Source organism: Lemur catta, chromosome 4 (assembly GCF_020740605.2).
Source record: "Lemur catta isolate mLemCat1 chromosome 4, mLemCat1.pri, whole genome shotgun sequence".
Taxonomy (NCBI): domain Eukaryota; kingdom Metazoa; phylum Chordata; class Mammalia; order Primates; family Lemuridae; genus Lemur; species Lemur catta.
The window spans coordinates 81,532,186-81,603,340 of NC_059131.1; the positions used below are offsets into that span (position 1 = coordinate 81,532,186).

The 71,155-nt window shown below is 51.5% G+C and overlaps 1 protein-coding gene across 1 annotated transcript; it reads right to left on the reverse strand.

Moving 5' to 3' along the window:
• Positions 1-11,263: 11,263 nt before the first annotated feature.
• Positions 11,264-52,014, reverse strand: WDR1 (WD repeat domain 1). Its single transcript, XM_045550379.1, has 15 exons — positions 51,676-52,014; positions 51,116-51,237; positions 40,170-40,260; positions 35,003-35,150; positions 33,694-33,874; positions 24,702-24,779; positions 24,355-24,435; positions 23,797-24,030; positions 21,925-22,012; positions 20,370-20,526; positions 18,813-18,900; positions 16,612-16,722; positions 14,768-14,941; positions 14,381-14,525; positions 11,264-12,409 (listed from the first exon to the last, which is right to left on the reverse strand). Exons 1-15 carry the CDS (start codon positions 51,689-51,691, stop codon positions 12,303-12,305), a joined length of 1,821 nt encoding a protein of 606 aa, XP_045406335.1. The 5' UTR covers positions 51,692-52,014; the 3' UTR covers positions 11,264-12,302.
• Between the last annotated feature and the right edge of the window lie 19,141 nt (positions 52,015-71,155).

The following is a 71,155-nucleotide window of genomic DNA, read 5'->3' on the forward strand; positions in this document are numbered from 1 at the left end:
TGGCCCAGGGCCTCAGCCTACCCTCCCCTTTTGCTTTCCTCGTAAAGTGCAGTCATCCCACGCCCCAGCCCCCACCTCATGCAGCAGAGCTGGAAGTGTGGACAGGAGTCAACATACCTGTTAGCCAGGTAGGTGGATTCCCTTGAGATGCAGAATTTGTAGATTCAACATCCCAACTTGGCCATTGCATTTGCAATATGAAGTGCCAATAATTCCAATGCAAATTCTTGGTGATTCCTCAGCAGCCTCCTCCCTGGTCTTGATGGTCTTGCTGGGGCCTCCAAATTCCAGCTGCAAAGAACTTTGAAGACAATTTGTCTTCTTGGCTTAACACCTTCTGTGTAAAGTGTAGCAGCAACAGCACCAGAGCTTCCGGGCAACAGTATCTTAGCAGCTTCTGACTGTTTTCAGGTAGAAAAAGACAGCTTCTTGGAATTCCTTTTGGCATGTGGCACTGACTTTATTTCTGATTCATTCCTGCTGCTCCTCCCATGCCCACCCCAGGCTCTGCCCCCTGAGAAGGCGGATGGGCATGGCCTAGCTTGGGCTGTGATGTCCTGGGCTCTCAGCAGAGAAGCTGCTGCCCTTGGTCACTGGAATAGAAAATCCCCCTCATTGCAGCTCATCCTGGTAATTAGTATTCTTGCCTTTTTCAATGGGATGGATGATCTTTGTGGTTCTTATTTCTCATTTATTATTACATCAGTCCTGTTTTTATCTGTTTATTTTAGTGTCAGTTCTCTCCAATCTTTCTGGAATTAGTTAGGCCATAACTATTACATATGTAGTTGGAGGCAGCTGCAGGGGAATGGACATGACTTTGGATGGTGTCGTGGGTTGAACACTGTCCCCCGAAAGGTTTATTGAAGTCCTGACCTCCAGCACCTCAAAATGGGACCTTATTTGGAAATAGGATCTTTACAGATGTAATTAGTTAAGGATCTCAAGAACAAGTCATCCTGGATTTAGGATGGCCCTATACTTCCATAAGAGCGTGGCTTCTGTCTTGGGTAGAGATTGTGATGGTCTTGTTCACAGGCTCCTAGTGACTTAACAGGTTGGGAAGTGTGTGTGTGTGTGTGTGTGTGTGTGTGTGTGTGTGTGTGTGTGAGTCATACATATTATACACTTTATAGATCTTGAATATAGGGCTCAATGCATTTTTACGTATGTATATGCCTGTGTAACCACCATTCAGATCAAGATATGGAACATTTCCAATACTCAAGCAGCTCCCCGATGCCCTTTCCCAATCAATAACTCCCACCCCCATTCTAGGTAACCCTTCTAACTTCGATTATCACAGATTCATGTAGGCTGCTGTTGAGCTTCATGTAAATGGAATCATGCAGGAGTCTCTCTGTGTCTGGATTCTGCTCAGCATCATGTTGATGAGATGAATTCCACGTAGTTGTCCATATCAGTAGTTCATTCACTTTTATTGCTGAATATAGATAAACCACAATTTGTTCGTCTCTTCTGTTGATGGACGTCTGGGTTGATTCCAGTTTGGCTCTCTTTTGAACAGTGCTGTTCAAATGTTCTTAACTGTATCTCTTGCTGAACACAAACACTGTTGTCTTGTAACTACTTAGGAGTGGAAGTGATGGGTGCAGGAGGGGCATACGTCTAAGTCTACTAGACACTGCCAAGCAGTGGAAATCCGTATTTTAAAAATTATTTTCAATTGACACATAATAATCATACACACTGATGGGGTACAGTGTGATAATTCGATACATGTACGCAGTGTGTAATGAATGAGCAAATCATGGTAATTAGCATATTCATCACCTCAAACATTTATTATTTCTTTTTGTTGGGAACATTCAAAATACTCTCTTCTAGCTATTTGAAAATATACGATAAATTGTTATTAACCATTGTCACTGTGCAGTGCTATAGAACACTAGAACTTATTCCTCCTATCTGGCTGTAATTTTGTATCACTTAAGCAACCTCTCCCTCTCCCTCCCCTCCCTCCCCCCCTCCCCTTCCTAGATTCCAGTACCACATTGGTTCCTATTCTCTACTTCTATGAGCTCTACTTTTTTAACTTCCACATACGCATGAAAACATGTGGTATTTATCTTCCTGTGCCTGCCTTATTTCTCTTACCATATGGTCCAGCAAATCTACTACAGGGTACACATCTAAAGGAAAGGAGATCAGTTTGTCGAAGAGATATCTGCACTCCCATGTTTATTGCAGTGCTATTCACAATAACCAAGAGATGGAATCAACCCAAGTGTCCATTAACAGATGAATGGATAAAGAAAATGTGGTATATATACACGATGGAATACAATTCGGCCATAAAAAAAAAAAGAGAGAATGAAATCCTGCTATTTGTGGCAACATGGGTGGGTGGGAGGCCCATATTTTTATAAGGAGTTTCTGATGCACATGGTCTTGGACCACACATTGAGAAAGGACACTTGGCTAAAAGCATTGGTTCACCCTTGTTGGGGTAGAAGTGAAGAAGAGCTTAAGATACTAGTAGGGTGATTTGGGGAAGAGGAGAGAAGGAGAAATTAACTTAGTACCATCCCTTAGCACCTCTTTGGAACAAATTATTGCAATTTACCTCTTTTGCCCAAGAGTAAGAAGCTGAGAACAGGGAAGCTGTGGTTGGGTTGGGAAGGGGGAAGCCAGGCCACTGTGCCCAGCCAAGCAAGCCTCCTCCCACTCCAACCATGGCCTAGAATAATGCTCATTTATTTGCTGGTAGAAAGGGATCTGCTTGGAAACTTGGGTTATCCCTTCAGGGAGCAACTATCTCCTCTGCTCATCTTCAACAAGATAATTGCAAAGCTGTTTCCTGCCAGCCCATCCTCTTAACAAAGGAGGTGAGAAAAAAGAGATGGCATTCTTCCTGCTGGGCCCAGCAGGTTTGACAACCAATGCCAGCTTTGGGGAAACTTTCTCTTTCTGCCAACTCTGGATGTTTTAAAACAGCTATAGCCAGTGTCTGTGAGTGCAAAAGGCCAGGAAATAGGACTTCCTGTTGGCCAAGGCACTGTAGCAGGGCCTGCGTGGTCTGTTGGCCCAAGCTAGGCTCCCTCAGCCCCTCTGCCAGGAGCCATTAGCCAGCAGCCTGGTTCAGCTTCTGCCCAGCCATGATCTAAAGCTGCTCTCTGCTGTTTTTAGCTGAGCACTGCAGCCAGGAGCCTCAGGAACCAGGAACAATGCAGGCCTCCAGAAAGGGGAGAAGGACTCCTACATAGAGGCAGGCAGAGGAGTGGGAGATGGGTATTAAAGGAGTTGGCTATATGCCAGGCTCTGTACATCAGGGTCTCATTGATACATCAGGTCACACCAGAAAGGTGAGTTGATAATTCCTGCCCATCCCTACCCATGCCAGGGTGGGCCCCATGTCCCTGACTCGGGCTCCCCCAGCTCCCTGAGCATCCTCTGCCACGGCACGCGTGCACGGCACTACTGTCCTGGCATACCCTGTCCAAACTCTTCCCTGCTGCTCCATAAATGCAGTGAAACAGGAAAGCCCATGTCTGTCTTACTCTCCAAGCTGAGTGTGTCCCCAAAGCCAAGTGAGGTGCCTGGTACCGAATGGATGTCCAATGAATATTAGTTGTGAAGGCGTTACAAATATGCCACTCTAGCAAATTGACTGTTTAAGTTAAAGGCACTTGAAAAACAGCAGGTGCAAGAAGATTGCATGCTGTTTCTTAAAAGCAAAAGATGAAATTCCCACATGAAGGACGTAACATCCTTATCCTCAAGGATGAGAAGTTGAGACCCAGAGAATTCTGTACCGACTTTGTTAAAATGACTCTTACCTTTTAAGCCTCTCCACATGATTTAGTTGCTTCTTCACAACTTACTAGATACCTTTGTCCAATTCTGTATAGAATTAACTAACTCTAACTGATCCTTGGGGTCTTCATTTCCTTACAAGGGCTCCTGTGCCATGTAAAACTTGTATTAAATAAATTTGCATGTTTTTCTCCTGTTAATCTATCTTACACCAATTTAATTCTTGGGCCTAGCCAGGACTTGAAGAGGATGGAAGTGGAGTTTTGCTGCCCTAAAATATTAGTGAATAAATGATTAAATGAACTTTGAATGAATAAACTGAAGAAGCCTACTATCTAATCATGTTTTTTTAAAGAAAATTAATCTATTAGGATCACAGAATTGTAAAGCTCTTCTGCCTAACAACAACAACAACAAAAACCTAGCTCTTTAAAAATAAAAAGGGACCCTTTGAATTAGCCATGTCTGGAGATACTTTTGGTTGTCATAACTGGGCCATGGGGGCTACTGACATCTAGTAGAGGTGAGGGATGCTGCCACCTCCTGCAATGTACAGGACAGCCTCCCACAAGGACCTGTCCTGCCTAAAGTGTTAGTAGATAGCAGTGCTGAGGTTGAGAGCTGGCTTATGGAAGCTGTCTGCCAGAGGGCAGTTGTCCACATTGCTTGCTACAAGCTGGTCGCCACGCAGACATTTGTTCCAGTTAAAAGTGAAGATTGAAAAACTGAAATGAACAAGACTTAGTGTTTTCACTTAGAGAAGGTTTTGCAAGTTATATCAGCAAAAGCCAAAGAGTTGGTACATCCATGTGTTAGAAAGTGAAGAAATGGGTGGGGTCTCTATAGCACATGTCAACTGAACCCAAAAATGTATTTGCATCTTACGGCTAAGACAGTGCTAAAGGCAGCTTTCCTCCCAGGCCGAAGATTGTGGTTTGTCTGTGTCCATTTAATTTGTCCAAACCTGAGTATTGACTTCATTTTGATGAATAGTACTTTGCAACCTTCAAATATTATCAATGTTGTTTCTAAATCCAATGAACTAGACACTGTAATGGAATGAAAAGAATGAGTGAAGGAAGGGAGGAGGGAAGGAATGAAGGAAGGAAGACATATAATTGTCAAAGTTCCAAGTTATCTGAAGCAGATTGACCTGACTTTATGTGCCACAAACGAAATCAGGGTAAGCTAGAATTCAAAAGACAAGAGTACCACGGTGTTTCTCTCTGGAGCACTGCTTGAAGTGTGACCTTTTCCAATCCCAAACTACTCAAAATATAATGTGCCCTTGGGGTGGCATTTAGACTAATTTGTGATGGGACCAGAAGTAAGCGGGCTGGTGATCATGACTAGATTGCCAGTGAGATGGTGTCTGTCTCCATGTGTAACGTGCCCGTCTTGGTCTCCGTGCGAACACGTTGATGGCTCCAGCCAGCATTATTCCTTACAGACTTTCAATTTTTTTATCTTTGGATACATGACATGCTCTTCTGTGAAGTTTGTACTATTTCAAACCAATTTATTTCTTATACAAGAGCACAAGCCCTTGATTATGTTTCTAAGGAGTAATTCCTTGCATGTGTGCTTCAGTCACCTGATGTAATAAAAGTCCCCCCAGATCTCACCACGCCCTGTGGAGTACCTTGGAGAGGGGCTATGCCATGTTACACAGGGAGGCTCGGAGTCTACGATCAGCTTGTCCAACACCAGTCTGTAGGTGAGGAGCAGATGTGGGCTCAGAGCTATCCTTCTGGTCCTAAGAGTGGTGCTTTTTTCCTTAGCTAGCACACACCTCTAGGGCAGTGTGTTCAAGTCCAGTGTCTAACGTGGAAGGTGGGCCCTGGAAATACAATTTATAGGCAACACTGGAGGGCCAGCTGCTGAGATGGAATGCAGGGGCAACTGCACGAGGATGGAAGATGCAATTTCAAGATGGTGGAGCCAAAAGTCTGGGGCTGGCATGGTGATGACTTCATGGAAGCCGTGCACAGGACTGCCCCGTCAGTGAGGCACTGAGGTTGCTCTGTCCTGCTGAGCTCCTGAGAGCAGTTGCCAAATGGGGCAGCCACAGGGCTGGATAGGGGCTCTGTGATCCAGGCCTTCCTTGGGGCTCCTGTTGGCTTTGGTCAGTGGGAGGCTCACTCTTGGCTGCCGCTCTTGTTGGGTATGGGTATGGGTTGCCTCCCCTCACCCCTGCAGGCCCAGCACTGGTAACAGTTTCCCTCTGATTATCAGTGCCCTGCAATGGTTACTGATGTCCTGCACTGATTGCTGATGCCCTACACTGGTTACTGATACTCTGCAATGGTTACCGATGCACTTGTAATGCCCAGTGTTGGTAACGGTTTTCCCCTTCATCCTACCCACACTTCTCCAAATGGTCCCTTCATTCAATTATCTTCAGTCTAACCCTTCGAGCTGCCGTCCATTTGCTGCACACAAACAGGGACAGGCTGCTCACTACTTCACGAGGCAGCCCGTCCCACTGTACAAGCACAATTTGTCTCCCTATGCCTTCCACCCTTTGGTCTTGATTCTCCACTGTGAAATAACAAGAAAATTCCATCGAGTGTCATCATTTGCCCCAAATTACCCAGCTGATAATTCTCAGTTCCAGCATGTGCTACGTGGAAACAACACCCACGCCCCATAGGACTGTTGTGAGAATTAAATGAAATGACAATATCTGTGGGGTTGACAGATTGAGTAAAAAAACAAAAAAGAAAAGTATAGGATGCCCAGTTAAATCTGAATGTCAGATCAACAATGAATAATTTTAGTATATGTCTGTGCAGTATTTGGGATACACTTGTACTAGAAGTTATTTGTTATTTACCTGGTATTCCAGTGTAACTGGGTATCCTATATTTTATCAGGTGAACCTAATTGTCTGTGAAGGGTGCAGCACGTTGCCTGCACTTTGGCCTGAATAACAGTAGCTAACATTATTATTATTTTTCATCCCTGTCTTCCTAGCCCCTAACACAGTACCTGCCATAATGCTCAAAAAATGTAGACTAAAGAAATGAATGAACGAATGGAGAAACTGAGAACTAGAGAAGCGACTTGTCTGAAGTGGAAGATGCCAGCGGCGGAGAAAAGCCTGGACGTCCCGTGAGGACCCTGCCCGAGGAGGAAGGTGAGTCAGGCATGGCACGGGGTGGACTCCCAAAGTCGCTGGAAACAGCTTTGATTATTTACACAGCACAATAATTATGTTCTTATTAAACAAAGGAATAATTAATACTAGTCGATAAAGTGCCTCCTCAGTGCTATGGGTTAGATAGAGCTAAAACGGCACTGCTTTGCTTCTTGGGATTTTCTTCCCCTCTTGAATAAAAAAAAAAATCATTAAAGTTTAAAAACTAGAAATTTTTTTTCTGGACCTAAATAATCATGCACAAATTAGAAGTTTGTTTTTATTCTATAATAAAATAAGAAATTATTGCTTTTTAAAGATTGTCTAACCCGGTGGTTGTCAAACCTTTTTTCAGTAAAATTTTTTATAAATAAGATCTTACATAGACTCTCAATTTATAAAAGCGTTAAGCATGATATTTCTTAGTTAAAAATTGTATGCTCCAAGCTCAAATATATAATCCATATAAATTATGTTACTGTTTGAGAAAACCAAAACTTAAATTATAGATCAGGACTGAAGCTTTATATCATGTTTATATTATAGGTATTTGCAGATTTATATCAGTCTCAGCAATTTCATGGCAATCTCAGTAACCAAACATTTCTCCATTTTGTTTTAGTTGCAGAGTACTATATTGACAAAATCTAGGTTCATGCAGATGAATATTCATAATGGATAAAATATTTTTTAAAAATTCACTTTGCAATCCAAGAATACTGCTCATAGAGATGTCAGGAAAAATTATATTCCCAGATCTGCCCCAAAGCAACTGAAGCTTAGCAAGGTGAGTACGTGTGGCAGGGTCAGCTAGCTGTCCCTCTCTCCCTCCCCCAGAGTAATGGGGTCATGGCTGGGCCTGGGGCCGCCTAACCAGACTCTGTCATCTTCAGCCCTACTCCAGCTCCCTGCCCCTAAAGGTGAGTGTGCTTACATGGCTGGGTTCCTCATAAGATGGGAGTGGATGCGGCAGGTGTGTGGGCCCTAAAGACTGCATGTGTGTCTGCTCCATGCTTTCTGCCACCTTCGGGACACAAAATGTAGAGGCCGGTTGGCCTCACCCTGGCAGACAAGACAGAAGGTTCTGGGAAGGCCCCAAGGAACAGATACACCCAAGGGCCTGGAATGTTCATTTGGAATTGTAAGTTCTGTGAGCCTGGTATCTTCCTAACAATTAATGACATTTGGCAGTAACCTGGAGAAATGACTCTTTAATACTTTTATGAAATGTGTCCACATTTGAAAGACATGCATAACTCAATGAACTACTATTTTTCAAATAATAGAAAAATGTTACAAAATCGTGCATGGATAAAATGTGCCTTCAGAGTGGATTTTAACATAACAGAGGGCAAAAAGTTCATTGATATGGTTTCAGATTTCACATTGCGATGAATCTTTAAGAAATTTTCACTTGTCAAGTTGTGGTATAGTGCCAAAGATGAAAATCCAATTCTCTGAAAATGCTATTCAAATACATGTTCCTTTTCCATCTGCTTATCTGTGTGAGACCAGATTTTCTTCATATATTTCAACTAAAACAATATATTGCAGATTGAAGGGAGAAGCCAGACATTATAGTGATTTTCCAAAATGTAAAGCAATGTCACTCTATTTTTCTTTGAGACAGAGTTTCCCTGTCAGCCCAGCTAGAGTGCAGTAGCATCATCATAGCTTGCTGCAACCTCAAACTCCTGGGCTCAAGTGACCCTCCTGCCTCAGCAGCTCTAGTAGCTGGGACTGCAGGCACCAGCCACCACGCCCTGATAATTTTTATATTTTTTGTAGAGACAGGGTCTTGATATGTTGCCCGGGCTGTTCTCCAACTCTTGGCCTCAAATTATCACCTTGCCTTGGCCTCCCAAGTGTTGAGATTATAGGTGTGAGGCACTGCATGGGCTGGAAAATATTTTTCTTAAAAGTGTGCAGTGATAACATGTAATGGGTTTATAATTGTTATTTTTAGATACACGAATCAATGTTTTTTTCCTTGGTTTTCAACTTTTGGTACTTCTCCATATAATCAAAAGCTCCTTGGTATCTTCAATAATTCCCAGGTGTCAAGGTGCCACATTGCACTGGTTCCTATCACAAAGGTGTTCCCAGTTCTCTGAGGCCCACGTAGGATGCCTGAAGCTCTAACAGGCCCTGGGGCACACTCTAACAAATCCATATAAGGCTAAACACAAGAGATCTTTTTTCCAATATAGCAATCACTTGGAGAAATATTTTTATGCCCAACAATTGGTCAGCTTGGTGATCAATACATTTATGGGAATGCAGTGGTCAGCAGTGAACACGAAAACTTCTTTTGCAGCAGGCATTCAATTCCAGCATGTCCTTATATTCAGTTTGCACATGGTGCACTCACTCACATACGCACATTTTAAAAACCAAATTGTCCAAATGCATGTTATCTACATGATCATTTAAAAAAGGTGATGCTCTAATGGAAATAGCCTTTGCCACATATCCCAAAAGAAGCCCTTAGGAGCTAACAGTCTTCTAGTCGAGCTGGAACTTGCCAAGCACATGGTGTCCAGAGCTGGAAACAGAACCCAAGACCCCTGACTTGGTGTGGCTTTCCTCCCACTACACTGCTTCCTCTAAGGCGAGTACAGGTCTGTCTGGTCCTAAGTGGGCAGATGACCCAATAGGAGACGGAGCCTGCTCCCCCAACTCCCCCCTCCGGAAGTAGTGATCCTTGCCAGACAGCGCTAATTCATCTCAAACCAACGCATGGTTCCAGTGTAGCCTAGCAAGGTATTAGAATCCTTGAACTGTCCAGATAGCTGAAGCTGGTCTGAAAATGAAACTGGTGTGCACAGAGCTATCACCCCCTCCTTGAATGGAGCTGTGAGGGTAGGCCCCATCTGGTCTCTCCTGTAAAGGCCGCTTCTCCCCTCCCAAAACAATGACTGCGACTTGGTGCTTAGGCTTGTCACCACAGGCTGCCAGCAAGCTGTCAGCTTGAACATGCCGCTTGTATCCTTCTTTCCTTGCAAAAGATAAAGTGGCGTTCTGATTTTTAGTTTTCTTTTAAAGTTCACTGGTTAGTACAAAGATCTTCCTGGAGTGGGTGGAGATCCCCGGGTATAGATCTTTCTTTAAAAGCCTCTAATTTTGTCAAGGAAGGAAAGAGGTACCTCCCTTTATTGTCAGTCTTCTAAACCTCAAAGCCTCGCTTGTAATTCTGAGACTGTGACCTTTTTTCATAAATGGGGCCACTCTAGATGCATTATTCTGTTGGTTTTAAGTCATTATTTTGAAAACTTTCCCATGTAGGAGCATATAATTTCCATGAAAAAAATTTAACATGTGTTAAAGAAAAATGATGCCAAGTGTCAAACATACTTACATAACCTTTGATCTGTTCAGAACATGGTGAAAGTTTTGGTGTCATTTGTCATGTTTTTGATTTTGTGACTGGTGGCTTTTACCCCCCCTTCAACGCAGATTACTTTCATCTTTCATTCTTAACAGTTTTTGTCATTCTTAGAAACACTCATGTTTGTGTGACTAAATTCTTCTGTATTTTCTTGTACTCTTTTGGTTCCTTTTTTTTAAAACTCAAAACTTTGTCTCCTTTTAATTTCATCTACTGTTAAGGACAAGGTAAGCAATAATATTTATGCTTCAACTGTTACTCAGTTTTATCACTAGCATTGATTGAATGATTCACTGTTTCCCCATTAATGAGAAAAGTACCTGTCCCAAACCCAAAAACATGTAGGACAAGGTACATACACTTCTGGACTTTGTTTTGCGGCAGCCCCAGCTTTAGCTATTATAGACTAACATTTAATTTCATTTGCCTAACTTTTGTAGCTCCTCTATAGGCATGAACTATAGAAGCGATATAGTATGCTCAGAAGGGGAAAGTTTTTTAAGTTGGGATTGCAAATTTATAGACAACTTTATGATGTTGTCTTTCTAGCCAAGAACAGTCCCTTTCACTTTGCAATTAACTTGGATGCTTGGGAATTTCGTTTTCAGCACCTATACTCGGGTTATTCCTTACCTGAAGGCACTATTAGAAAGGTCACAGACTACCAGCAGTTTGAGAATTAGATGGGATCTCCACATCATCTGGCTCAACGTTTTCAGTTTACAAATGAAGAAATTTAGGTGCAGAGAAGGCAGGGATGTGGCCCAGCTCACACAGTGATGCTGTGGTAGGGGTGGAGTCTGGGGCTTTCCTTCCAACACGTGGCCGACCAAGGGCTTCCAGGTTCCTGAACATCTCCCTTCGAGGCTGCGGGCTGGTGAGACACCTGAAGCCACGAGGGTCCCACAGAGGACCCCCCCACCCCCATGCCCCCATCACACAAAGTCAGTGATCCACAATGAAGAGAAAAGATATTTAATTGTTTCTCAGTCTAATCTCTTTAAAGCGCTCAAAGTGTTTTCACAAGTGCAAGGGGGAGGGATTGTTCTCAGCCAACATTTACCAGTGATTCCGACACACGCAAAAAAACTCCAAATCACGGTGCTTTATACTTACTTTTAATTTCTGCACTGAAAAAAAAAAAAAGAAGGTAAAAACAATGACAGATTAGTTTACAGTGACTTCATCTTTGCCCTTAAATTAATCTTTTGCTCTTAGGAGCAGAAGGGGGAGAGAAAGACAGGAAAACATCCAAGCCTGATGGTGAAACGGTGACCAGGACACCTGGGTCTGGCTAACAAGGGCTCTAGAAACCTGGACATGGTGCCGTCGATGTGCTAGCTTGTAAACTGACAGGCAACAGTTAAAATACATTAAAAAAAAATCCCACAATTCCACTCTTAAAATCAAGCACAAAATCTGACAATGAAACACATCCAGGGTTACGTGTGTGTCTCCACCTGACCTAAGGCGGCTTTCTGGAGGCTGCCACGTGGCGATTCACACACACTACAGGAGAGACAGACACCTGCTCTACACAGAATTCCGGCTTTGCTGAACTGCAGCGAACATTCCCTCTTCTCGCTGGTACAGACATGTTCTGCAGGTAGGAAAGAGGGAGCCATGGGCCGCTCACCTGTACAACCGCCCCTGACAGACAGCAAGAGCTGTGGGGGGACCGGGGGCTCTGTGCTTTTGAGGCTGCTGCCTCTGGAATGTTCTGCATTCTCAAGGTCTGGCTGGGCTGTGGGTTTTAGTTACGCTCCACACGATGTTGAAGTGCTCGCTTTATTTTTCATGTGCAAACTGTTACTGTCTAAAGCTTTCAGAAGGACACAGACAGACGCGGACACCCTGTAGAGAGGCGGGGGTCATCGTTAAGGCCCTCCTCCCTCCTGCGGCGGGGCGGGGGCGGGGGCGCGTTACAGAAATAGAGAAATGATGTGTTCCGCTGCAGTTAAACTCTAGTCCCTGATTCGGTCTGTCTGGGTGGGCTCCTCAGTAGGTGACTGTCCACTCCTTGACAGAGGCGTCGTGGGAGGTCGTGACCAGCGTGTGCTCGTCCAGCCACGCCAGGCTGCTGACGTGGTGTAGGCGGTGTGCATCTGGAAAGAGAGGACTCGACGTAAGGAAAACCCAAATTTTTCTGCTTCTACATACATCTCGGACTAAGAAGATGAACAAGCTGCACCCAAACCATCAACAGGGCCCTGAGAAACTGAGAGTCAATTTTTTTTTTTTTCAAGACAGAGTCTCACTCTGTTGCCCAGGCTAGAGTGCCATGGAATCAGCCTAGCTCACAGCAACCTTAAACTTCTGGGCTCAAGCAATACTCCTGCTTTAGCGTCCCGAGTAGCTGGGACTACAGGCATGCGCCACCATGACCAGCTAATTATTTTTTCCTATATATATTTTTAGTTGTCCATATAATTTCTTTCTATTTTTTTAGCAGAGACAGGGCCTTGCTCTTGCTCAGGCTGGTCTCGAACTCCTGAGCTCAAACAATCCACCCGCCTCGGCCTCCCAGAGAGCTAGGATTACAGGCGTGAGCCATTGCACCCGGCCGAGGGTCACTGTTAATCAGATCTTCTTCCCCTTATCAGGAGGAGCCTGGGACGACAACAGCGTGGGGACAGGTGGCTGGGTAACTGCTGTGCCATGCAGGAGAATGAGCAACCTCCTGGCCTCAACCTACCAGACGCCAGCCACTCCCTCTCTCTCCAAGTCCTGACAACCAAAAACATCCCCTCTCCCTAAGGGGGTGAAAAAAATCTATTTCCTTTTATGTACAAAAGCAATAATACACAGAAAAAAAACATAAACAGGAACAGGGGGCGTGACAATGAAAGGCTGAGCAGCATGGGGTTGGGGGACTCATCTGACTCCTCCCAGAAAGAGTAGCATTTGATCAGGTTCCAGACCCCAGCACGGAGGGACCACTCCGTGGTTCCCTCTGCGGCCAGCCCTCCCCACAAAGCCCAGGGAGGCTCCCCGCTCCAGGAAGGGGGATGTCCACCAGCTCTCCGCTCCCCTAGCCCGGTAGCCCCCACCCCTGCCATGGCCACACTGTGATGCTGGAGCCTCAGCTCCGTCCACATCACCACTGACTCTTTTCAGGCGTAGAACTTAACAATGTGCACGAAAGCCCGATGCTGGGTCAGCTTGTGTTTGGTAACCTGTGACCACACAGCAGACCCAGACCCCGATCCCTGGCTCTCTGCCCAACTGGCTCTTGCTGTAATATTTTCTAAATCCACCTCATTCATGAATCTGTTTGATTCTCCCTAAACAATGTCTATTTCCTTACAGACCATAACAGCCAGTGAAATCTGATTTATGTCTCCTCCAAACCAGACTGGGCTGCCTTCCCTCTGCCCGCCTGCGAGGGACACTGAAGACGTAGCTCAACGGCGCCCCTCTCGGCCTACAGCTGGGAACAAGCTCTGGGGGTGGGCTCGGACTTGCTGTATGTTTCAAACAAAAGGCTGCCTTGTGTAGAAAAGGGACCAGGAGAGGAGACCATGCACGAGCTGCCTGGCAGTGCTGGGAACAGGAGTGTGTGGGAGATCAGGGAGGTGCTACCCACGTGGGGCCCCAAAAAGAGATGAGCGGTCGCCACAGGGAGAAATGATGATATGTCAGGTTAAATAAAACATACGGCTAAAAATAACTTCACCTGTTTCCTTTTTAAATGTGGCCACTAGAAAAATGTAACATTCATATGTGGCTCACACTGTTCCTCCACTGGACACGGCTGCCCCAGGGAGGGAGGGAGCCTGGTCCAGGGTGGGGAGGGGGTGAGCTCCAGAGTGAGGCCTTCACTTGGCTCAGCACATGTCCTGGGTATGGCCCCGTCTGCTCCCACTGGGACAGAGCGCCCCGAGGCGCTGGGGCATGGCTAGCCCAGGCCAGCAGAGCAGCTGGTGTCTGCTGGAGGGAAGAACATGACCCCTACCCCCACCGAGTCACCCCCCTAGAGGCACAAAAGTGACAGCCCTGGGGACAGCAGGCAGAGGATGGGCGGCAGAGTCCGGGCCCATGGGCATTCCCTGCCAAGGCCTGGGGGCAGGAGTCACCTTGGATCTTGACTCTGGTCTCTGGGTCGCTCAGGGTCCAGACGTACACCATCATGTCCATGCCACCGGAGGCAAAGTGTTCATTGTCTGGTGACCAGGCCAGGCAGACGATTTTTGCATGGTGTCCATAAAAAACATTGTTCTCCTAGTTGCAGGTTGAAAACAGAGAGGCAGCAGGTCAGGGTTTGGGCCAGAGTCCTGCATCAGGTGCTAATGCTGTGCCAGGTGACCCTTACGGACTCACTGACTTCTTGATCCCATGAGGCACCTGCTACTCAGAGATGAGAAAACTAAGCCTAAGAAACATGCAGCCCAAGGCCACCGGGCACAGAGCACATCCCACCTGCGCCGCCTCCCATGGGCAGAGGCGGCCGGCTGCCTGCTCACCGAGTAGCCGTCGGCAACGCTGAACACCGTGACCACCTTGCTGGCGTCACACACGGCGAGGAAGGCGCCATCGTGGGAGTAGGCCACGTCTGTCACGGGGCCCTTGGCTTCCAGAAGCTTGTTCTCGTCCTTCAGCGTGGTGCCCAGGATGGAGTACAGGCGGACGTTGCCATCCTGCAAGTGGGGACAGGGGGAAGTAAGGCTCCCCCACCCCCGACACACACGAGTGCACACACACCCCATGCCCCCCTCCCCACCCATTTCTGAAGGGGCAGTCAGGGTCCTAGTAAGAGAAGGTCCCTTTGCTCTGACTGCTGCTCTGCTACGGCCCTGCCCGGCTCCCAGAGGCCAGGGGGGTAGCTCCTTCTGCCACACGTACTGGAGGGCACTTCCTAAAGCCTTCAGCAGATCCCCTAACTTATCACAGCGGGCAGGATCACCTGGGGAGGCTGTTAAAATCCTACCCTAGGCCTCCCCCCATTCTGATTCTGCATGTTTGGGTGCTTGAGCCTGCACTTTTCATAAATGCCCCCAGAGGTTCCAGCACAGATGTTCACGGGCCAGACTTTGAGAAAACGCCTGCATGTGCGTAGCTCTCCGGTGAGGGCCCTGTCTGTCCACCCTCCTCAGGCTGTCCCTGCCTGCCCGGCACCTGGCCAGGCTCCCTGTGGCCCCAGCTGTCGGCGAGCACCCCGTCCGCCTGCCCATCACCCCGTCGTGCTCAGGCACTGCTTCCCCGGGGAGGGCACACCTGCTCCTTCTAAGGGTGGCAGTCCACTTCCCCACAGCTGTCTCCACCAACCCTGGGGGTCTTCGTTCCCACAATAATAGCACGGCCCTCCCTGTGGACGGATCCCTGAAATTCTCCCAGCAGCTCTGTGAGAAAGGTCATTGGCACCTCGGGGCACAGCTGGCCACCTGAGGTCCCCAAGCTGGTGGAGGAAGCTGACTCTGCCTGGACGGGCCAGCTCTAGAGCCTGGCTCTGGGTCACAACCACCTTGAGACAGTGTGTGGACACAGGCAGACTGGTCTCTAGGACAGGTGGGCACTGCCACGTCTGCGGCAGAGCTGGATTACCAGTGGGCTGCCCTCCTGGGGCCAAGGAAGAAGACATTTTGTAAAGCACTTAGGACTCAGCCCGGCAGATGGTGACCGCTCTGCACGCACAAGCCTTAGTTACTAAAGGGCGTGAGAATTATTAATTCTACTGTGGATGATGATAAGGCAGAAATCAAGGAAAACTGTACAGTGCTCAGGTTTGCACTGCACCTTGAAGGCGTTAAGAAAATTCATCTCTCTCCTTGTACAACCGAGTGCTGTTGCTTCCTTTCCTGACCTGTCACCCTCTGGCTCCCCAGGCACTTACAGGGCTGACGTGGGGCCAAGATGGCCCTTCTTTGGTGCCCCCCCACCTCACCGCCCAGGGCCCTTGGACTCCCTAAGACTGCACACTTCGGCCACCACACCTGGCCTGGCCAGCGGTCGGCGTGTGGAAGACGCTCCCTGAGGGTCTGGTGACAAGGGCTGTAGTACGAACACCCCTGGGGCTCACTCCCACCGCCTGGCCTGACCCAGGTGCTCCAGTAGGACAGCACGGCTGGCACACCTCACTGCTCGGACACTGAGCACCTGCTGCAGGGGACTCATGGCAGGGCAGGGAGCCTGAGGCTGGCTGGCCGGGAGAAGGGCCTTGCTCTGGCGGCAGGAGGGCAGCTGGGCTGCAGAGTGGGATCCTCAAACCCCAGTCCCGCTACGTTCCCCAGGACTCACACAGCCCAGGCTGTCCCCAAGCCACACCCAGATACCAAAGTCAGAGGGTGTGGGGGAAAGGAAAGGGCCTTACCGCGCCCCCCACAGCCGCCGTGTCTCCACTGGGATGCACCGCCACAACTTCGGGCTCGTAGCCGGGGTTATCGATGCTGAAGCACTTCTTCTGGTCCTTCAGCAGGACAATCTGTGGGCACATGGGCAGCCAGTCAGAGCAGGGCAGCCCCTCGTGGGCTCTGTCCCCAACCTCGCCACACTCCTGGGGCTCAGCCCCAGCCCGTGAACCTCACAGCTTGGCGGGTCAGTGACAGGTAGGTCCTCGTCAGCCAGAATCTCAGTAAACGCTGCTGTCACCATCATTGTCGCTACCTCATTACTGCGGTTACTACTATAGCACCGACTTCTCAGTCACTGCACTTGGGTCCTCCCATCATGCAATGTGCGTAATAAACAGACTCAGCTGAACAGAGTCCTCCTAAAGCTGGAGAGGACAAGAGCAGTAGGAAGTGGCTCTAAGGCAACAGTGGACAAGATGATGACACGTCTGCATTCTAGGCTCTGGCTACTCAGGCAAAAAGAAAGAGCCCGTGGTCATCAGTGTGTGTGTGACAGCATGGGGACAGTGCAGGCACCCAGGTGAAAGTGAGAACACTGGCACCAAGGTGCTGGGCACGAGCCCCGACTCCAGCACGTCAGCTGTGGAGCTGGGGCTGCCCAGTCTGGGGGCACCTTGCTCAACCACCCAAGCTGACAGCCCCGGGGATTGGGGGGAGTGGGGACAGACGGCCACACAGCACAGTGCCCAGGAACCCGTGCCTGCTGCCCAGGGCTGAGGTTGCTTTTCCTCTGCAGCCCCGAGCCCACGGGGGAATTTCCTGATCTAAAATCCCGAGCCCCTTTCAGCACTCCCTGACCCCTGGGTAACAGGGAACTCTGCAGAAGACCCTCGCCTGGAGCGTGGGTCACAGATACCCCTAGAGGATCAGGCGAGTAACAGCAGATCACAGAAAACACGCGCACACATGCTTATTCTGAGAGTTCCAGGGACTCCCCAGAGCCTGTCCCTTGGCACACTACAACCATACGGGGCACTCACTATGAGGCTCAGGGCACGGACAGCTTTTCATGACAACTTTACAGATAAAGAACTGAGGCCTGAGACACAGAGCTCTGCCTGAGGCCCACAGCGTGGACAGGGACAAACCCGAGTTCCACCCCTCACCAGAGGCCAGGTGCAGACACGGAGGCTGGAGAAGTCCCGCCGTACGGAGAGGAGCTGCCCGCCAGCCTTCCCCCACGTGCCCCTCTGGCTGGCCAGACTGTGTGCGATAATTACTTGGCAGGGAGTTCTGATTATCTAGGACGCAGAGCAGTCCATTCTCACTGAAGCAATTAAGTTCACAGGACTAAGCAGGGCGGGAGGATCCTGAATGGCAGCTTTCTTTAGGGAGGCTTGTCACATGTGCCGAAGGAGACCCAGGTGCCACCTGCTTCCCCCAACTGATATGCGGGATGCCCAGGTCCACTGACAGATGTTTGCCACAGAGCAGAATTCTGTACGAAGTAGGTCAGGCTTGGATCTTAGTTGAGCGCGCTTTGCTCCAGAAATTCCAAAAGAAGAGGTGTGCCGGTGCCCTGACTGGATGAGAACCCAGGCTACGGAGGCAGAAAAATTGCACCCTTTTCTGGCCTGGGTACGACCCTGCCACTGGTAGGAACGCTCTGCAGCCCCCACCAGCCTGCTCTGAGGCCCAGCCTCCTTGTTTGTGAGAGAACTTGAGATGGTGTGAGGAGCTGAACATGTATTTCCTCGTAATCACCCCTGTGAGTCTGCTGGGGATGAGAACACTGAAGCTCAGAGAGGGTGAGCTAAATGCTTGAAGTCACACAGCTCCAATGCAGCAGGGCTGGGACCTGCACATGAGCACAGACAGACAGACCCACTTGAGTGGAGTCCCCTGGGGACCCAGCAGGCTGATTGGCACACAGTCAGGTCTGCTGCTTCAACAAATCCCAGCCCTGGGCAAGCAACTCATCTGTCTGTGCTTCCACTTCTTCTTCGGTACAATGGGGCCAATGCCCTGCCCAACTGGTAGGACCGAGGTGAAGATTAAATGAATACACGTGAAGCCCTCAGCATAGCACAAGCGAATGCCCAACAGAAATGTTGGCTAGAGCGACTGTCAGATGGGACGGGAGTGGGATGTAGAAACCAGGCGGCACATAGCCATAAGCTCTGACCCCTTATTCCACCGTGCCTTCGAGTTTCACACTAACCTGCCCGATGCATACGACCACCGTGTACCCCCCAGGGCCGACAGCTACGCACTTTGGCTGAACATCCAGTTTCACAACTCCTTGTCCGCTGTTAGAAAGAAGGGCAAGCAGATGACTTTAACATTTGAGCAGTTCAGTGTAGGTATCTGTGTATACTCACCGCAAAGCCATAGCTATTTAGGAGAAGGGACTCTATGGTAACCTACACTGAAGCAAGGACTTGCTAAAATATGGGAGGGGGGAGGGGGGAGGGTGTGGGGAGAGGGTGGTGAGAGGCAGTGAAGGGAACAGCTTCTGTCCTGTTTATCTGTGATAAATACCCACAACCCCATCATTCTGCCCAGTGGCAGCTTTTGTACCCGTATCTGTTGGCTAAAGACTGGAGCTTCCTGGGCATAGATGAATTGAGTTCTGCTTCCCCCTGATAAGGGGTTGACTTTTTAAGAATCTGTTGCCTTTAATGGGTGAAAATGTTTTGTTTTGGCTACTGCTACCAAGCCTCATCCTAGAAAAATTTGAACATGCATACAAACTTCTTGAGAACTGTAAGTCAAGGAAACTTCTGTGTAACCAGGCCAAGCATGGAGTCCCCAATGCCTGCTAGATGCGCTCTGCAACAAAGTCACCAGGGCGATGTGGCCAGGGAAGACCTTCACAGGGATGTTTAAGAGCAGGGTCACCACAGGCAGTAGAAAGAGGAGTGGGGCCCAGACGCCTGGGTCCTGGGGCCATTTCTGCCACTCACTGGGAGGCTCTACCGACTCTCAAGACACTGGGCCAGTCAGGCAAGTGGGGCCTGCGCAAGCATGGCCCACCTGTTATGAGCCGGTGCTGCGGTCCCAAAGATGCACCCCAGAGCCCACATCTCCCAGGGGAGACGGGCCCCAGGCAGGACAACAGGTCCTGCTGGGGTCTGCACATGAGTGTGGGGCAGTTAGGGGCAGACGCCTCTCAGAGACCCGGAACACATCCCTTTCATTCCCCCTCACCTGCATAGAGCTTCAGACCACTTGTAACAGCTATTCTCCTAGCTCCAGTGACAGTCAATCACAGGCACCAGAGCAAAAACAGAACAAGAGGGTGTCTTCTAATCAGAGCAGCCATGTGCCCGTCTCACCTTTGGGGAGCAGGAGGATGCACCTTGTTCTGAGCACCTGCCCTATGTCTGGCGCCTCTGAGGGCCTCATTTGACCTTCAAATGGCCTGAGGTAGGCTCTGTCGTCGCCTGCCCTTACTGATGAGAAGAGGGAGGTAAGGAGAGACCTCGGCACGTTTCTGAAGGACAGGGGCTGGGATCTGTCCCCCCTGCTCCCAGGGCAAAGTCTACACCTGGTCACCTGTGTGGGCAAGAGCATGACCTAGGTCACCTGGAGTCTGCAGCTCAGCACCTGGCTCAGGGCCTGACAACAGGGGATGCTCAGGGGAAGAAACGCAGAGAGCAGATAAAATGTTATCAAGAACAGTAACTGCTACTGGCAGTAGGCCTTTAGGGGCGGGGCGTGGGGTGGGGGCAGGAATCCAGGTTCACTGTGGACCCCCAGAGCCGGCAGCTCTCACCTGTAGTCCCGCAGCATGAGGTTGGTGTACCGCACGGTGTCGTCCATGCTGCAGCTGACCAGCTGCCCGGACTCATCCACGGTCATTCTGGACACCTGATTCGTGTGGCCTTTCCCAGCAAAGGAGTCATTTTCCCCCGTCTCTGAATCCCAGTAATGTAGGGAGTGTTAAGGAAAAGCTGGCCTCCAGGACTATGGTACCCGACCTGCGGGGGGCACGCCCAGCCCCAGTCCCGGCAGCCAAGAGATCCCGGCCAATTAGGGGAGGACACTGGGCCTGAGGAGACGGCTCCTGGATGTCCACGTCTGGAATTTCAGACGTGTGGTAAGCCAGCGAGACGGCCCCACTGCGAGTCAGTGGGCCATTTTAAACTCCACACGCCCAATTAGAAATAGTCCAACTAAGTCTCCTCGTAACAGTGTCACACACGGCTACGGTATCAGATACCGTGACCACAATGACCTGTAGTGGCCAGCACCGCCCTCAGAACACACAGCTCAGGAGGAAGTCGCTTCTCACTGGGACCCGGCGTAACTGAGTCAATGTTCCTTTTGTTTTTTCTGTAACCTGCTGTCAAGCCCCTGGCCACTGGCAGGAGGCTGGCTGTGCCTGCCGTGTGCTCTCGAGCAAAGGCTCAGGGGCTGCCCCAGCCTCTGGGTGGTTTGTGGACACCGAGTCCCAGGTGCTCAGGCATGAAGTGTGGCTTCCGTAACGAGACTCTCATTTCAAACGCAGGGTACTGTTCCCTCTGGGAACCTAGCAGCATGTTCTGCTGTGGACGTGCCCTTGGAAAGGAACTATCTGGAGCAGGGGGCCACCACACTAGGACTGCGGACAGGAGCAGGGTGGGAGCACAGCTGAGAGCCTGTGAGGACCAGCGTGTCTGGAGAGGGCTCAGCTCCAGCAGGCAGATTCTGGGCTTTCTCTACCACCATCCTTGACAGCCGCTCTACCCCTTTCCTTGCGTGCCCTGCAGATGGCTGCCCCAAGGTTCGAGACTGCTGTGAGGGCGGTGTCAGCAGTCCCAGGCCACGCAAGGGAGCTCAACAGAAACGCTCATACTAGGGAGAAACCAGAAGGCTCATTTATGGAAACCCCAGGCAGGGACTTGTAAGGGGGCCCACACACGTCTCCAGGGAACATCACCCCAGCTCTGATGACGACAGGCTGTGTGACCTTGGGAATGGTTCTTTAGCTGAGTCCCAGTTTTACCATTTTTAAAAAACAAGGGGACTCTACTAGAGGGCGTGCAAGTCCTTCTGAATTCTAAGAATCAATGTCTCCACTGAGACGAGGATGACACTAGCTGTCATTTACAGGGGGAGGGGCAGCCCAAGTTCAGAGAAGTTAAGCCACACACTTAGGGTTGCAAAGCGAGAAGCCTGGAGCTGCTGGGCTCCGTGGGCAGACACGATGCTCCCAGAGGCCACGCTGGTCGGGACAGTGCAGCTGTGGCTGCAGCCACCTGGCTGGCCTGGCCCCTGGCACTGTGGGAACGGGAAATTCCCCTCTCCTGCCAGCGGCTCTGCAGCCGGCTCTGTGAGTCAAAGGATATTAATGTGTCCGTCGTGGCTCCCTGAATAGATGTAGGCCTTGCCGCCGTTTTTATGCACCGTCAGACACTGGATTGATTTACTGTGACCCTGTGGAGGAGACACAGGGCCAGGGTGAGCTGGGGACACACCACCCTGCCCTCCCCACCCATCAGCTGTTTTTTCTGCCCTCTAAGCCTGTCTGGGTAATAGGGAGGGACAAATTCCACCCCTCCCCTCCCCCGCACACGGCAGTGCAGGTGTGCCGAGACCCCGCCCCAGCTGCCTGAACACAGGCTCCTGAGCCACCACCGGTCACCCCCATCGCCTCACCGCCTGACAAAACCCCACCCTTAGCGTCCCTCCCTCCAAGGCACCTAAGCCTGTTTCCCGGACGTGGGTCACTTAGCCTGGTGCCCAAGTGCTAGTATATGCAGACGTGGCCAGCACCCAGCTGACGTCACAGCCACCTGAAGGAGGAAATACTCCATGTCCTCACAACAGAGGACAGCCTGGGGGCTCCGCCTGCTTGGAGCACAGCAGCTGCTGAGGGGCTGAGGGGCGGCCCAGGAGCTTGCAGAGGCAGGTGGAGGCCCTGGCTCTCTCCCAACCAGCCCCCCAACCCAAGCTGTCTGAGGGCTCTGATACCCCAACCTCCCCGACTACCTTAGCGGGGGCACTGAGGACTCATCTACAACCAGAAATCTGCTGCAAGAGGAGGCATTCACCCTCCTCTGTCACTGCTCCTGGGACAGAAGCAACGGTGGCCTTGTGGGCTCAGCACAGCCCCTTCTCCTCTCAGGGGATGTGGCTTCCCCGCCAGTTTCCCTGTTCTTTATCAGCCACACTCGACTGCCAGTTGGCACAATCTGAGCTCAAGGCTTTTCCCCAGGAACTTCCCAAGCATTCTGTGGTGTTCCACTTGTTGCCACAATATGGCATTTATCTTTGGAGAAAAGTACATATAGTTCTCAGCAGGACTGGAGAACGCGGAATTGGCACAGCCATTTCTGTTCTTCCAGTGGAGTTGGGAAAAATCATTACATACCCCAGTAAGAGGCACTGAGCCGCCATTTCTTTCTAACACAGCATCTGGCCAAGCCTGCTGCATACAGCGTGAGCCTCGTGGGGGTGGCTGGAGCCCTCCCTGCCTGCCGAGTCAACTTGTGCTCAGAGGGAGGAGAGGTGACGCAGGTGCTCCCTCACCTGGAACTCATGAGAAATGCAACCTTTTGGCCCTGCCCGGATGTCCACAGGTGTCCCCTCTGACAGGCCCCGGGGTGCTTAACGAGCCAGCTCTCAGCTCAAGAAGCACAGCTCTGGCTTCCCGGAGAAGATCCTGGAGACGGCCTGAGCCCGGCCAGGCAGCAAACTCTTTTTAAAGCTCCCAGGAGGTTCCAGAGCCAAGAACGGCTAGTCCAACTTCACTGCAGCCCGAGATCAGCACAAAAGGCCGCAAGATTCACACAGGTGTAGTGTGAGAACTGGGGTGTGAATTTCTTTTTTGACAGCTATAAAAGCTCACAAGGTTTCTACAGCACCGGGCCCCTGGCAGTTGGCAACAACGGCATTAGCAGCAGCAGACGCGCACAGGCCTCCTGCGCTCCCAGGGTGGCCCTGCTGACAAGACACGGGAGGGTGGACCTGGGGACGGACACTGGAGCCCACTGCTAGGGGAGGCCCATGGGAATTGCTCTCTGAGCAGAGGAAGGTTGCTGATGGCAGTGCCTGAATCGCTCGTGCACGCTTTCTCACAATTCTGCCTGGAGGACCTGCGGAGCAGCGATGGTCTCCAGCTTCCCCTTGGCCCCCCCTCCAGCCCCCTTTTCCTTGCAGGCCACACTCGTCCCTTCCCTGCCACCCCAAGGACAGAGCCACCCCAGAGCAGGCCTCACCTTGATGACCCGCAGGGGCTTGCTGGGGTTGTTCTTGTCCAGGTAGTTGATGTACCCAGACAGGGAGAGGCTGAGCAGGTGGTCCTTCTGCCACAGGCAGCCCAGCTGCTGGTCCAGCACGGTGGAGCCCATGGGAAAAGTGCTCACGACAGAGTTCACATTGACATCCCAAATCTTGGAAGTTTTGTCTCCAGAAGCAGAAAGCAGATGGGTGCTATCAGGACTCCAACTAATCTACTCAAACAAAAACAGTGTGTCACATGCCAGAGAACCTCAGAGTGCAGCCTGTCTATTGCCCCCACTTTTGGGCAGGACAAGGCGGAGCCTGGGGAGGGAGTGGGACATTTCCCAGGAAAGAGAGACCCACCTCTGGGCTTCCTGTTCTGGCCATTGGCTTGTCTAGCCACCTTATCACGACCCTGAAGGTCTGCACCACCGCCCCTGACTTTCAGCCCCTCATTTTAAGTTTTTGTCTAACTTCAAGATGAGTAGGGATGGCTACACACACAGACTCGGCCAAATCCCAAATGCCGGGTCAGGAAACAGACTCATACTCACAGCGTAAATCCCCCCGTCGTGGGCCTTGCTTCCTCCCAGCGCGCACACCTTCTCTCCCGTCTTCCCGTCATAGATGTATATCTTCCAAGAAATAAAAACATACGTGGGTCACATGTATGTGTGCGAATGCCCTCAGTAGTGACCATGCCATTTCGCCACCGACTCTAAAACACAAGTGCTGTTCGACTGAGCTTCCAGTACCATCTAAAAGCAGAGACGTGTGTCCTGGGCTTTGAGGACACATCCCAGGAGATACCTAAGTTCTGTGAGGCAGCAGCAGCTGTCTCGGGCCTGTTGCAGGTGCAAGCAGAGGAGCCACCGCCCCCAAGCCCCGCCCCAGCCCTTACCTGGCCATCAGCACTGGCCGTGGCAAATCTGTTCCCGTCGGGAGAGAATCGCACACAGTTGACAAAGCGGCTGTGGTCCTGTGGGAAAACAGACAGTTACTCACCTAACAAGGGGCCGCAGGCCATGCCTACTTCAGAAAAGCTCTCTCGGAAATATAAAGCCCGCTTTCAGCTTCAGCTATTGTGACAACATGATGCGAACCGTTGTCCACAGGAACATTTCAGAACTTCAAAAAAATCCCAAGCAGCCCCTGTCCCGCCTGACCACTCTGCCTGCCTGGAAGGTGGGCCCATCGCACCAAGGCAGGCCGTCCTCTGGCTTAGCCTCCCTCCCCTACCAAGTGTTCCCTGAGCTGCCCTCTTCCTGCTGGGCCCTGGAGAGAGCTTGAACCCCAATCCTGAAGCATTTGCTGGAGGAATAACTGACTTTTCAACAAAATTAAACAATGGCTATCACCTTCATCGGGAATAACAGTCTGAGTGGCTGGGGAGAAATGACCTCCGGGGGGGACTCACTCAGTCCCTCACCTGAGTGAGTGAATAAATTTACTCCTTCTTGAACCAACAAGAGTCCGACCAACAAGAGTTCATAGCAGAGGATGACCTTCTAGACGCCCACGGCAAAGCTGCAGCACAGTGCCCACTGCATGTGCCCCGCAGGCACTGCTGACCCAGCAAGCTCAGTCGGTGCTGACTGCCAACTCTCCCAGCACAGGAGGGTGAATGGCTGCCATGGGTATGGATACCCACCTGCAGGAAAGGCCATTCCACTCCACGCAGATCACCGGCCCCTCCCCAAAGTAAATCACCAACTTAATTTTGAAGTACAAGCTGCTTGTGTGGAGAGAACTGAATGTGTTTGACTGTGTAATGTTTTGGGGTGAATTCTACCCCTCTAAGATATATGGAAGCCCTAACCCTGGGTACCTACAAATGGGACCTTATTTGGAAACAGGGTCTTTGCAGAAGTAATCAAGTTAAGATGAGGTTGTTAGGGTGGACCCTAAATCCAATAGGACCAGCGTCCTCACAAGATGAGGGAAATTTGGACACAGGTACAGACACAGAAGTGAAGTTGCAGGCAGAGACTGGATGTGTGCTCACCAAGGTAACACTGAGGGCTGTCGGAATATAGAAAGACTAGGCAGGACTCAGGGAGTGTGGCCCTGCCCACACCTTGGTCACGGCTTCTGGCTTCCAGACTGAGCAAATAAATTTCTGCTGTGTAAGCCACCCAGTCTGTGGTGCTCTGCTGTGGTAGTCCCAGCAAACTAACATGGGTATTTAGGTTATTAAGTATGAAATGCCCGATTTCCTTAAGTACTAAGTTTGATAGTTGATATCGTTGACATTTCACTTTGACATTTCTTGTTTTATTTTTATTTTGAAGGTACAGCCTCAGTCTTGCAAACGCACAGTTTGGCTTGTGATTATCTTTCAGATTTTTATTTAGAGTAATTTTTATGAAACCATGGATAAGTCACAAATTCGTGTTATTTTTGAATACGTGTTCCGTTGTGGAACTAATGCAGCTCAGACAGCTCGAAATAGCAACAAAGTATTTGGGAAGGATGTGGCTAATGAACGTACATCAATGGTTTGAGAAATTCTGTTGGTGATTTTAATCTTAAAAATAAGCCATGTGGGTGACACCTAAGACCAAGGTGAATAACGATGAGCTGAAAGCTGTAGTGGAAGTGAATCCATTTTAACCTATGCATGAATTAGCACCAAGGTTTGGTATTACTATTTCAACAATATTGGACCACTTGAAACAAACTAGCAAGGTAAAGAAGCTGGACAGACGGGGACTGAATGAACTAACTAAGTGAGCATCATAAGAGAAATAGTCCTGAGGCTTGCCTTTCTTTGCTGTCATAACATAAAGAGGAACCATTTCTACACCATATTATTACGTGTGATGAAAAATGGATTCTTTTTGACAATTGCAAGCGTTTGGCACAATAGTTAGATAAAGATGAAGTGTGAAACATAGTCTAAAACCGAATACTCATCAAAAAAAGCTAATGGTGCCTATTTGGTGGGCCAGCACTGGTATTATCCACTATAGCTTCACGAAACCTGGTCAAACAATTACAGCATATGTCTACTGCAATCAATTGGATGAAACGATGGGTACACTTGCGATTAAGCAGCTGAGACTGGTCAAGAGACAGGCCAGTCTTCTTGCAAGACAATGCTGGACCACATGTTGCATAAACAACACTGCTCAAACTATAGCAGGTGGACTTGGAAACTCTCTGTCATCCACCATATTCACCACACTTTGCACCAACTGACTACCACATCTTCCAGGCTTTGGATCACTTCTTGCAAGGAAATATATTCAATTCTCAACAAGCTGTGGAAAACGCCCTTTGTGATTTCATCACCACTTGCTCTCCAAGCTTCTTGCTACTGGCATCAACGAGCTACCGTTAAGATGTCAAAACTGTGTCAATAGTTTAGACGCATACTTTGATTAATTATACTACTTCTTGTTTGAGACATAATAAACTACACTTTTGATTCGAAATTGGACATTTCATATTTAATGACCTAATAATAAACGTTGTCTGTAGTGCTCATGGAATAGCCCTTCCAGGTAAACCATGCCCATTTTACTGATGAAATACAGGCCCAGAAAGAGCAACCAGGTGCCCGAGGTTCCGTAGCACCACTCTCAGGAAATCGATGTGCCTGCAAAGCCCCGCCAGGGCGGGAGAGACAGACTCCATGCCGTCGGGCAATTCCTGCAGGGCAGCAGCTCTCGTCCCACTCGGTTCAGGTCTGGGCTCCAGGACACCCACCGGCAGCCCTGTCAGGTGCAGACTGAAATTCTCTGGGCTAGAAAAGAGATGCAGCCCCAGAGCTGCAGCACAAAGCAACCCCAGGCTTCCCACTCACCAGTTACCCACTGCCCTCAGCCACCAGCCCGAACCTCACTGCCCCCCAGCCCTTCCTCAGGGTGCTGCCAAGTGTGCTCACGGCCGGGGGTCAGGCTGGATACGGGTAAGGCTGAGCCCTGGTCCTGAGCTCAACCAGAATCTCCCCCGTCACCAACCCATGTTTTAATTAAGATGACAAAAGCTTGAGAAATCAAATATCCTGGCAATGGGGAGTCTGGTAATTAACTGCTTGAGCTTTACTGAGGGCGACCACAATCATGGTTCCCACCCCAGTGGACAAGCAGACCATCCTTCCTGCCTCATTTCAGCGAGTGCTGTCATGGGACTATATTCTGTCCTATGACTGCAGAGCTCATTCTCTGTGGATTGTGGCCACTACCCACAAGGGTGGAGGATGGAAGCACTGAGCTGTCTCAGGCTGAGCCGACGTGGACTCTGGTTTGTGACAGCCATGCAGGCTGGTAAGCCCCTGGCCTGCCCAGCCCCTGTGTTGTGCTTTTTCAGTTCCTTTAGTACATTCATCCTGTCTCTAAGGTCTTTTCTGCTTTAATGGGTTGTGCTGTATGTTTTCTGGCATTTCCAGCTGTGTGGGGTGGGGATGATCCACCACACTGACTGAAAGTGAAACTGACTTTCCACACTGGGATCTCAGGCCCTCCTGGCTGCGGCCACCTTGCCTCACTTTACTGTCTGGGGTCAGGGAGCCTGCAGGCAAACACCTGCCATAGAAGAACCAGGCCCAGAGAGGGGGAACTCGAGCCACACCACTTGCAAGAATCTGGTTTCCAGTTTCTTGTCCAGAGCTCTTGTCTCAGCTGCGCTGGCTCTTGGGCCTTGGGCCGATGCTGGGCAGGTTCAGGCAAGTTCTGGCCAGAAGCCAGCCCAGAGGGGTCAGATCCTTAACCCTTAACTCTTCAGGCTTGTCCCCACCCTCTCTGCTCCCACCTCAACCTTTAGGAAGCCCCTGTACCCCCCCATGCCAAGGACCCCGCCCACATCCACATCAGCCCACGTCCCCTGGGTGTGTCAACAGGGCTCAGCTGCTGCAGAAAGGAGCCGGCTCGGTGCAGTCTGTGTTGGGAGGGCCTCAGGGGTCTCGCCCTCCCAGACTGTCTAAGGGGGGACGCGGGTACAGACACCACTCACTCCTCCTTCTGGATGAGGTTTAACAAGCCAGCTCTTAAATGACATAACCGCAGTGCAAATCTGAGACATCAGACCAAAACCTCGAGTTCTCCCACTGCCCAACCCTGCTTCTTCAGTGGGTGTGGCCCGTTCTCATCCTCAGCACTGCCCTCACCCTGGCTCTTCTGTCCCCAAGGCCAAGTTTCCTCGATGGTGAAGTGGATGAAGGTGACAAGCTGGAGTCAACTTACCCCTGGGCCCCTCTGACTAAACACGTCAGAACAGGGAGGCCAAAACACCCTGCCCCAAATTCAGCAGAGCACCCAGAGCACGGGCAGGACAACAGGTACTGATTTCTCTTGCTATACATGAGGAACATGCTACGAATTAGGGGAAAACATTCAGCTACCATTTGGTTTCAACTTGTAACAAACATTGATTTCACTGCCTCCCTAAAATCAGAACATGGAAATCCTTATTCCAGGTCCAGGTTCCAGAAGTCAGGGAACTCCTGAGAAGCAACCCCAGACACACAAACCCTGGGGCCCCAGGCAGCTGTCTGCGGCCCACCTCAAAAGCACACACCTCTGCTGGCACCTCCCGCACAGTGGAGTGTCCTGTGTCCCTCCCTGGGCCCTGGGGCCACACAGGTGCAAGGGAGGGGCCGGGTGAAGGCCAGACAACACAGATGCCCCTCGAGTAGCAGGCGCGGGCTGGACTCAGAGCCTCAGGCTGCAGAATCTCAATCCCTGTCATCTTTTCCTGCAACTCGAGCCACACAGCAAGAGTCCAAATGCGCAGGAGACTGATGTCTGCTCCTGAAATAGCCCCTTCAAAGGGAAAGCGCAGGGAACAGCCCATTATTAATAAAAAAAAAAAAAAAAAAAATGAGGGCTAAAAATAGGCCTTTCCACAGGGAGGCCAGGCCAGTGGACAAAAGGAGCAGGTTTGGAAACATTGCTGGGAGTTCAGAGACTTGGCAGCTTCCTACGGCTGCCTGGCTCGGCCACCTCCTGAGCTGGACCCCCAGGCCCCGCCCCACCCCTGCACAGCTTTGCGGTCCAGCCTCAGGCTGCCCCTGTGCCTGGTCCACTCCTGCCTGTCTGGCTGTAGCCAACGCGTGCCAGCCCCCTGGCTGGACTGTGTCAAGGAAGCCCCCTTTCCCCCTCCCCACTGAGGAAACTGAGGCCTGAAATAACGAGGTAACAAGTAACACATCCAAGACCACGTCACTGATAGGGACCGAGTGCCACTGGGCTCCCGGTGGCCTGACTCCAGCAGGCACACGCCCCCTACCTGGTCAACTCATGTGTGCTCCAGCAGCCTGAGCTGACCCTGTACGTAAGAGGACAGCCCATGTGCAGCCATGCTGTGCATGTCTATGAGCCACACCACAAGGCGCATGAAGGCTGACAAGTGCCCTTTATCACCCACTCAGAATACCCACCCCGGGGCCGTGCCTGGCATGAAGAAACACCCATGGGCGCAGTGGGGGAGGCAGGGAGACCATCTCAACACCCGTCCATTCTTTTCAGGCCACGGTCAGACCCTCCAAGGGGAAGCTAAACAACCTTCATCCACAGAACGCCGGTGCTGGAGGTGGAGCCTGCCCTGCCCAAAGCCTCCGTTTCAGCCCCAGCCGCCTGTGATCCTGGGTGGGTGGTGGGCGAGGATGAGCTGGGCCTGGGCCTGTTCTGGGCGAAAGGCTTCTCCACCCTCCTGCAACTGCCTCGCTCAGGTCCATGCAAACAAGGAGCCAAGCTGGACCGTGGTCCCTCCGGCCTGGAGGGCGCACAGGAGAGCCCGGCTAGAGCGGAGCCGAGGCTCAATTTCAGAGCAGCCAGGAGTCCATGCTCGCTCCACACAATGGACTCTTAACAAAAAGGAAAAGCGTCATAAATCCCAGGCTTGGGCCAGTGAGATGGAGGGTGGTTTACCCAACTTCACTAGCTAAGGTCCTGCTTGCTTTTCTCCGAAATGCTATTTGCATTTTTGCTCAGGCCTGGCATCATTGGGGCTTTGTTTTGTCATGTACTGAAATTCAGAATATGACTCACTCCTCTCCAGGCAGCACTCCAGCTCGACCCCCCTGGGCCCTCTCCTGCCCTGGCAACTGGGGAAGCTCCCCAACAACGTCTACCTCCCACCCGCTGGTGGGTCCCAGGGCCCAGCCATGCGGCCTCCTGGGGAGGGGTGGGCACAGATGCCACCACAGCTGCTCACTCTCAGAGGAAGGTTCTAGCAGGCACAGGCCGAGAGGGCTTGAGGGCTGGGGAGGAAGGAAGGCAGCCCTGACCCCAGGTGGTCATGGGGCTGGGAATGAAGATTTGGGGAGAAAAGACCATTACTGTTTGGATTTCACAGTAAGAGGAACTTAATTTCCTCTAAAAAAAAAAAAAATCCCACACATATTTTAATTTTAAAAAGCTTTTACTACAAAAGGCTCAATTAATTCCTCAGAACCTCCACATCCCAGCTTTTGACTGAGAACCCACATATGGAAAGAAGCCTGGCAGGAGGCTCTGCCCCCACCCAGCCTTCAGCGCAGTTCTCACCTGCCTCACTTAACCTCTGTGCCTTGTGCTCAGTTCCCATCGTCTGCACAATTTCCCTCCAGCTCTGGGGAAGAAGCCGGCTTGTTTCACAGGTGTGGGGTCCCCCAGAGCCCTCCCTGTCCTTTCAACGCTAGGCCAGCTGACCCTGTTGCAATTTTTCCAGATGGACCCCCACGCACGTCCTCGTGAACACATGGATGTCGACTGGCACCTCTCCCGTTTTCCCCACAGCTGTGGGCTCAGTGGAGGAGGGTCCTCACAACTCTATTTCCTGGGGGGCCTGGAGGCATGACTCTCTCAGAGGTCATGGGGCCGGCTAGCTCAGCACTGGGCTGCCACCCAGTGTCTCTGATCCTTGGGCCACAGCCCTGTGGATCTCTCCCAGGTCCTCAGACAGGAGCTGGAGCTGAGGCCTCCACAGGAGACTTCAGGACACACAGCGCTGCCTGCCCTGGAGACGGGCCGGCTGGATAAACATTTCTACCTGACACCCCTGGGCCGGGGCTGTGGGGTGAGGACAGTTCTGAGGTTACAAAGGAAAAGAAAAGAGGAAGAATGTTCTGGCCAAGCCCCTGAGGGAGCACACAGTGGTGCAGAGCGCAGGCTTGACCCCATAGCCTGGGAGCAAACCCTGGCTCCACTTAATGTCCATTGTGAGGCTCCATGCCTGGTTTAATCCACATCTGCCAAGTGCAAATGGTCCCTTCCCAGGGCAGGGAAAGGAGCCCCCACCCACACTCAGCCCAGATTATGGCCAAATGAGACCAAACAGGATGTGGGGGGCTGGGCAGCAGGGTGATGGCACTGGAAACAGGCCAGGAGAGCCCTGGCTGCTGTGGGAGCCTCTCCCCCTTCTCCCTCCTCTAGGATGCTCAGCTGACTCAGCATTTCTCACCCGCTGTCCCACAGCACCTCCCTCTGCCCCCCCACCGACCTTGAGCCACAGCCTTCTACAAAGCTCCCCAAATAGCCAGGTCTCTAGTACCTACCAATTAGGCAGTGGCCACCGGGGTAGGATCTAAGAACTACAGGGTGTCCGGAAGGGACCTTTGGGCTGCATGCTCTGTTGGACACAGGATACCTCACTCATGCTTCCCACGTAGCCCGCCAGGCCCTGCCCAGCCTGAGGCTCCAGGGACGAAATGAAGCCCGTTTCACTCTAAGTGGAGAATCCTTGGAGAGCCCTCCTGTACCCTAAGCCAAGACTTGTCTCTGGGAATTCTGCCCACTTCGTGCACCCTGTACCCGCTACTTATGATTCACTGCGTTAAGTCATTAAAACACACAGTGCTCCTCAGTGAGCCACTTTAAGGACATGATCTCATCTGAGCCTCCATGAGGCAGAGACACTCAAGACCACAGATGCTCCTGAAGGACGACGAGACCCGAGACCTCCGGCCAATCCCCAAACTCAGCCACCTCCAGGATGACATAAATCACCCCTCAGATGCACATATTCGGGTTCTGCGTGGTCACACCATCCTTTTCTCACCCATGGTGCATGCGCTAAGAGGAACTGGGAGAGCCGGGGCAGGTTCAGAACCACAGACCACGCTGGGACAGGCTGCTGTGCTCCCCTGCGTCACCCTCCCTCCAACCACTGGGGCAGGAAAATGGTACCACAGCTGCTCCAGATCAGCTGGGCAGGTGCTCCTGGTTCAAATTCACAGTTAAAACCGTCAGGTGCTGACGGCCCCCACAGGCCCCCATCCTGCAGATGAGAAAACTGAGGGATAGTGAAGCCCAGGCTGTTGTCCAAGAGAGGGAGCATGTACAGAGTGGGGCTGAGACCCTACCATTTATACTCACAGACTGCTCCACTGGGGCACTTTTTGCATATTTTTTCCACAAAAGGACTCTAATTCTTCTAATTGTACATCACCTTGCATGCACGTCTCTGCCCTCATTGCCTCATCCCCTCTCTCTAGGGGAGCCCCTGAGAGACCAACCCAGATGTCCTGCAAGTCCATTTCCTCTGCTGCTTTGGTGGCTCAGATGAGAGCGAGCTTAGGTGTGAGGATTGCACAACTGAAGAGCTGGCTGACACCGCCCCGGGCTCCACAAGCTCCGCTTTCTAACGAGCACTTCCAGCCCAGGACGCTCACCTGAACACAGGCACCAGAGACGCCCCTGCCCCTACCCCTGTTGTGTGCATGCTGTCGAGGGCAGGGCCCCTCTGGGCTGGAACCTCACGTGCCCAGCTGAGGCCCTAGGAGGGCGAGTGCTAAGACTAGAGAGCCCTGCCCTCTCTGCATACGTTACCCACCAAGTGCCCTTATGTCTACACATCATGGCATAAGTGTGTAGTAGACATCAGTATCTAAACAGGCTTCAATTCTGTTGGTCTCACATATAAACCACAAAGTCCACCCAAAAACCACTGTAAGAGAGAAGTCCACTTACTCCAATTGTGAACTTGAACTTGAACGGGGGCCCCTCAAAGAATGCAGCACAGTTATCATCACTTCCTGTCGCCAGCCGGTACGGCCTGCTCTGCTTGATGTCCACACTGTTGATGACTTTGTTGTGTCCCGTGATCTCGCCCACAGAAGAGCCACTGTCCCACAGGAAGACAGCTCCAAACCTGGACCCAAAGAGAGGAGTCAAAGGAAAAAAAATCAATCCTGGACGGTCGATGAGAAATGTGATAGCTGAGCTCCCAGTGCACCAAGGACAGGAGTGAATGTGAGCAAGGCAGCTTGGGAAGTTAAAGGAACAAACCTGAAAGCACTGTGATTCTGGCACTGTGGGTATTTGTCCAAAAGCTCTAAGGGCAGGTAGGGGCAACCTGGGCACCTTTGGGGAGGGACTGCAGGTATGTGTCTGTATGGCCCCACGCCAAAGTACCTCCCGCATGGCAGGTGCCTCAGAAGCACCAGCCCGGGGATATCTTTATGGCTTCATCACTCTCGTAATAGTTCTGTGGGCAGGGGCTGGGATGCAGACCAGTTACCATCCCCTGCAGGAACAGAGATGCCTTGCTCTTAACTGGCATTCAGAGAAAATATATCGTGGTAGTTAATATTTGCTACCAAATGAAAACGGAACAAAGACCCACAGGAATGACTTGAAAAATGATGGAAAAATTAATACCCAGCAGTACACGAACTAAGAAGTGCCTCTCAGGGAGGGAAATAAAAGACATGTGGCTGTCAAGTTCAAGCCCCCGTGGGCAGCCGTGGTGCTGTACAAGGAACCCTGACGGCTCTTGGAATAAGGAAGCCTGGGTTCCAGCGCTGACCCTGCTGGTCACCAGGCCCAATAGGCAGCACCTGCCACCCCAGCGTCCACTGGGTCTTGTTCTCTGCTCAGGGAACCTTAGGTGATGCACTCAGCTGGGGGCACAGTCCAGTCTCCCTTGTGGGTTCACATGGCAGCTGTCAGAAAGGACCCCAATACAAGAGGTATCTCTCTTTCGCCTTGTTCCCTCCTGCTGCCTGGAAGGTGGGCACGGCAGCTGTTCTGGGAGGCAAGGGTCTCAGCATGTCAGAGGAGAGTGAGGCCCCAGGGACAGAGCCACTGTGATGTGGAGCCCTCCCTCAAATGTGGCCAGTGACCACCAGTGAAGGCGGCCGGGGGCCTGGCCCCTATTGGGAGCTCAACCTACACTGGCCCGAGCTGACACAGACATCACTGCAGCCCCCTCCCACCCGGGCGCAGCATGCGGAGCACAGGCCATGGGACGGGCAGAGTGGCCGAGGGAGTGACTCACTTCTCCCTTCCTTCCCCGACCACGGCGATCCTCTTACTGTCTTCAGTCCAAGCAATGTCTTTAATCTTCCCCGCGAAGGGCTGATACTCATACTTCAGCAGGTGCTCCTTCTGTGTAGTGTCCCAGATCCTCAGCTTCCCAGACACATCTGTGGGACACACAGGGGTGGTGAGAGCCACAGGTCACCGCCGGACAAGGGCCACGTGGCCACAAGCCCACTCAGCACCACCTCTGGTTTCTCGGGCTTCCTGGAGGGAAACGACACTCAGCCACCCTCCAAAGCAGAGCCTGCTGCCCCCATGAGGGCTGCTACTTGGGGTCCCTGCATTTCACCAGAAATCACCTGGGGAACAAACCCTGCTTAGATGTCAGAAAAAGCGCAGGACACATGATGGTGACATTTCAGTATGCCACGAAGCAGTTTAGTTACTGTGTTTCTTTGCTTGTAGGGGCATCCAAATGGCTTATAGGTCTTGGACAACCTTTGTAAAGTGACAAGATTAGCTATGCCCGCCTTTCCCATGCTGCTGCTGCAGGAACTAACAGAACTGAGGTGTGCAGCTGTGTGGTGCAACCATGCAGCCCGGGGTGACGCTGCGGCTAGGCCTGGTGGCCCTTGCCAGGGGTCTGCAGACCTGGCCCCTATGCAGCTCCCTGACAGCATGCTGCCAGGCAGATTGGGAGCCTTACTCACTACCAGGAACGCTCCACAGCTCGCAGGAAGCAAAGCGTGAGTAAAAGTCTTTTGAGAGACCTACGAGGTAGGTGTTGTGAGGGGAGGAGACCTGTACACTGAACCTGATGGCAGCTGCGTTCTCATCGGAGCGTGGGCCGCCAACTGCAATAGAGCAATGCTGGAGGCCACACACCTCCCTCCCACGCTGTGATCCTGTCACCAAGTACCAACTCCCAGTCAGACACACCCCTTCCAAATCAGCACCCTGTCGGCGTAAGACATGGGAGCATCTCACACAAACTCTTGGGCTTAGAACCTCAGCCCAGGCCTCCAAGCAGGTAGGGGTGCCCGGCTTTCCCAGAAGACCCCAGACCACCTCAGTACCCCACACAACTCCAGCTGGTTCCAGTGAAAACAGTGCTTGTTTAAACAGTGCCTGTTTTCTTGGTCGAGCCAAGGCAAAGGAGGGCAGCAGCAAAGAGTTAGGCCTCAGGAGCTGGTGCCCCAGGTTCAAATCCAGCCTCTGCCACGTCCAGGCTTTGTGGGCCTCACCAACTACATGGCCACCATGTTCCTCCATGCAAGAGGGGGAAATAAGAGAGCCCCCTCACAGGGCTGCTGTAGGGTTTGACAAGTTAACACGTACAGTCTCTGACTAGTCCTCAGTATGCAGGGAGCACTTGACACGAGTCAGCCAGGACTAGTCGTGAATGAACTGAGGCCACCAGAGACCCTGCACTTATGAGCAGACACAGAGCCCGAGCCTAGACTGGGCCAGTCCCTAAGACTCAGAAGGCCCACGTAAGGACTGTCCCTGGCGCTCAGCTCAGCTGTGGGGACAGACAAAAGGAGATGCCAAGTCCACAGGAACAGCATTAACTTGGGGAGTCCCAGAGAGCCTGGGGTCCTCTGGGCGAGGTCCTGGCGTGTGGCCAGAGGTAAGTTCCAAAGACAACCTGGAGAACTGGTTAGTGAAGTCCCATCGCCAAACAGGTCAGCGGGGAAAGAAAAGGAAGTCAGCAGAGGCCGGCAGCTTCAGAGAACGAATGCTGGGTGTGCAGGAAGGACACGCACACGTGTGCACACGCTCCCTCACGTGTACTCACAAACACACACTGCCCCATGGAGAGCACAATGCTCCCCAGGACAGGGTGGAGGGCATCTCACCCGCTACCCCAGGACTGGGCCTAGAGCTCTCGCCTCCCTGGGCTCAGCGAGCCACTGCCTGCTCCTCCCATCAGCGCAGCCTCCAGTCCAGGCCTGGCTTCCCGGCCACCTTCCACCCACCATCTCACCAGCCAGACCATCATCAGCCTCCTCCATGGGCCCTGCTTACTTGTGTAATTCTTTTCAGAAGCCGCCGGAGCAGGAAAGAGACAGGAGGGGCCCAGGGATCAGGTGCTCAGGCCCTGATCTGATGAGAACAATGCTGCCACAGTCCCCAAACACTGGCTGAGGGCCTGCTGGGGGCCAAGTTGTGTGCGAGGGGAATAGTAGTGACCCTAACAGACCAAGCGCCTGCCCTGCAGAAGGGTCTAGAGAGGGGGCAGACAATAAAAGCATACCTTCCATTTCATGTCTGTCCACACGGCACCAGGAAGAAAAGCTAAGCAGTGCAGGGCAGGGGAGGAAGGGGGAGGCTCCTTCCCTCTGCAAACTCTTGCTCACCGCTAGGACAAAGGGCTGCACAGTGGAGTGACCGTGCTCAAGGCATCTGTATTGTCCCTGTGCCCCATGCGCAAGTGTACAGAGCTGCCCAGCAAACCCATGGTGCGAAGCAGATGGGGCAGCAGGTGGGAGAGCCAGCCCTCCAGTCCCAGGGAGGCTTCTGCTCACAACGGAGCTGCAGCCTGGTCTTCCCTCGCCTGAGCAACCCTTACGGCCTCCATCCCTGGGCACAGATGACCCTTCCTCCAGGAAGCCTGCCCTGGGCGTATGGCCAAACCACATGTCTGCCGCTCTCTGCACCCCAAAGGCCATTGGGAATCACTGCCCGGGTGCTGAGGGGACTGGGCAATAGGGGCAAACCACTAGCATGGAGCTATCTCAGGAAAAATAGAGGATGAGGCCTGCCCCAGAAATGATGCCTGCACTTTGAGAACCATCATGCGGGAATGCAGGCTCCCAGCGGGCAGAGACTGACTGTCTCGTTCAGTGCTGGAGGTTCCCAGGCGTGCAGATTTCAGCAGCCGCGGACCAGTCACCCTGGCAGGATCTAAAGAGCCCACAGAGAGCTGGGACCCCACCTGGGAGTGAGCTCTGGGCTTCCTGAGGTACTGGGAGCCTTCCAGCCAGCTGGGCACACCAGGTACCAGGTAACCCACTTAGTGAGCCAGCACTTCCTGAGCCGCCCTCCTCCTCCCTCCAAACCCTACACACCACACTATTTTTAGCCCAACTCCATCTCTGCAGCAAACATTCCTCTGTAACCCTTAATCACTTCACTCTATTCAAAGAAAGGTATTAGGTTTGGAAAACCTGATCACACACAAGAATACCTGGACAGAGTGAGACCTCAAACCCCCTTGGTTCCTCCACCGTATCAGGGTGCTTTTAAAAAGAGAGAACAGACTGATAGTCATTTATTTATGGGGCCCATCCTTTGCGTCAGTCTCAGACACAGCCTTCCTCGTGGATTCTGCAGCAGCATTTGAAGGCCATTGATTTCTGTCTTGCTGAAATCCCCTTCGGGACCCGGGAGAGGGCAGACCTGGGCCTGCAGGCTCTCGGCTTGATGCTGACAGAGCAGGGCAGCCGTGCCAGGCAAGGGGCAGAGGCCCTGCCAACCACATTCCTCTCCTGAGAAGACACTGCTCAGAGCACCCGCCTCTGTGTTAAACACAATTGAAAAGACGTTTGGGCCAAATCTTGGGGCTTTAAATGCAGAGACATTTTGCCGGCAAGCAGGGCCAGGGGAAAAAATAAATCACAGGGCTAAAATAAAACATGAGATATAAATTAGAGCAAGTTTTACAGATGGAGTTGGAGTCGATCTCAACACTAAAATCATTAAGTGCCTACTACACATCAGACTCCTGGCCCGGCCCTCGCCATGATCTCGGCTGGCCTGCTGTCCCAGCTGGATCGGTGCAGAGCCCCAGTTTTGGTGACAGATAGTGTGGTCACCCTGGCGTTCAGCAGTGCGAGAGCTGTGGTGCACTGTCTCAGCAGCCTCAGCTCACAGGAAGGGAAAACGAAGGCCTAGGAAGGGAAGTTCTTCCACTAAGGCTACACGGCTAGTAAGGGGCTACTATGGTTTGAACGTGCCCCCCAAAAAGCATGTGCTGGAAAGTTAATCCCCAATGCAACAGTGTGGGAAGTGGGCCTAACGAGGTGATCAGGCTACCTGGGCTGTCCTCATGGATGGCTTAATGCTGTTATCAATGGGGGGGATTCCTTATAAAAGGACAAGTTCAGCGCCTCCCCCCACCCCGGCGCTCTCTTGCCCTCTCTTTCCTTTTCTGCCACAGGATGACGAGGCAAGAAGGCTCCTCAGTTCCCAACTCCCCAGCTCCCAGAACCATAAGCCAATTCATTACAATTACCCAGTCTGTGGCACTCTGTTGCAGTAGCACAAAACAGACTAAGACAGGGCTGAACCCAGGTCTTCCCCAATCCCAAAGCCTGCTGTCTCCCAGACAGACATAGACCCTTCAGGAACAGGCTGCTGGGCACACACAGGGCAGTATAGGCAGAACCCAGCAGCACGTGTGAATCCCGCCCTTCCCTCCTGGTTATCTAGCTTGTTCAGCGATGTGGTTGTGGTGTCACTCTCCAGACATGCTGACGGGGCCCACATCAGCTCACGTACTTAGCTCTCCCTGGGGTTGGAAACAGGGCTAAGCAAGACAGGCAATATTTGTTGAGCATGTGAATGAATATAATTGAGTCAATGAATAATTGGGACCCCACTCTAACTTCTTTGCGTCCTGCTCTCATCTGTACAGGTAAAGCTCTACCTCAAGGAGCTAAGTGAATAAAGCTCCTGTAAGCATGAAGATCTTTCTGTCCCTTGCCCAGCCTCCTCCGCTGCCACACAAAAGCTCAGGCTGAAGAGACCAAAGGGCCAGTCCACAAATACAACGTAAGCGCTTGCTTTGAGGCCAGCACTGTGTCAGGTACTGGGAAAGGACAGCGGACAAGAATGACACAAAACAAAACTATAATTCAGATACACACGTAGTGAGCTCCAGCACGTCATGCGGCTACCTGCAGAAGGCCTCTGGCCAACCTCACAGGAGCCATTTCTGCTAACTTCTGAGTTGGAACCAACTGGAACACTCTGAACTACAAAGCATATTTTCTAGAACTAAAGCCAGTTCTGGAATGGGGCACTTCAATGGCTTATACTTTCCCTGTCAGCCCCAGCTGAAACTATGTACATTGGTTCTCTCACCTGTCAACTAAACCCTCTTCTCTCCCCCCATCTCCCCCAGCCAGGAGCCCAGCTCAGCCTGGGGTCCCGAGCGCCCCCTGGGCCACACCACATACCTCCAGAGGCGACGTAGAATCCGCTGGGCGCGTACTTGGCCACCACCACCTGATGGGCATGCTCCGTGTAGATGTCGGCCACGGCTGGGTTCTGCAGGGAGGAGACCTCAGAATGAACTGAAGGAACACAGAGCAGCTAAGCTGCTGCCAGCTCTCCAAATTAACACATTTGTGGGGAAAAAAATGACATGCACACAAATACCTTAAGTCAAAACCTCCATAAAGAAAACCCTAGAAGCATATCTACCTGCCTATCTTTCGGTGATAGAATTTTAGGTAGTTTTAACTCTTTATCTTCACTCTATAATTACAGAATTCAGAGGCTCTTTTTTTTCTTATTTGTTTTTCTGTCCTTTTCATAATATGGAATACATATTTATAAAATATATACATGAAACGAAAGTTTGATTGAAAAAGCCACCATGGTTCCAATTGTCCCCTACTTGTGGGAAACTGCCAGTTGAGGCTGCCATCCCAATTCCCCCAGGCTGAGCACCCTCTCACTCAAGACCAGCTCTCCCCAGGCTGCCCTTTGATGCCCAAATGCTCCAAACAGAGCTCCTGGCTGTGCCGTCCAGGGGTGGAGTGGGGCACGCAGCTGGATCCTTCTTTGTCAAAAACCTGGGTTTGGGATGAAATGTCGATTCCCCACTTGCTTTTGCAGCGCGCACACACACACACACACACACACACCCCCTGTTCTCAATGTGTCTCCACAGTAAAGCTTTCTCTTGAGAGGGAATAAAGACGTGGCCATCTAACTTCTCTGATACCTGCTGTCAACTTGCTATAAACCAAGTGCTCCTTGAGGAGACAGCTTCCTACACACTCAGGGCTGAGCACCAGTGAGGCTGCCCAGTTTCCTGGAGACTGCTCAGGCACATCTAACCTGACTCACTACCTACCACCCCAGCCCCCTTGTGTCCTGCGGCCCCCTTGACAAGAGCCCAGGGCTTGTACTCTCCTCAGCCTCCAGGTCCTAGGACCCCCATGCTGCCCTGTGCCCAGAGACTGAGACCTGAGACACACACCCCAAACCCCAACCCCCTCTTGCCATCCTGTCTAAGCTCCACGTCTCTGCCAGTGCTGAGCCCTCAGCCAGCGGCACCTGCCCTGCCTGGGGCACCTACTCACCCATTAGGCCTCCCTGAAGCGACACCTCCCGCATGACGGCTCTGAAGGTGGCTCCTGTACTGCTAGCGATACTGTTCTTCTGTGTCGGCAAAGCGTTTAGCACGTCCCTGAGGCAGGCACAACACACATCACAGTCCCTAATGTCCTTGTCCATGGCCCCCAACTTTTCTGTGACCTGCTTAAGGTGACATTCACCTCTTTAGCCATCATAGCACTTAGCAAGTAACATGTGCTCAATAAATGGTTTGGGGAGGAAAAATATTTTACCGTCTTCCTCTTTCATCCCTAAGACTTAACACTCAGCATTATGTGATGCGGTAGACACTTGTGATATGTGATTCATGATTTAACCCATTTTGGAATAAACGTTTGCTAATAAATTAGAAAGATATCACGATGTCCACTATCTATTCAAAGAAGATAATACAAATGGTAAACAAGCACACAAAAAGGTGCTCAGCATCACCAGTTTTTTGGGAAATGCTAATCAAAACTACAATGAGATATCACTCCACACACACTGGAACCAATACAATTAAGAGACTGATGTCACCAAGGATGACAAGGATGGAGGGCTGGGGACAGTGTAATGTTCATACACTGCTGGTGGAAATGTAAAATGATATAGCTGGAAAATAAACATACACTTATCATACAAAATACCAGCAAACCCACTCCTAGATCTACCCAGGAGAAATGAAAGCAAATGCCAACAAAGAGACACGTGAATGATGTTCATGATAGCTCCAAACTGGGGACACCCAAATGACCATCAACAGGTGAACAGAGAAACACACTGTGGTACATCCTTTCAATGCAACGCTGCTCAGCCGTAGAAAGGAACGAACTGCAAATGCTCAATAGCAGGAAGGAATGTCAAAAGCTTATGCTAAGTGAAAAAGCCAGGCAGAAAAGACTACACATTGCATGACTCCCTTCTTATGAAAGAAAATTCAAGGAAAGGCAAACCTAATGACAAAGAGTGGATCAGCAGTAGCTAGGGGCGGGGGTGGAGGGCACCTTGTGGATAGACAGAGTATTCTGTGTCATGACTTCGGTGGTGGTTATGTGACGATACACACACACAAACACACACACACACACACACAGGTACACAAACATCAGTTAAGACCCAAGTCGTATACTTAACACTGACAGATTTTACTTGTATCTAAATTATACCTCATAAAACTAAGCTGCTGGTTGTCTACTAAATGTCTGCCTGATGCACGCCTCTCCTGCTCAGATTAGTCCTTCGTATTTCAATGTTCTGACACAGACCAGTTCCCTCACAAAGCACCTGGCAAAAAGTGACCGTCGACAGGCGACACCTCTGAGACACTGTCCTGGTGCCCACTCATGGCCCACTGAGAGTGCTCCGCTCACACCCGGGGCACACCCCTTTCACCCCAGCCCTTGCTGGCTCCTGGTGACCTCTGCACAGGCAGCACCGTCTTCGAAAGGTGGGAAGGGCATCCCAGAGATGGAAGATGACTAGGCAAGACCACGGAGTAAGTTCTGCCCCTAAAAATTCCTTCCCCTAAATGGCCAGGGCTGTGTGTAAATCCCCAGGGGCGCCCGAATCCTGCCTGCTCCATGAATCACTCACTCGTTTGTATTCTAAATACAACTGGGTCAGCGTGGGGGGAGACACTCCAAACTGCAGATAATGACTTACATCTGAGTCACAGCAACCTCCTGCCCACGCTGCTCAGCTCCCAGAAGGAGGCCGCTTACTAGAGTCAGAAAGACACCTCCCCTGTCCCTACTGTCACTGCTTGTTAGATTCATTCCAGATCAGCTGGGTCCAGATGGCACTTGGACACTCCCTCCCTCCTATGGTCTTGGGGAAGGAGAACAGGAAGCCAATCCCAGGGCCCAGCGTGAGGTTACTGCTGCAGGCAGGAGCTTCATCTCTCAGCAGGGCTGGGGAGCCCCTACCTGGGGGAGCCCCTCCTCCAGGGCCTCCTTCCTGTGCTGCCGCGGAGCCCTCACCCCAGTCTGGCACAGCCTTTCTCCTCCTACCCTGGCCAAGCTCTTCCTGTCCCTCCTGGGGACAGCAACAACTGCTTCCTGACTCATCTCTGCGTCCACCAATCTGCCAATCTCTACCTCACGACCCTGGACCCTGACAACCTCACACCCTTGCTGCAGTCCTCTGCCCTGGCTCCTCCTGGGAGCTGCCCTGAGGCCCCCCCCACACCAGGATCCCCAGGCTTTGTGTCTCCCTGACGTTGCCAGGAGCTCCCTGGGCCAGACCTGCCAACCCACTGACCTATTATCCTCACCCCGAGCCCCACCTCAGGGCCAGCACAGGCGTGGCCCCTCCACTCCGTGCCCCCACCCTCCAGGGGCTGGGGCAAGACCTCGGGACAAGCCCCAGAATTCTGCCATCACCCCTCAGTCACCCTGAGGAAATGAGGGGCCTCCCAGAAGACATGAAGGATGCCTGAACTCGAGGAATCACACGTGTGACACAGAGTCAGGACCCATAGTCGGTGACAAGCACTGGCCCGTGAGAGCATTCCGGCAATGCCCTCACAGGGCCAGGTTCGAGGCCCAGTGGTAAGGATTTGGAGTAGCAGCTTTGGACTCTCCCCAGGAAGCTGGTTCTGCTCTGACTTTCTCACTGTCCTCAGACTTGACCACGCCCACCTCTCACCTGTGGGCCAGGGCTCCCTGCCCAGAAACAACAGTTGGTCTTTTTTCTTAGGAATCCTGTCAAAGGGGACACCTGAGGAAACTCCCCTCAACACCTTTACAATTTCTTTCCTGCCTTTGTCATGCAAACAAGCTCACAGAAGGAGAGTTACCCAACTGCGGCTAAGCTCAGGGCTAAGCTCAGGGCAGCATGGATTCAGCCAGCTCTGCAGCTCCCGAAGCTTCTACATCCCCACGTCCACCCCCTCTCGGGCAGTGAGGAAAGGGTCAGGGATCACTACACCAATTTACAGATAGGCTGCGACAGCACAGGGTCCCAGGCTTTGGCACTCTTATCGCAGCTCCTGGCCTACAGTGAACCCAATGGAATATGCTGGAAGGCTGGGGAGGCCCCAACCAAAAAAACCTTTCAGCAGCATGATACAGTGGTGCAAAAGGTGCCTCCTTGTGCTCTTCTCTAGTTGCGGAAGCCCCTGGCTTCCTCCACAGTCTCCCAGGCAGAGTGCTGGCTTTCCACACACCCCTGGGAGCAACAGATGCTCACGGCAGTGACTGCTGTAGCTGACCTGTGTGTTAAACACCACTGGCAGGGCCCTTCTGCTCACTGTTGACTAAGGCCAAACCCGAATGACTGCAAAGAAACCCAGCTCCAAAAAGCAGCAGCATGTTGCCCTTTTCCTAATTATCTTCTAAGACCAAGGCAAAGGCCACCTCCTCCAAGAAGTCCTCCCTGATGCTCCAAGCTAGACATGATCTCTCCCACCCCTCAACACCCGCCTTCCCTAACCTACCACCCTACTGCTCTCATTACTTTCCACCTGGTACTACATTTTTGTACTCTACCTTCCTTCTGCATTAAGTAGACCCCACGGAGGGTGGGCCTTTGCGGCTGCCAAATACCCCAAAACACCAGGGCATGGCTGGACCCTGGTAGCTGTTTATCAAGAAAAAAACCACCACCCACTCACTATTCGCTCTCAGACAGCATGTGGACCCTTCAATGGATTCTCTTTGAAACCTCACACCACCTCCCACAACTTGAACCTGGGCACAGATGCTCCTGACTTGTGGTGTGTTTATCTGATGTACCCCGTGGTAAGCTGAGGAGTGTACTGACTGTGCATCACTTTTTCGCACCATCACAGTCAAACCACTGCAAGTCAGGGACCACCTGACATGGTGGCAATGTTAGTCTGATTCCTTAACTTGGAGAATACAAGTTTGCCGGCAATGGCTGGCAGTTATGTCTCAGAATTACACAGAGCCAGGTCCTTCAGCTGGTGGGAGACACAGGGTGGTCACTCACCGCCTGCCGTGCCCTGAACGACCTTCCCTGCCTGCCCCCTGCTCAGCCCCACAGGCCTCAGGCCAGGGCCGGGAAGACTCGGCCTGTGACCCCGGGCACGGTGGTGATCCTCACTGGATGATGCATAAACAGGACACCGCCACCTCCTTCTGTCCTCCCCTCTCCCGCTACCTGCCCAGGACCTTACTGAGCAGTCACAAGAGCAGACTCTGCCCCTCCAGAGCTTCGTACCCTCATCTCCACAAACAGAGACAAAAGCAGATGTGTACCGCCTTGGCCCAGGCACTGAGATGCTTTGCGAACAAACTCAGTTAAACCCTACACCGACCCCATGATGCTCTGCTTACTCTTACACATGGAAACGGCAGAGAACAAGGGTGAATACGCCAAGTGCTCGGCCACCGCCCAGCACAAAATGCACTCGGCAAAGACCAGAGGTGCTCAGGATTACATGCTCCTTGGAGAACAGTGAACAGGGTGGGGACAGGACCGAGGCTAGAGGGTGCTGGCCTTTTTCTGGGTAGACACAGGGAGCAGGGGGTAGGAGTGACGAGCAAGCCAACCAGGGCTGAGGATCTGTAGGTCTAAGGATCAGGGCATGTCACCAGGGTAGGAAGTGCCCACTCACCTGCGACAGTGGGAGAGAAGCAGAGAGGGCCCCTTTAAGCCCAGTGTCCACAGCCATCCCTGACACCACCCTGCGAAGGGCAGAGACCCATTCAAGGGTCAGACTGGCAGGGGAGCTGAAGGAGCCTCTCCGGCCACTCTGTGGCAGAGGTTCTCTCCACTGGCCTCAAGAGTGAGGTGGAACCTTTTCCTTTACATCAAAGATGGCTTTAATATTCCTCCTCTCCCTCCAATAGGGCAAGAAACATACCAAGACGACCCCACAGGCATACACGGTGGGGCTGAGAGGACCCAGGTGCACGTGGTATTTCCTGCCTGGACTCTCCCTACCTCTGCTCTGTGTCTGTCTCAACTCTCTTCCTGGAAAACTCTTATTCATCCCCCAAGACCCAATGCAAATGTGCCCCTTCTCCAGCAGCTCTGTGGCACAGCTGGTTCTTCCCTCAAGTTCCCAAAGCACTCAAGACATACTTCTTTCAAAGTGCTTAACTGGGTACATTAGAAGGTTTTTGTTTGTTTTCTTGAGAGAGGGTCTTGCTATGGTGCCCAGGCTGGCCTTGAACTCTTGGGCTCCAGCGATCCTCCCATCTCAGCCTCCAGGGTAGCTGGGAGTAAAGGTGTGAGCCATGCCCGGCTGTTTACCAGAATTCTCAGCCTTGGCACTACTGGCATTTTGGGCTGGATAATTCTTTGCTGTAGGATGGTCCTGTCCTTTCTAGGATGTTTGGCAACATCCCTGGCTCCTACTGAATGGCACGAAAATGTCTTCAAACACTGCGAAATATCCCCCAGAGGGATGAGGTGGGGGCAATTATCACCCCTCCCTGAGAACCAGAGTTAAATCTTGGCCCTGTGGCTTACAGGCACGGCTCAGCAAGACATGATAGGGAATGTGTGCTGGGAACGTGAAGAACCAAAGCACGGTTGTACCAGATGAGCATGCCCCAGGCTGTGAGTTAAGCTTTGAGCAGCTTCCTAATTGCCCTCCCTGCCTCAAATCTCAGGTACAGAACTCTCTCTCTCCTGCAGATCTGATCTTGTTACTTGTCTGCCTGACCTTTAATGGTTCCAGTAACCTCCGGAACAGGTCCGGGCTATCCCAGGGGTGCCTGTGCCACCTGCCACCACCGGACACCCAGGACCTCCCTGGCCTGGGTTGCATTCACTCCCCTCAAACCCAGGGCTGCAGCCACGAGCCAGATCCACTGTGGCCTCCTGGATGTGGCTCCCTCTGCCCCAGCGTCCCCTGACTGGTGCCTACAGCCACTCAGGTTTTTCTGAGATGAAGGACCCATGGTGTTTCTCTGCTTCCTTGAGCTGTGAGGTGGTCAGACAGAAGGTCCTGAGGTCCCTGGCTCCGGAGCTGGTGCTGCTGCCAGCATGTTTCCGGCTAGGCAGTAATCAAACATACCACTTCCTTCTGCTACCCAGAGCTCATTTCACCCAGGACAGCGAGCTCTGTTTGGGCAGGGCCTCTATCCTGTACCCCATGAGGCTAATGGCTGTCCCGGACACACTGCAGGGACTCGGCAGGCATGCAATTAGACGGGAGGGATGAGGTCAGTCCTCAAGCTCTCTGGCCCACTGCCACCACCCTCAACCTGCAGGGACCATACTGGGGGGTCTTTCTGTGCATGACTGGTACAAGATCGCACCAAGTGACTGACACTGGTCAGAGAATTCAACATCCCCCAAACTGGTCTGCACCCTGTTCTAGGAGATGACTCCACTGACACCACGCTTGGATGTGCAGCAAAACTGCTGTAAACATTTCACCCCCTGAAAATCAATTTTATAGAAATAACTTTTCCCAATGTATATTTTAGTTCTGGACTCTAGGAACTGGATACTTTACAAAGCAGGTCCCAAACTTGCCTGCATAGCAAGTCCACTGGCTCTATCTGGCAGCATTTGAGAGGCCTCTGTCGGGAAGCTCACTGGCAAATGCTGGCTTTTTACAGGGGAGGGATCCTGGGAGTTTAGAATTGTGAAGAGGTTCCCTCAGAGCCACTGGGAGTAACCCTTCCCAGTCTTTGCACAGAGGCCACAGAAGGTAGAGGCAATACGGGCCTAACCAGGCGGTGCCCACAGGACGACACAAATTAGAAGGAACCACCTTAGACCCAAACAGGTGCCAGCACTCGCGGGAAGCCTTCCTTAAGCCCCCTGCATGCACAAACCACCCCTTCTCAGTGGGTAACTCGTCTCAGACATAGTGTACATGCTGTTCACTGGAATCTTCTGGAGCTCTCTCTTTCTGGAAGCTTAGCGTCCGGATGGTCACCATCACAACATGCTTTCACTCTGCAGAGGACACTTTCCCCTCCAGGGGAGACAATGGGCTGTGTTATCAGAAGTAGATTAAAAAAAACAAAAACAAAAAAACTACCCTTTTTCTATAAGCTTAAGAAGTGCCATTATGCTGGGTTCACTAAACAACTTTTAAGTCAGCAAAATAAATGAAAGAGGTAGTTCCAAGCAGCAAGTCGGCAAGGGTACTTAGCTTTGAAAGAAGGTGAATCCCACCAGATTTAGGCCCAGCAATCTAAACCAGGCTGAGCTTTTCCTATTCTCATGCAGCAAGACCTCAGTGGCTGCCTAGCATCTCCACGACCCAACCCGGCCCAGCTTTCGAGGCCTTTCAATCAACAAATAACTTATTGAGCACCTACAGTGTACCAGGCACTCTTCTAGGTGTGAGGACACAGCAAAGAATGAAACAGAGAAAGAGCCCTGCTTGCCTGGAGCTGACGCCTAGTCAGGGCAGATGGGTAGGCAACCTTTGTACACTTGTAGGCAGTGTACATAGGTGCTGCCCTTTGGGGAAGGACACATGGGAAACCCAAGTTTGGTTTGAGGTACATTAAATCTGAGACACCAATTAGACATTAGTTAGGCCTTCCACGGTCTGGTCTCAACCTCCCTTCTTCCCTCCTTCCTCCCTGAGCCTGTTTTCCAACTAGACCTTCTTCCTCCCAGTACCCTGAATGGTTGTGAGAACTCATGTCTTATTTTTCCCCAGGAATACTTTGCTCGGATAAAAAATACCTTTACTTGAGTACCCATGGTCCATCCATCAAAGTAACAAAAAACTAAGGACCTACATCTGGCACAGGAGGGCTAGATTAGCAGTATCCCATGCTGTCCTAGCACTGCAGAAACTTAGATGCGAAGGGAAAGACGGTGCACACTCAGGAGAGAACAGCAAACCCCAGATAGAGATTAAGAATAAGAATCTGGGTCAAGCGCAGTGGTTCATGCCTGTAATCCCACCACTTTAGAAGGCCAACGCGGGAGGATTGCTTGAGGCCAGGAGTTCCAGACCAGTCTGAGCAAGAGTGAGACCCAGTCTCTACCAAAAACACAAAAAGTAGTAGGGTGTGATGGTGCATGCCTGTAGTCCCAGCTACTTGGAAGGCTGAGGCAGGAGGACGGTATGAGCCCAGGAATGTGAGGTTGCAGTGAGCTATGATAAGGCCACTGTGCTCCAGCCTGGGCAACAGAGAGAAACCCTGTCTCTCAAAAAAAAAAAAAAATCTCTGGAGCGAGTAGAATGGGTTTCATAAGTCAGGAAAAGCTTCCTACAAAGGGGATGCTGTCCGTGGCTATGAATAGCTTCTCCATGGGAAGTGGCTCAGTTATTTGCCTCCTTCACCTTGCTGTGCCTGACTCCTCTTCCGAGTGTAAGAGGCCCATGAGGGTGAAAGGAGATGCTGCAGTTTTAGAAGCCTGCACAGCACCAGACACGTAGCAGATGCTTTATGTGGGGTCTCCTACCTGGAAGTGAATGTGGACTGCAATGAATCTGGGCAGGCCTCGTTAGGGGCAAAACCTAATATTTTACTGCTCTGTATCCCTGAGAATACTTTAGTGCATTTCATCTGTCAAATTACTAAGGGAGCACCTCCTTAGGTCCATCTCAATTTTTATTTTCTCAAGATCACAGGACCTTACTCTGGAGCATTCCAGATCATTACTACATGAGTCCTTAGTGATGTTTCCCCAGTTCTAAGTGAGCATGGATCAGCTTTCTAGGAATCTGTGTGACTAGCAAGTTGGTTAGCACCTTCCAAGCACATTCACACCCACCCCCTCATTTGAGGTGCCCGGCAATCCCGGGCAGGGCAGAAACTGCCAAACAGAGCTCCATCTTCCAGTTGAGGAACAGCAGCAACTGGCTGGCTTAACCAGAGTCGGGGCAGAGCCAGCAGAACCTTGGACCAGGAAACTGAGGCCCACAGAGCCCTCAGTTCTCTCAGCCAGCTGTGAGGCTCCTGGAGGTGAAGCATGCCTGATCAGGGACAACCCCAACCCACCAAGAGGAATCATGGTGACATCCCTTGTGAGCCTACAGAATCAGAATCACCAGGCCCAGCACAGGAGAAACCTCTCAAGTGGCCGTGGTAACACCTCCAGCTTCCATCCCCCTTCCATCACTCAGGCTAAGCAAGATTAAAACGTGCAATCCTGGGAAGTGAGGGAGGCTGACAGGAAGACTAGGTCACTTTGATAATTATGGAGGAACAACATGAATTTGCAAGGATTTCCCAAGGAGGAGCTGGCTCTGGAAGCATTTTAAGCCTGGGTACAGGGTGCATGCAGAGAATGATTCATGGGAATAAACTGGTTCCTGTTTTTGCTGCGGGGCTCAGATCCACAGTGGCAGAACAGGCTGAAGTTCACAGGCTGGAGTGTTACCCGGGGCTCTACCACAGAGGGAGACGGAGGGTATTAATAATGAGCAAGCTCAAGTGCCATTTACCAAGTGCTCACTGTGCGCCAGGCACGGCTGGGCTTGAGACATGCGTCAGCTCATTCAGTCGGCCCAGGTGGCCAAGGGACGTGGGGAAATCATATTTCACAGATGAGGAAATGGGGGCTCGGAGAGGCCCAAGTCCCCAGTCACACCGAGGTCCAAGCAGCAGGTGACTGGGTCTGTCTGATCCCTCAAGTCCAGAGCCCTCGCACTTAAGGTCTAGACTAATCTGAGCCTCAGTTTCCCCATCAGGAAAAAGAGGAAATGGCCCTGGACAAACTTGAAACCTTGTTCTGGGCTCCTGAGGTGTGGCTCCTAGGCTGAGGGGGCGTGGCGCCCAATCCCTCCCCAGGCCACTGGGCAGGAGGTGAGGGCGCGGAAGGGAAATTCAGAGAATCCACCAATTCCTAACGCAGCGCGCAGGCACGGAACTAGCGCCTTGCGGGAGAAGGGGGTACTCACGTCGATGTTCCTTAGGATAACACACTTTCCATTGGTGTACAGAAAATTGTTGCCCTTAGGGTCGCCGCCAATGATTTTGGAGACGCCCCTCTCCACCTGGGGGAGGCTGGCGAACACTTTCTCTGCGGAGACACAAACGCGGAAGGGCACATTAGGGGCAGCCCCTGCCTCGGCCCACCCAGGCCGGGTAGAGGACGGAGGGGACCGACGGGGAGGAGAGAAGGGCCCTGGACCGGTCTCAGCCGGTCACCTGTTGCCTCCGCCGGGAGGGGCGGCCGCCACTTTGAGGAGCGCAGGAGACTGCGCGACTTCCTGGTCGGCGCTCCGGGCCGGGCCCTTCGGGGACCCCGGGGCTCTGCCGGCCCGGCACGCAGCGCCAACTTTGGGGTGCCCCCCGGGCGGGGCATCGCCGCCCGGCACCCCGAGAGCAGGCGGACGGGCGGGGCGCTGGCCGGCGCCCGCACCCCTCCCCCGCGCCGGAGACCCCCGCCGCAGCGCCGAGCGCCGAGGGGCCGGGGCAGCGCGGCGCCCGCCCGGGGGCCCCGAGCCGCGGCACTTACTGATCTCGTACGGCATCCTCGCCCACTTGTTACCGCGCCGCGCTCGCCGAGAGCCTCCGGGGCCGACCCGCGCTGCGAATCAGACGTCGCCAAGGCCGAGCCCGGGGACTGGGCCGGAAGGCGGCGCCGGGCGTGCCGGGCGTGGAGGGGGCGGTCCGAGGCCGGGGCTCCGAGGCCAGCTCGCGCCTGCCCTGCGCGCTGCCGCAGCGGACGCCCCGAACCCGGAAGCGCGGCCCCGCGCGCGGCTCGCCCCCAGCTTTGACCATATATAGTCAAGTGCTCAGCTCGGTGGCTGCGGCCCCGGCGAGCCTGCGCGGACCTGGCCTCGCCCCTCCCCCCGCCGGCCCTGCCCCGCCCGACGCTCCGCCCCGGAAGTGACGTTAGCAGCACGCCCCGCGGCCCCGTGAAAAGGCGGCGGGAACAGCAGACGCGTTCAGAATCGTCCGGGCAGCGGGAGGGTGTTCTGCCCTTCTTGTGAGCTGGGGCCGGCGGGCTGCTAGAGGGTGCTCCCCGTGGGGGTTTCGGAGGCGCTGGAAACCCGGGCGCGCTCCAGTAGAAGCTCGGGGAGTGTTTTTTGTACTTGTGCCTGTGTGGCGGGCGTCCTGCCGCTCAGGGTTTGCGGGCGGGAAGCGGGGTGCTTTCTCCTCTCTTTTTCTTTTTTTTTTCTCAAGGCTGAGTCGCTCCTCCTCGAAGCACTGCCGTGGCAATGAACTTTGGGGATGTGCCTTGCTGGGCTGACCGCTCACTAGCTCTCTCTTGTAAAACTTTCTTCTAGAAAGCTAAGCCAAGAACGGCAAAAAGGGTGTAGGTTCTAAGAAAGCCAGGGGCACTTCCTAAGAAAGCTAAAAACCCTAAAAATTGGGGTAGTGGCTCACTAGGGTGGGGGGGGCAAGGGCTGTGAGTAGTTGACGCTTTGAGCCTCGCCTTTCGGTAGGGTGGGTACAACCCCTCTTGGGGTTGGGGGGCGAGGAGGGTGGTAAAGCTGAGAAGATGTAAAGCACCTGTGGGTACTCAGACGTTCAGCTAACTCAACCTTCAAGTGCTCTCTAACTTTCCTTTTCTGTCTAATTTGAAAGTTCTCTCGGCTTCACTTTCAAAAGGTCCTCAGGTTGATAACTTGCCACCGTGGCCGTAACTCTGTTGAGGAGCCCATGTCCTGGCTCGCCTGCCTGGGTTTCCCGTCTGGCCTCTCCTAAGCTCCTACCCCACCTTCTCAGTATTCACATAGCAGCTGGGTGATCCTTAATGTGGAAGTCTATTCCTCGGCTTACAGGGGCTCCAAGTCTCATGAAGTAAAAGCTAAAGTCTATTACATGGTCTCCTAGGCCCTATGTGACCGTGTCAGGGTTGCTTCAGTCTCTTCATCTACTGCCCTTTCTCATCTGTGCCTTGCTCCTTTTTGCTGTGGTGTACCGGCCTCAGTGCTCTAAGATTGCCCCAGGGAATGTACCTGACCCCCACAATCTGTTGCCTACCTGAAACTCTCCCCAGAAACCTACCTAACCTGTCTTTCGAAAGTACTGTTGCTCAAATGTCACTTTCTCAATGAGTTTCACCTGCCTTGATCCCCTCTTGAAAATACAGCCTTCTGCTTCCATGCAAACACTCCTGTTCTTCCTTCCCGTGATGTTACTGGCTGTCGAGTATCACTGGCACCTGGGCAATGCTGCTCACCTACAATTTCTGATCGAGAAATAATGGACATGAAAGGTAGCTTTGAACTGAAGGGCCCTAAGGATGTCAAGTCTTTGTGCAAAATGTTTAGATTCCTGAAGCAGAGAACATGGCCTACAGATGGGGGCTGTATCTGCTCTGAGAAACCAAGATTTTAATTATCAGATCTCCTTAATGAGACTGTACAAGCAAGTGCTACAGCTGCATCCACTTTAATGCATTTACATAATAAGACTATCGTGAGGGAAGCTGAGGTGCCAGCTTCAAGCTCTTGCAAGCTAGTAAGCTTAACGGATGTGCATATGAAGCCTTGTTGGAATTGACACTGAAAAGGAAACTAAAGCAAGTCTAGGTGACACTTCCAAACCCCTGGCTGCTGGCCTCCATGGCTTAACTTTAGCTTCAAAGAAAAATCACATGTTGGAGCTGGAAGCCCTAGAATAGGGTGGAGTTTTTTGCTATGAAAACTAAGTATCTGAAGATGATAGACTTAGCAATTTGTGGGGTTTGGTAGGAAAGGGCTAACAACCAGGGTGTCTACTCTCGAGTTCTTCCTGTATTGTAAATCTGTCTTAGCTGTGGGGGCTTAGTGATGCTCATTCCTAGTCCCCACCCACGCCTTGGTTAACACACCTAGTAATGGTGGTGCCCCTGGTGTGTCCACGTACTCCAGGATCTCATATCTCTTGGCCTACCACTTTTCTTTGCCCTCTTCACCTCTATAATTTCCTTGGCGTCTCCATGGGAATGTCTGATAGGCACCTGTTGAGGCCCAACTTGCAGTCCTAATGAAACAGAACAGTCACCTTCCTCTCTCCCCTGTACTCTTCTTGGGGTGGTCTTTCCAGGAGTGGCATCCTTATGTCTCCAGCTCCACTGGCCAGAAACCTCACTCGCCCCCCTACACAAACCTTCACCAAATCCAGTCACTTTGAATGTCTATCTCTTATCTGTTCCATCTCATTAACATGGCCCAGTTCCAAGCTTTACCTCACCTGGGCTACCTTACCCACTTCCTGACCAGTTTTTATTCACTGCATCTGCTTGGAGCCACTCATTGGAATCAGAATGACTTAAACCTGGTCATCCTTCGGCTGCTATATCTTCAAGGACCAGCATCCTCCTGGGTGTACGAGGCCCTGGAGTGTGCCCAGCCCCTGCCTGGCTCAAGCAGCTAGTCCCCTAGGCTGTCCTGCTCTACTGAGCACCTGCTGCACCTATTTGAGTCTTCCCAGATGCCTCTTAAGCTATACTTTCATATTACACATTCATTAAAAAACCATGAGATCAATCTGTTAGTCTCTCTGCTCTCCCCCAAACAGGGAGCCCATTTGTCCAGTGAGCCCCATGCGTAGTTCTGGAAAATCTGAAGCTGATTTTTGCATTCTTTTGAGGAAATGAGCCGATGTAAGTGTCAGTTACCTGCACCTAATTACAAAGTATAAACTAGCGTGTTTAAATATACTGCTTGAAGCAACTCTTCAAACCAAGTACTCATTGAGGAAAATCCCAACTCAATCCAACTGGGGCTAGCTTTGAGTAAACCAGCTTCAATTGCTCGAGTTGAATAACTCAAGCCAGCACTTAATTGGCCTCAGGTGTTGGTCTTACCTTCCCCTCGAGGAATGACTTTAAGGTCAGTTCTGAGTGATGTAGCAGAAGCAAGCCCTGGGGTGTGGCTTCTCAGGAGTCATCCTTGTCCTCTGAGCACGCGTTGCCTCTAAACCCTGTTTTTAGCTCCATAAACCGGGAAATATGTGAGAATGTGCAAGGCCTGTGCGCTTGGAAACTTCAGGGAGGAAAAAAGCAATGGGGACAGTCCTGAACTTCCCTCTAAGGCCTGTCAACCTACTTCTGCACTTTGAACCTCACGTGATACAGACTTGGAGGAAAGGGACTTCCTCTCTCCTGTTCTTTCAACTGCGCTGAGTGCATAGGAAGAAGGGCCCTGTGCCAGTTGCTGGTTCTGCAAGTGGTTGCCAGTGGGCATGCTTACAGGCCTGACCTGTGGTAGGAAGTGGCTGCCCGCTGTCCCTGAGTCTACCTCCAATGTTTTGGGTACACGATCGGCTTTTCAGATCTTAACTCTAAAATAGTCCCAGTTGGATTGAGTCCCTCTGGTCAACTAGCTATGATGCAGGGTGGTGGTGAAATTTGGGGAAGCTACAGGTACCCACCTTTGATCCTCTAAGTCTAAGGTGGGGCCTAGGGCTGCCCCTTCAGAAGGGAAGAGCTGAGGCATCACCCCCAAATCTCTCTGCTTTAGTCCTCCATGTCTATCAGACAACTGACAACACACAGACCCTGACCTGCCTACACAAATGTACTCAGAAGTGTTAACCTCTGGGTTGTAAATTCTTAGGCAAGAAGTGGATTCATCACCCAACCCTGGGTGAGCTTGTTCACTGTATCCCTTCTCGGGGCCTCTCTGTAAATGCTTCTATCGACTGAGCAGCAAGCCCCATCAGGAAGTGGGTTTTGCACACAGGTGAATACCTGATACCTGTAACCAGTGCTAGATAGCTTTCAAATCCCTGCAAGTCATGGAACACCCTGGGCATAGCTTATTTTCCTACTTGATATCTAAGACATGCTTCCAAGAATTCCACATAACTAGTGCAGTTTTAAACCAGTAATAACAGTTCAGGGGATATACACCAACTCAAGTCTGTTTCTTATCCTCTTAAAACTATCCTGTGGATACCTAAAACATGATTTCTCCTAGGACCAGGTTAGGGTTAACTGGTTGGAGTCGAGCCTTATTCGGGAGATACCAGGGCCTAAGCCTGTGCCCTACACTGCTTGAGCCTTGTCTCAAAGGAGTTACACTATTCCCTGACTCTTATTGCACAGAGAACTCGAAAATTCAGCTGCTTCTCTTGCCTTTCACTGCCTGATAGGAAGTGGTCGGGTGAGGCCCGAGTGATGGTCCTGGCCTCCCCTCTTGCCTGTCCTCCTGTCTGCCTCCCAGAGTCCCTTTCTGGAACAGTGCCTTTTTCTTCCCTCGTGTGCGAGCACCTCCTGTGAGCCAGGCCCTGGCTTGTGCGCTCCCTTGGCTCTTATCTTACACTGGGGGGAGGGGACTTCTGAATTTGGACAAGTCTTAACCCAAGTGGTGTAACCAAGACTCGCACTCAAATCTGCGCTCTTCAAAGCCTAGGCTGTTCTCTCACTTGAGAGGGCAGAAAAAGAATGGACTAAGACTTGCAAGTCCTAGTTGTACTCCTTAAATAGCCAACTTTATTACAGTAAACGTGGAATCCAGTGGCACTCTCGGCCAAGTTTAAGAATGGTGTCAGTTACTCTCCAATTGAAAAGCTTCATCCCTTTGGGCAAATACTAACTCTCCTAGAGTTTCTGCCTTTTTTTCTTAAGCCAGGGTGACCAGGCCCTGGCTGGCCTCTAGTGGTGTGGTTGGCTTGTAAGCTGCTTGGCTGAGTGCTGGTGTCTGGCCTGGTTGTGCCTGTGGCACAGGGGCTTGGCTAATGTGGTCAGTTGGTGTCCTCCAGGATGTCTGGTCTGAGGATCATGCCAGTGCCTGTTGCTGATATGGAGCTTTCAAGCATGGGTGGTTCTACTTTCCTGCAGTAAGTCTGCTTATGTAGACCCCCATGGCCTGTCCCTGCCCATCCACACACTGAGTGTTCAAGAATATTCTGCGGAACTGGATCCAGCCTCCTTCCCAGGGAGTGCTGCTGCTCCCAGAAGTCCAGCTGGCTTCTGCCAGCACCTCCCACTGCTGCCCTGACCCCTTGGTTAGTAGCCTGTGGCGGCTGCTTCCAAAACCTTACTTACTAGCCTTTTTTAGTTGCCTTTTCTCTGAACATGTAGACAAAGGCCCAGCTCCTTTCTAAAGCATAGAAAACAATGCAGATATTTTTGGCAGCAGCTCTTGCCCCTCTGTTGCTATGGAGAGGTCGCCGACGAGCTGATGCCCATTCTCATGCTTCCTGACCGACCGCTAGATGGGTCTGGGGAACTGCATGTGTGTAGTTAAGCCCTTTTCCTCCTCTGGACTCTGGGCTCTGCCTGCTGAGAGCAAGTGCTCTGATCTTCTTCCCAAATGGTCATGTTTCCAGGTGGACATCACCCAGCCCACCAGCAGGGATCTGGAGTTGTCCAGGTCTGTGTGTGGCTGGGATGGGAGTGTGTTACTCTGCTAGAACTGCTTGCCACAAAGGCATCACAAACTCAGTGGCTTAAACTTTGGTTCTAGAGCTCAGGAAACCTTGACCCAAGGGGGGTGGGCAGGGTTGGCACCTTCTGAGGGCTGATGGAGAATGTTCCAGGCCCCTCTCCCCTCTCCTCGCTTTCCGCAGGCTTGCTAGCAATCGTTGGTGCATCCCAGCTTGTAAAGATCTTTACTGGGATCTGCCTGCATCTTCATGTGGTCTCTCCACGTGCTTGTCTTCACTTTTCCCCTTTAACAAGGACACGAGTCTTACTAGATCATAGACTTAACCTTTCTAGTTTCACCTCATCTTAGTGGCATCTGCAACAGCTCTATTTCTCAAATGAGGTCACATTGAGACTGAAGCACTTCCACATGAACTGGGAGAAGAAACTTAGCCCCTACCAGTATCTGAGGCAGGGCTTGCCTCAGCCTCCCTCTCCTAGACCACAGCCCCAATCCCCAGCCTCTAGGCCCCTTGAAGGAAGTAAAAGCAGTTGAGTTTTCTTTGTCCACCTTGCTGGTGATACTGGCACTTACACCACAAAGGCATTGTCACCCATTCCAAGGCTTACTGCCCTTGGGAAAACCACAAACCAGGGTACAGTCTGAGATCAGGTGCCTGTGCTACATCTGCTTGGCCAAAGGGTCACTGAAGTGATGGGCACCTATTCCCCATCCTAGGGTCCTGGCTTCTGTCCTAAAATGTTCAAATGCAATGGCTGGCTTTAAAATAACCACTAGAACACTTCCTGTTCAAGAGTTACTCGGTGTCTGCCCCTGCCCGTGAGCACTGTAGGACCGATTCCCTCAGCTTGGCTGGTGTGGCCAATAAGGTACCTCTGCTTCCAAGTGCAGCCAGAGCTAGGTGGTAGCCACAAGCTGACCCAGGGACTCGATGCTGTCTCAGTGATGTTGACTGCCTCCCAGCCCCAACCTGTGGGCTTCAGTCACTACTTGATGGCATTGTCGGGATTGGACTAGGCATTTATACTTAAGAAAAACCTCATGACACATGACTTGTCTATCGATAGATCAAAGGGAGAGGTGGGAGATGAATGAGCTCTGAGGCCTGGATGCTGAAGTCAAGTAGCACCACTATGTACACTTGGGAACATCTGGCAACTGGCAGTGATTTTTAAACAAGGTGTTTAGTCTCTGTCCATCGAGTTACCTTTGGCCACGGCTATTCTCAGAGTTGGTACCACGGTTGTGTCCTGTTGGGAGATGCTGCGGTTTGCCCATGGTGGAGGCTTACAGATGTGTGGGACACAAGGAACAGTAGACCCTCAGGCAGGCTTGTCCCTGCAGATTAGAGGGGACCAAGGCAGTGTTAGGCCAGCCACACACTTAGGGTCTGCTTGGCACTGTGGATGTTGCATAAGTGACTCAGAATCCCATTGAGTTTTTTTTCTAGTGGTGTAGGGAAGTGGTCTTCTAGTCCTTTCATGTCCCGTATGACTTGTAGTAACCGTCTCCTGGCTCTAAGAGTGGCATCAGTATTCCTCGTAAAAATCTAAAACTTGAACTACAAATGTTTAATCACAGGTAGAACTGACACTGTCAGCCACTGAGTGCTTATTGCAGCATTACAAACTTTGTATAAAGCTTATTTCAGCCTTCCCCCAGGTGTTCTCCCAGTCACTCCGCCCCACAATCTAACACCAAAAGGCGTCTCCAGCTAAATGCTTCGAAGTGCCTCCCTTGACTATGGAGGGATCCAGCTAACACCAGGATACCTCAAACTACGTGGACTACAACCTATGGAATGGTGCTTAAACACTAGACAAACTGTATACCACATGTTAATGAGCATGCTGAAAGGTCAGACACAAGTATAATCCTGGCATTTGGTTACCACCTACGTTTTTATCCCCCCTCTGAAGTTCTTGTGAATCTTAAGAACATACTCTGGGGAGGACCTGGCTGTACTGGAAGCATGCTGCTTGGAAGAATGCGAGTGCTGTGTGCCTGGGCTGAGTGTGTGCCAGGTAGCTGGAGGCTTCCAGGGTTGTGAGGTCAGGATTTCTTTGAGGACTCCAAAGTTGCGATGTGAAGAATGAGGAAAGTTGAGAGTAAACGATGTGCTCAGGAAAGTCTGCCCGAAAGGGGAAGGCTCGTGTGGAATGAGGGGGGTAGGGCTGGAAATAGGCAGCAAGAGAACAGCTGTGGCAGTTCTGGGGGATCCCCAAAGCCCTCTTAAATTCAGATGCTGCCCTCATGGCAGGAAGTGTGAGGACATCAAACATGCAGTTCAGACTGATAGTTGGGTCACTACTCTGACCTCATTTATGGGAGGGGGCGTGGTGGACCAGCTGGGACTCTGGCATGGGCTGGCGTGAGGTGGTGGCCTGTAGAGGGGACGGTAGCATGACTGAGATGCACAGGCAGGGGACAAGGGGACACAGCGTTGTACTTTGTGGGGAGGAAAGGAGCCCAGGGATGTCAAACTTCTGGCTTAGACGACTGGATGGGTGATGCTAATCACTTAAAAGCTTGAGAATATCAATCATCAGGATCTGGCTGCCTCCTTTGAACACACCAAATAAGAACTGACTCTCCTGAATCGGCAGCAGCAACCTCCTCCCAGGAGCCCTGCCACACTGAGTGAAACCGCCGGGTAGGGTTTTTGGATAGTGCTTAACTTTTTTTTCAAAAGCCACTTCACATGTGTTTAGACACAGTAATAGTCTTCACTTTACAAGGGTTAAGTGGGACTGTTACTTTCACAAGGGGTAGAGGAAGTCATGCAGCCAAGCTTGACTCAAACCTGTCGCATTTCAAGTTCCTTGGGCCTACAAAGGAAGTGACAAAGTATGGATGTGCTGGGCAATGGTGTCAATGCCATCAGTCTCAGATGTTGGGGTGATGGCACCCTTGGGTGCACTGCCCTAGCTTGGGATCTGTTGTATCCTGACAAACATGAGCCCGAGTCTGGCAGCCAGATGAGCCAGTCCCACTTGGGCTGTCCTGTGGGCCCTGACATTGGTCCTTGGAACTGTGTCCATTGTGTTGTCTGCATTGTCTCCACTTAGTGCAAGCATCTGGGTCTAGAATGTACAGCTGGCTTCCTAATGTGGAAAACTCCTATACAGCCCCTGTTAAAGTCAAGGAATTAGTTTCAAAGTTCCCAAAAAGCTATATCAGACTAGGTAGCAAACCAACCAATTCTCTCTGGTTGGCTGGCTTGTTTTAATGATATAATGAGCTTAGTTATGCTTTGTGTTAGAGGGAATTGGCTGAACTCGGGGCTGGGGAGAGTACATAAGATTTGTTGATAAATTAGCTCCAGGCTTAAAAGGGGGGGTATATTCATTCTCATGGCAAATCAATCACTGCAACATGACAAAAATTACTAACATAGCAAGTATAAAGGACTCACATGAAATAACAGCTGCTGCTTGAAGTCGCTGGTGTGCTCACATCTCTCAGAATCTTAGGTAGATCTTGTTTTGTCACTTACCTGTTCTTCTGAGCTCATCACTCGAGTAGAATTGAACAATGTATCCAACCTTTAATCTGGTCCTGTGGGCAGGAAGCTTGATTCTTTTCTCCAGATGTATGCTGTGGGTATAACATGTGGATAAGCCTTGGACATGTCATGAGACAGGATTTCTAAAGCTTTCTCACTTTGCTTGACATGTGAGTCTAACTTACAAAAATAGAGTGCCAGAACTGGCTTGAGACTCGGCAGACAAAGGTGCTTTGCCAAAACCAAAGGCTCTCCAGGTGAGACAAATCAATAGGGCACGTAAGCTTTCAGTATGTTCTAGGTACTGTGAGAGTGCTCAAGATATCTGTTAAAAGGCCAAGGTGTAGGCTGGGATCCAGGAGTGTTGGGTGCCCAAAGTCCATCCTCATACCTGTCCTGTTAGGCTGTGTAGAGAATCCTTGGGCCTAGCGTTAGACTGCTTTCCTGCTGGCCTGGATTGTGCCATGTGAATGAGGTTGATTATTGGGGGGTGAGGGAGATGAAAGGATGGCAGTCCCTTAACCAATCAAAGGAGTCTTGGGGGTAAACTGAAGTGACAGGGCTCTTCCCTATCTCATAACCTGGAAGGACCCCTTGGTCAATACAGCTTTTTGGCTCCGTCATACATCGAGTTAAAGATGGAAAAAGCAAAGGACCTACCAGCAGGGAAGGAGTGCAGAAAGCAAGCGGAACAGTTTAGCCAGGTGCAAGGCATAGTGTGTGTCAGGTCTAACCTTCTGGTAGACTTGTCCTGGTTCTTTCGCTGCTTGCTTGGAAGAATTACAAGCATGGTAGTGATTGCAGACTGGAAGCAGTTACAAACAGCTCTCTGCAGAAAAGCTATACAAAGCGAAAACGTGTTCCAGAGAGGGAACAGCTCAGTCTCCACGGGTAGAGAAATGTTAAGGACTCCCAGGTGGCTTCCTCCTATTGGCCTGGTCTGGGGGACGGCTTACGGGAGGTGTGGGATTTATGACCAGGTGATTGACTACATGGTTGTCAGATGTCCTGTTTCCCTTCAGTCCCTTCTCCTGATTGGTCCCAAGCTCTGTCTCTAGGAACGGCCCTCCTGGCCTGTATCTGCCACCTGCAGATTTGATACCTAATATTGCCGCCTGGAAGATACAACTTGAGGAATGGTTGAGGGCGGGGAGGGGGGGGGATACCCCGACTGGAAAACTTCCTAATTACATATAGTGAGACCCCTGTAGTGTAACATGTGTTCTATCTAAAAATTTTCTAGGACTGTCCTGTGACATCCTATGCTGTTTGAGACAGCTGAGGGCAGACCGACCCCTGCCATCTGCTATGTAGTCACGGGAAGTTTTCACTGGATCTCTGTAGCCAGGGGAGGGCTTTGATCACGTAGGGTCATATGGTATCCCCATGGTGAAGTACCACCCAGGAGAGAGGATGCCTGAATGGAGTGGTGGCTGATGTGTTTGAGACTGGGAATGGCTGGTTCAGACAGGTTTTGGGCATAGCCTAAATAAGCAGCAAGCCCTGCCTCAACGCAGAAGGGTTGGCCTAACCCAACCCTTGCTTGGTAGGCATGGCCTAACCAAGCAAGCTAAGCCAAACCTGTGAGACATATGGGGATGCCTGGTCCAATGGGTAATCCATTGGTCTATTCTGTTCCCATAGACAATGGGACAGGAAATCTCAGTCCCCAATTCTCCCTTGGTATATATGTTTTTAAAAATCCCTTGGACTTGACAATCTCTGCAAGATGAAACTTCTTCTGCAAGACAGCTTGGCCCCAATGCCACCTGCTGGGCAGAGAATCCTAGCCTGAGAATGGTAGTCATAGCCTGAATCCTAATCGACAACTTAGATCCTTTTTGTAGAAGAGAGGGACACAGTGGTCAGAAATTCTCCATGTTCAGGCCTTTTACATGCCTGAGAGAGAGGCCACCCCCCACCCCCGGCACAGGAGTCAAACTGAAGAGACCCCAGAGCTGGGGTACCCCTTGTGGAAGAGCTAAACTAGAGGTGGGTGCTCAGAACCCAGACACCAGGACACTGAGAATCTTCAGCCTTTGCTGGAATCTTCTGCATATTAGACACATTGTGCCATGTGAGAATAATTCCATGCTTGCCTATTTTCAAGTGCCCATAATTCTCATATCTTCATGACTTCATTTTTCATTTTCACTATTACCAAATATGACCTGGTTATCATTCTTGGGATGTTTAGTGGCCATTGTCCATTTGGTGTATGTATTTGTCTTCAAGGCTTCAACAGATTCACGTGAAGGTTATACTAGCTCGGAGTCCACCCCCTACCTGAATAAGATAATACTGCCGCCTGTGGAGCTGCTGGATCAGGCTGCAAAGTGACTTCACCTGTAGCTCTTAAAAGAGGTCATGGAGTGTGGGGAACATCATCCTTGTTCTGCTCAAAGCAGCTATAGAAGATGGACCTTCAGCCCCAAACCCCATAAGACCTGCAGGCTCCACATGTCTCACTGGGGTGGGGCCGGGGGAGTTAGAGACCAAATCTGCTGGTGGCAGATACAGGCCAGGAGGATGGTTCCTCGGGGCAGAGAAGCCAGGGACCAATCGGGGGAAGGGACGGCAGGGAAACGCAGGACAACCTGACAGTCATGTATATCCATCACCTGGTAATATCCCATGCCTCCCGTAAGCCTTCCTCCGACCAGGCCGATAAAAACCACCTGAAGTCCTTAACATCTTTTTCCACTTTTGAAGACCAAACTGTTCCTCTTCCTGGAACGTGTTTTTGCTTTGTATACGGCTTTTATGCAAAGAAAGCTGTTTGTGTGGAATTGTTTTCTGTTTGCGATCACTCCTGTGCACCAGCCTGCTTGTGATCCTTTCAAGCAGGGAGCCGAACCTGACAGAGTGCAGGCCCAGTGAGTCACTTGGTACCAGGGATCATTAGAGGGTGGAGTACTCGAGGCTGGGAAGGGGCTGCCCTGGTTATTCAGGGCCTTCAAGACCAGGTCAAGGTCTTATAGCTCTTCCCCACAGGGTCCTGGGGAAAACTTTCAAGGCTTGTCAGGGAAGGCTCAGACCATTGCTTGAGAGCCTGCCCCACACCCCAGGGGGACAGGCAGAGAGCCCAGGGAATGCTTGTTCCCGTGGCAACGTCCAGCTAGCAGCTGTGCTGGCTAGATGAGGCAGACAAAAGAAGGGACAGAGGATGCTGTAGCAAATGCATCTGCTGGAAAAACTCTCTAGTTTGTCACGAGGCTGAGGGGTTGCTCTGCTTTTGCAACAGCTCAAGTCATTGGGGCCCAGGGCCTTCTCAGAACTGTAGGGGCACATTCTTTTATGCTTTTCAGACTGGTCACTCTGAGTGAGTGTCCATGTGGGTAGGTTGGTCACCTTAACCACCCGTGGTATCTAGTTAAGAGATGAAACTGGTCAAATGGAGTCCAGACCAGTCTGGATATCAGGAGACTGTCCCATTATTCACTTCTATAATATTCTTGTATTTCTAACAGTGGTAATTTGATCATCTTTTCCATCTGGGATCAAGATTACTTTGAAATTCTGAACTCGAACCCTTCAGGAAGTCTTGCTGCTAAATTCCTCATTTCCTGTGGAACCATAGATTTTGCTGCTTTGTGCAGTTAGTTCAGAGACCGATGCTTTGCCAAATTAGGTTATGACTATTCACTTTTAGTAAAGCCCTGCTATATCTGGCGTCCTCCCAGTGCTGGTATTTCTCAGCACGACATGCTGCCTTTGAGAACTTGTTCCTCTTGCTGACCAGTAGGACTGGGTGTGTATGGAAGTTTTTGGAAGTCTGGTGCCAGAGTCACGGGCGATGCATGTATCAAACTCTAGGAAAAGCTGCTCTTTGTCATGGGCAGACTCATTCAGGGGTTCTGGGGTGAAGGGATGAGAACTACCCACTTCCGCTTCTGTGGGATAATTGTTCACCTTGCCCTCTTGGAGTTGTGTTGACCTTTCTCCTTCAGCCCCATTGTTCTCATCAGCAGGAAATGAGGGTTTCTCCTGGGCAGTGAAGTCACTGTTCTTGTGTGCCCTAGCTCCAGACTTGCTGTTGCGTCTGTGGCTGCCCTTAAAGGTGCACTGACTCCTCATGGAGTTCCCCGACTGGAGTGTTCCATGGTTGGGGTGGAGGGTTGGTGCCTCACCCCCTTTCCCTTGGTCTTGATGGGGAGAACTTGGTTTAGACTCCAGGCTGGCATGGGCTTCTACTTGCCCACCACGGGCATTGTTTCGATGATCTAGTTGCAGCCAATGTGTTAGAATGAAGCCTCCTTGTATGGCTACAGAGCTGCTGTTCTCTGCTCCCTCTTGGCAGGTGCGGGCCGCATAAGCAGAGACCTGTGTACCTACCTGTGTTGGCTGGAAGTTACTGTCTCACAGCTACGATGAGCTCTATCCTGCATGACCACACGGGCTGTTTGCACCAGCTGGAGTATCAAATATGACTAAGTGGAATCTTCAGGTACGAGGCCCTGGCTGGGCTTGCAAAGAAAAGGGACTTGGGCATTAAAGCAGATGTGTCTGTACCCTCAGTCTGAGCAGACCTCAGAATTTGAACTGCGAACTGCCTTCCTGGGGTCTGAATGAGGCTCAAGAGGGGAGACAGAAGCTGGAACACACATCTCGGAGCTCGTGGATCAGGGAAGAGCCTGGCTGATTGGTGTGCCAATCTGAGAATGCTGCCTTTATGCAGCCTGCTCTGGCTAGGGCTGTGCTCAGGGGAGTGTAAGGTGGAGGGCAGCGGATGGTGCAGGAGTGTGCAGTGTGGCTGCACAGTTTGGGAACCTTATCCCTGGACAAAAAGCCCAGCATTCAGCATCTGGTGAGAAGATGAACAAAGTCTCATGCTGGGCACTCCCCCCTAGTGGTACACACAGGCTGGAGTTTTCAGACAAACCAAGTTGAGGTTCTTCACTTCCTCCAATCTTGGCTACTCGCTGGAGCTGAGGGCGGCCTTGCACCTTAAGGGCTTCCTGGACCTGCCCGGAAAGGTACATATTGGGGATGAGCTCATGGGATCTTGGCACTACCACATGCCCTGGAATGATAGTTCAGGACTGATGTGGCTGCTTGATGCCAACATTGGGGATCTTCATGCAGGTGGTGGTAGCCAGCTGCTTGGGGTGGGGAGTGCTGAGGGTTATAGCAGTGGTTTTGGGGGTAGCATCCTGATTGATGTGGAACATCCCCACCTGTGCCTGTCTCTGACGTGAGACTCTCCAGAGCCTAGGGGGTGGTGCAGGGCAGCTACAGCACAACCAGGCTATCTGCTGAACCCGGAGGATTTGTCACCCTGTGCATGCAGACATTGGGATCCTCAGGTTCCAGCACTCATCGTCTGTGGCTGGGCTGCCTCTCATGCCTGAGAGGTGGAGAAGTCAGCTTGTGGTGCTAGAAGACCCCCTTCAGGCTTAGGTGGGGTCTGACTCTAAGGCAGCAGAGGGCAGAGCCTGTCTGGCCTGGGGGAGGAACCTACAACGGGAGCTAAGGCTGTAACCTTGAAGTCTGTCACTTTGCTAGTCATGCAATGCTTCTATTCCCTGGTCTGTTCTTATGGTACTTAAATGTATACTGAAGTTTTGAAGAGTCATGGCCAGCTTTGTAGGCTGTACAAACTGGGGGGAGGGTCTGGTCCTGGAACAGTGGGGAGAGGGGTTCAGGAACACAGAAATGCAACCAGGATCTCATGGAAGTTGGGCCTGTGCTGAAATCTGCTCACCACAGCTATTGTGCTGGGATGTCATGTGGGTGAAGTGCTGGTTCTCTTCTCTCTTGGTTAACGTCAAAGTTGTACTTAACTGTGGTTCCTGCCAGACTGAGAGCTCAAAGAGGGGAGGGGAGGGACATGTATTGCATATTGTGTGCTTTCGACACCTAGGGATGAAAACAACAAACTGGCTTCCATCTTAGTGTTTAGGATCTAAGAACATCCCACAACTACTTCTGGGGTGTTGAGTGCTGGGATATCTCCTGCAGAGCATAGCCATATTAACATACTGTCAAATCCCTGCATTACCTAAGCATACTAAGGTTGACTTTTCAATGATCAGGAATGTTTGGAAGGGGGAGCCATGTTCCTTTGATCACCCTTCGAGGAGGACAGAATGTGTTCAACTCAAGGGCCCTTGAGTCAGGACTTTGATCCACCTTGAGGGTGGGACAAGGCTATCTGGCTTGAACACTGAATTCCTGGCCCCTGTTGCTCTCCTTGAGCATTTGCCCTCCTTTGGGGAGATGGAAATGGAGAAAAGGGTTGCAGAGCTGCTTGCCCTCAGGGACGGGGCAAGTGACTCAGTTTCTGAAAGCAGAGCTCTAGGCAGCTCATGCTCTAGGTCTGTAGGCTCTGGACTTGCCAGATGGCTCTGCCCTCTTGCTGAACTGGTCGTGTGATCTTAGACTCAGGACAGGAACTTCTCTTCCCTGTGGGATCTGTATCTTTCAAAACGACCGTTAGCCCTTAGTGTCCTTCCCTTGGCACTCATCCCTCGTAGATCTTAGAAAATGTCCCACTCATGCCAGCTTCAGTCTTGGTCTTAATTCCATGTTTACTTTCCCCTGACCTGTAATCTCACATCGGATGTGACATGCAAGCCACACCCATGGAGATCGTACCTGACCCTTAATTCTCTCCTGGCAACAGAACAAAGCTGTGTTTGAGGAAGGCAGTGGTGTCTGATGTTTATATGGAACTTCTCAGACATATCAGACCTTAGGGACATTGGTGGAGACTTTGAATTGTCCACAGATGTCCCTGAGCTATGGGTTGGGGCTCCTCCTGTACTGAATTGTCACAGGATGTTGCCAAGGAGAATAGAGCAGGGCACACACCATATTGATCGGGATGTTACAGGTTCAGTTCAATAGGTTATCAGATGAGAGTACCTGGGCTTTGTCCTCACTTGTGAGCTCACCATAGTGACTCAGGAAAGGAAGCCAGGTTCTTTTCACCTTTTCTCCCCTCCCGAACCTTGGTGCTTAACCTGAAGTGTCCGGGTCAAGTCTGGCCTTGCACAGCCTCCCTGAGGTCAGGGAGGGTGCCTGTCTGCCCTCACGGCGCAGCCAGTGCTGTCTTGTCACCCCATGTGCCCAGCATGCCTGCCACCTCTCAAGAGTCCCCTTACTGTCAGTCTGGGTCCCAGGAGGGTCTTGGGGAGTCACCTTCAGCTTTGATCTCTGTCTTCCCTGGTGAGAAACACACCTAGACAGAGCTGTGAGAGCCACTGAAGCGTTTCTGCCCAAGATAAATTGACAGTGATCTCGGGCAGCTGCTAGTAGAGAGGTGGGATGTCCCAGACGCCAGAGCTGGTGAGAAACAGGCTTGCCTACCTTAAGGACTATCTTGGGTAGGAAGCTGTCCGCTCATCTGAAGGCAAAGTCACCCACGAGGATTGGCTGTGTAGAGTTGGGCAGGTTCATGTGGCCTGGTGCCTTGCCCTTCCCGTTCCTGGGTATGCCACGTGCTCCTCCTGGAGCCCAAAGCATCTCCAAGGAGTCGGCATCTAGGGCTTTCCCTAGGACGGTCATGCTCTGAACATGCTCTTGTAGAATAACTCCTGCCCCAAGTGGCCTTTGGGACTGCAGACGAGGGGATGCCAGTCCTGTGCTGAGATGGCTTCGGCAGGTGGACCTTTTGGTGGGGGGGCCTGGAAAGTATTTGGCCCCTTGCACTCCCAGAAGGGGGGGATGGCAGATGGTCCAGGGGGCCCATGGACAAGAACTTGCCCCCAGCAACCCCTCCCCCACTTGCTGGTCTCTAGCCTGATGCCTGAATTCTGCAGTCAAGGGCAGATCCTGGGGCTGGGCTGTGGCTCCACTCCTGAGGGTGGTTGTCTGGGTAGGGCTGTGAAAGCCACTTGCAGGCCAGCCAGCTCTGTCCTAGCTTCATCAAGGTCATCTATAAGTCAGGCCTGCTTCTCTGAGCTTCAAATAGCATAAATTGTGATGGTAAACTTGCGTGAACCCATTTGACCTAAGCATGTGAGGACTTCATATTAAGCATCCTCAAAGTCTATGACAGAAAAAGCTGTTTCCCATTTATGTGAGCTGGCAGCAGGATTTGACAAAATGGTCACCTTAACTGGCTTGTTAGATCTGTTGGAAGATGAATTAAGTGAATAAACCTTACAGTAATTAAAGCCATTCTTAAAACTCTAACCCTGTCATTATAACATTAACAGTTACTGGCTTTTGAACTAGACCTCTTGTCTGTATAACGTGGAATGCAAGGAAAGCATGAATGCTACTATGCCTCAGCGTCTCCCATCCCCTGTGATATCTCCCTGCTAAGGAAGGGAATGAACTATAGAACCACATCCTTTGTCCTGCTCTTGCATGACAAGGTGAACTAAGACTTGAACATCCTCAGACCTTACCCATATGTAGTGAGCTTTTTCTAACCCAACCCAAACAAAAGTAAATCTTAGATACCACATGGCCAACTCAAAAGGTTAGAAATACTTAATTCTGAGACTGACCCAGCAGGTGTGCTGGGGGAATGTTGGTGGGGAGAGCAGGAGAAACAAACTCTAGAGGATAGAAAAGGAGTTGGGTCTAAACTCGTTCATTTCTGGTTACTGGCAGTCACCACTCGTGCTGTTGATGAAATGGCTCATGGTTGTGATTGCACTTGGTGTGACGAGTGTGAGCCGGCTTGAGGTCCTGGAAATGTGGACAGAAGCCCTGGGTGCCTGGAGGTGGGCTTGGGGACCCTAAGGATAAAGGGATGTGATGCGAGTGTTTTACCTTGGACTGGGGATGAGAATGCTGTCCTAAGATGTGGTGATTAGTAGAAATCCTTCAGTATATGTCACCCAATGCTTGTCTTGTCTCACACCTGACTTCTCACTTATCAGTTGTTACTTCCAAGAAACGGGTATAACGTCACCAAGTCATGATTTGAGGAGCAAATCACATAGGAAGTGTTGCCTTGGAAAGCAATTCTGTGCAGTGAACCTCGAGCCACCTAGGGAGGCCACACACCTGTTGACCCCTTTAACAGCAATGTGTCTTCCTAGGCTGATGGGTCCCTGGTGACCTGTCCTGGAGGCTCCATGCTCAGTGGCAGGGGTCTATCTGCTGTGCCCTGCTCCCTCTGGAGCCACAGCCGGCTGCCTGTGCTGGTTTGTTGGTCCCACCATCTTAGACTCGAGTTTGGGCTCATTTTCCTCTAATAGGGTGAGGTCTGTGTCCCCTTTCCCTGGGAAGATGGGGTTTTCTAACGATCCCAAGGTCCCATTGTCATTGGGTGCATGGGATCTTCCTGGGGTGTGGGGGTTGAGCTCTTTAGGGACTCCTGAGCTGTCTGTTGTGGCGCCTCTAGGCCACCAGGTGGTGCCAGAGGACTCCCTCAGCCAGGGGAGAGGAGGGAAAGAGGAAGGTCTCTGGGGACTCAAGGATTCTTGAACTACCCTGGGGAAGCTTGCTTATGCTTTTTCTGGGGTTGGAGGTGGTGTTAAGGGTTTTTGTCCTGTGTGAAATAATTTTTACTTAGAACGCTACAGATTCACAACCTTGACCATAGGAGCTACAGTTCAGAAATCCCTTGTGGCAAAGGCAGAAGTAAATTCCTCCTACAGTAAAGATGGGATGACAAGTAACCACACTATCTATGAATTGGTCGGATAGGATAGGTTACGGTAATCCCTAAGTCAGCAGTCCCCACGCTTGAACTTGGTCCTGAGTCTTAATGTTTAAATTACAGGGGTAAACTACAAAGTCCTGAGTTCGGGACTGAATATATACATACCACTGTTTCCCTGTAGTGATCTGAACAAAGTCCAAAGCTTTTCATTGGTGTCTTTTAAAATACAAAATGCTGGTTAAATAAGCCTATTCTTGGCTTTCACTTCCTAGGTTCTCAGGGTCTAGAAGTCTTTCTGTCCCCAGGAGTCCTATTGATCTAAACTTCTGACTTGTGGCTCAACTTCTTGGAAGAGTCCTTTTGTCACTAGATCCAGGAGTTGGGAGCTTGGCACAGAGACCTAGGTCAAGGTTGCATGGGTCAGGCCTTGTTAGAAGTCGGAGGAGCAAGGTGTTTGGACCACTCATAAACTACCAGACAGCTGTAAGCTGCTATGTCTCAATAACAGCCTGAGGGCACAGTAAACATATCCTCAAGGAGAAAAGCGTTCAAGTAGTCTTCGCAGAATGTTTGGAAATGCCTCACCTGTGCCTATCAG

What these genes read in the sequence shown, in the direction of transcription:
- WDR1 (XM_045550379.1), bottom strand. An exon ending in AGTTCAAGTTCACAATTGGA is followed by an intron (nt 24,780 to 33,693) that starts GTAAGTGGACTT and finishes GTTTTCCCACAG; the next exon opens with GACCACAGCCGCTTTGTCAA. An exon ending in CGGCCAGTGCTGATGGCCAG is followed by an intron (nt 24,436 to 24,701) that starts GTAAGGGCTGGG and finishes ATTTCTTGGAAG; the next exon opens with ATATACATCTATGACGGGAA.